The 62843-nt window shown below is 41.4% G+C and overlaps 1 protein-coding gene across 1 annotated transcript; it reads left to right on the top strand.

Moving 5' to 3' along the window:
* The first annotated feature begins 37080 nt into the window (after positions 1–37080).
* On the top strand, positions 37081–58983 carry htr2cl1 (5-hydroxytryptamine (serotonin) receptor 2C, G protein-coupled-like 1). Its single transcript, XM_070929921.1, has 6 exons — positions 37081–37501; positions 46406–46606; positions 56014–56177; positions 56268–56400; positions 57139–57374; positions 58411–58983. The coding sequence occupies exons 1-6, from the start codon at positions 37081–37083 to the stop codon at positions 58981–58983; spliced, it is 1728 nt and encodes a 575-aa protein (XP_070786022.1).
* Positions 58984–62843: the final 3860 nt, after the last annotated feature.

Below are 62843 nucleotides of genomic sequence, written 5' to 3' on the forward strand. Positions count from 1 at the left end.
TTTGCACAGATGCACCAAAAATCTTCCACATCAGTCCGTCTTTAGACACAAGGTTAAAACACTTTATTACAAGGACTGCACCCAGCGACACATGAATGCACCGCACTGCCAGACTTTTCAATTGAGCCGCTGCTTTCATCTGCGTTGCCACGCGGTGATAAGGTAACCTTGAGGAAACAGCAAATGCGATTTAAATGTTCATTGTGATGGATTACCTTTCCACACGCAAGTTTTAAGTCTCTGCAAGTTGATTTTTATAGTCTATTTAAATAAAACGAGACCAACAGAAGCTGGGAAGATGCTAAAGTGTAGGAAACCGTCATACATAATACTTTATTAAACATGCAAAAACACCAGGATGTTCCCTTTTAATTTCCTGAAAGCCATATGCAGCACTAACATATTCAGGTTATCTATTATGCATCTAATGCGACCTCACCCTGAACTCTAGGTTTCTAAATGATGTAATATATTTTAAATTAAGCTATAATTTTTCTCCCAAAAGGGCGCTGAGGCTGCGAGCCAAGTGTTTACTCCACTGCAAGTGTTTAGATCTGACTTCAGACTAATTACATCTTTTTCAGAAAAACTAAATTAAATCAAGTTAGATCATTTACAGATTGAGAGCTTTTCCTAACGTTGGAGCTGTTACATCAGAGGCCGAGTGCTGCTTTTTGAGATCTTATGCAACAACTCCGAGGGCGTTTAAAGCTTTTTAAAGATTGAGGAAAAGCTTGTGTTGCCCAGTGGAGAGCACACGGCGTTTAATATTGTTTCAGCCGAGCTTTGTGATTGGTTCTTGGCACAGCCTCGCCAACTCTGGTGGCAACAGGGGATCTAATTAGCGAATTAGCGAACAAATTAACAAACCTTTTTATCCATATGTATTTGGAGTCAACTTTTCAGTACCCAGGCATGTTACTGCGTGAATATTAAGCAGAGTGTTTATTTCCCCAGATAGGTAAAGGTTAAAAAGTTTACTTTGAAATCTGTACAGAGAACTTCTCCACTGCACATGAATGTGACTGTGTCACAGCAATATATTCTATTCCTACTTGTCCTCCTCATATTGGCTTAGACTTTATTATTCAGTTTCATTGTTGCCTTCAACAATTAACTGAAAAAAGAGAAAGAGACGGAGAGGAGAAGCAAGACAGGGAATCAATATATGTTGTTGTCAAAGTCAATACAAATATAGAGTTTTCCAGCTATATGGGACACGCATGAAAGCACAAACTTCTTCACTTTTTTGCTTTTGTTTTCTTTAAATAATGAGAAGTGTGTATTTTCTCTAGCTATTAAATCTTTTGTTCAGACAGGCATGCACACAGGGAAGTGTGTTTGAGTGTGTGCGTGTGTGCGTGAGAGAGATTTTAAAATAACATTTAGGCCTTGGTTCAGCCTAATGACATTGATGATCTCATGTGTTGTTTCGAGTGAAATCTCTCGGCAACTATTGGATGTGTTGTCCTGAAATTTGGTGCAGACATTCATGTTCCTGTCGGGATGAATTGTGATAACTTTGGCGATCCCCCCGACTTTTCATCTAGCGCCACCATGAGGTCAAAATACTTCAGTTCATGAGCAAAATATATGCAAAACTTAAGACATTCCCCTGCACTTTGATTTTATGGCTAATTAGCAAATGTTAGCATGCTGAACATGGTGAATATTATACCTGCTTAACATCAGCATGTTAGCATTGTCATTGTGAGCATGTTAGCATGCTGATGTTAGCATTTAGCTCAAAGCGCCGCTGTAGACTCTCACATGCAGGAGTAAAACAGGTCTATAGTCTCAATTAAAATCACTTAAAAAACACACAAGAAAATGTGAATGTAGCTCAAATTTGCATTGTCAAAAAAACAAATATTGGCAACAGGTTTGCATCTCCCTTAATCACTTTGAAATGAATGAGATATGTAGACACGAACATTTAGATGTGTGTTCTTTTAAAGACACAAACTTCACAGTTGCTCGAAATGAGCTGCTGACCAGGCGAACAAAGACGCTTTGTATAAAGAGGCGATAAAGTTTGTGGGGCGACGTGTTCGTGATGGATTATTCTTCCTCTCAGGCCGTTTCTTCCTCTGTCAGGTGATTGACAGTGACGGGAATGTGAAATAACAAGCACACTCATAAGAAAACATAACACTTTGACAAAACCAAATGAAGGCTTCATGTTTACTGTGATGGATTACTGCGGCGTGTGGAGGCTGTTTGTCGTCCTGAACAAGAATGGATGGTTGTTGCAAATGGATTCTTCTGAAGGGAGGAAAATGAGTTGTAAATGTAAAGGAGACGGGCAATCTGCACTATTGAAAACAAGAGAACAGCCGAAATTTACAACCCGACCCGGTCTGATTCATCTTACCCAGACAGCCGAGTTGATTTTTCAGCCTGAAGCCAAAACTTTCTCTCATGTACACAGATGCTGGTACACTTTTCACATTGGTCTAATCTGCTGCTGTGAGCCTATACATTATGAAGCACTGATGACTAGTAGACTGGCTGTAAACACATCATTAGTTATTATATTATTACTCTCACAAACAGACAAAATCTTTAAATCAGGAAGCAACTGCTCAGTAAGAATACTAACTTTCTAAGTTGGTCGTGGTGATCGGAGATGAAACGCGGAGTGGACATTTGTGATTTAACAATACTGGACACTGAATATTTGGATACCTAAACTCAAATTCAAGAGCTGTTTCTTTCTGTTTCAGACTAACAAGCACGCGTCAGACGTCGAGCGCCTCGAGTCTGAAGAGAGTCCGTCCAACGTGCACGTGAATGCAACTAAACACTGAGGCGGTCAAAGATCAAGATCAAATCAGCATTCGGCAATGGTGAGTTCATCAGTTATACACACACACACACACACACACACACACAGCTTCTCCTTTTGAGGTAAAAGCAGGTTCATGTGTTCATAAGAAGGCAATATACATGTGTGTGTGTGTTCTGGCTCACGTCGTACAGAAAGCCTGCTCCTCCTGTGGGCGTGTTCAGACGAGGAACATCAGCTTTCAGTGTTGCGTGGCACCATCTGTCCCTGAGCATGTACACACACACACACACACACACACACACACACGGGCAGACGTACAGTATGTACAACACACTCACATGTTCCCCCCTCTCACACACACTCACATTTCCTAATTATCCTCCTCCAACGGATGCTTGATTTCCTCTCTCTTCCTCCGTCTTTTTCACCTCTGTCTCCTCTCGGTCTCCAACTGCATCCGATGGCGTCTATTTAAGGGGATTGCCTCACACACATACTCTGTCTCTCTCTCTCTCTCTCTGTCTCTCTCTCTCTCTGTCTCTCTCTCTCTCTCACTTGAAGTTGCAGCTTCCAACCAACTTTGACGACTTCACTTTAATTAGCTCAGTAGTTTGTTCCCCTGCTTGTGTGCTAGTTAGCGAAAGTGCTGTCTGCTGATATTTGATAAGTTCACTGCATTTTCTCGAGGCTTACTCGCTGACATTTTTGGTGAAAGTGTCTGACACTCACACACACACACACACACGTTTTTATGCCAATCCTTGTGAGGACCCTCAGTGACTTGGCTCCTGTTTGTTTGGAAGTGAAATTCATTTACACGTCTTTGCAAAATAGGTGGTGCCGGAAGCTCGGTGACGTAGTGACCAGTCGTGGGGCTGGCCTGCTAACTACCTCTTAGCATCGATAGCTTGATCGGTAACTAAACAATAGTCTGATAATAGTTTAAACCTGCAATGAATCATTTTTCCTTCCACAAACACAACAACTTTATTACCTTTTAAGTTGCTTACTTTCACGTCCCTCCGTTACGGCGCAACATTATCATTTATTTGGTGAATGTAAGCTCCTTAATGCTGCACTTTGTCTGTCTGCTGTTTGCTTTCCATCAATCTATCGATCTAAAGTCGAGCGGAGCTGCAGATTCGGGTGCTAATTCTGCGTAGGTTCGTCACTACGAGCGACCCCAAGCGACGTGAAGTCAGGTCTCGCCTATAAAATTGTAAAGAATTCACTTCCTGCTTACTTAGTCAACTATATGAGTTTTATCAGAGATTGGGTTATTTATGCAAAGAAATCTACTTTAGGTGCTCCGTGGGTTAAATACATTCTTATATACTCCTGCAGTGCCCCGGAACAATGTCGTGACTTGAAGACCTTTTATTTTAGCTTTATTGTGTATTTTATCTCTGCAACTTTAACTGTATGTCAGGACTGGGTTTTTTTGCAGCCTTTTTTGTTGTCAAATAAATCAGTGAATCTCAGCCCAAATTTAACCCATAACATTATGAGTTCAACCCAGAAACGTAGTCTAACCATGTCCTCAAACGGCCCTCTGAAGTGGTCTGAGGTGTGACGCCTTAAACGCACACAGATACATTCGCAGGCGTGTTTTTGAGGTGGCGTTCAAGCCAGTCGGCGGGGGTGGGGGGGGGTCTTTCCCTTCCTCGCTGCCTCTCTCGCTCTCTCCAGCTCTCACGTGATGATGAGACATGATGTTCTGGGTCCATCTGGCTGTGATGACTATGCCCTTGTATTGATTCAAAACACACACTTACACACATACATGTTCCCTCTCAGGGAGGAGGAGAGAAAGGTCATGTCTCTCAAGTTAATTAGTCTCTCTAGCCTTCAGGTCTGGAGGAGCTTTCCTCTCCACTTCTAGCTTCATGTCTTCGTCTGCCTCTCTCTCCCTCCCTCCCTCCCTTCCTCTTCCTCTCTACAGCCACCAGAGCGTGAAGGTCAGATAACCTCTTTTAACATTTCTTTGCATGTGTTGTACAAAATGCACACACACACACACACACACACACACACAAGTAGAAAAAAAACAATATTCACAATATCCTTGATCCTAAAGCCAGAATCAATTTGTTTTGTCGGCGCGGTGCAGCCACCAAGTTTAATTACTTCTTCACTGTAGCTGATGAGGGCAAAAATGTGTGTGTTTGGCTGCAGGGATCAGCCATAATGAAGTGTGAATCTATCTGATAAAAAAGTGTGTGAGTCAGTGAACCAGCCCAAGGGACACACACACACACACACACACACACACACTCCTTTTACACAGATTACCTCTTTATGAGTGTGTGTTTTTTTTGAATCTCTTCTCTTTAAGCGAATTATTTACTTTCAGATCTGTGATTTTGAGGGTAACTGAACTTGAATAACACTTTCTAACTTGCTGCTGGTTTATTTCATATTCATTTCATAAAGGGCCACTCCAAGTCAGCCCCCCCCTCCCCCATCCCCTCACACCCAAATAACACAACATTTAATACAAGCAGTGTTTGAGTTTTTCATTTAATATTTATTTACTTAGCTGGTCAAATGTGTTTTCTGCCAGTTTTCTACCAGAAATCAACAACATCTTATAAACTCAACACAACTAATCTCTGCTAAACACCTGTCTCAGAGCATTGTCTCTAGTTTACACTTTTTTCCCCCCAGCGATTTGAATTTGAATGTCTTTTGAAAGCTCCCTCTATGCTGCCAGGAATATAATTTCAGTGGAGAAATACTGAATCCTTTATATATTTCTTTCACATTCTGAGCCTTCTGCGTCTAAAAATGTCAGAATCAGCCAAACAAAATGAATACGTTTTTAATTGTACAATAAAATCACATTTTTAAAAAGCCACCAAAATGTGAGACATGGCCATCTACCATCCTCAGTGGTAGTTATGCTCCTGCTTGCTTGTGATGTTCAGGTATATGAACAAGCTCCAGTCAAGGTCCGTTCAAGGTTGTTTTTTTTAAAGAATATTAATGTAATGAATGGATGTGCTACTGAATGCAGGACAATTAGGACTCTCCAGGGACGATTACTTTATAACATTGAAAGATGGGTTCATGGAAAGTAGAATACATTTGTATGCAGCCTCGTGGGTACATGTATACCGTACGGTGTGTATGTGCGTTATGTTTTGCTGTCTTTAGAGGACCGCTTTAAACTGAAAGCAGCTGCTAAACGAGGGGAAAGGTTAAGACGGAGACTTGGGACAGACAATGGCTTTTTCTTCTCTGGTATTGTCTTCTCTCTCTTCCTCCTGTCTCAGTGCATTGACACCAACGCTGTTCATTTTCCTCGTCGACAGCAGTAACTTGCCTCGCAGCAACCGTCTTTATGTGTGGACTATGTTTTGTTAATGTAAGTGTAATGTTGTGTATCTGAAAGTCCATTTAAACTGACTTTTTTTGGGGGGTGTAGATTTGGTAGCAGAAGAAGAGGAGCACAGAGTTTACTGTATTCCACATGATATTACCTATCAAAGCAGCTGTCCTTGGTTGTCAGTGGCACCTCACAGTCTTGATCCCACTGCACTTCACTTTGCCTGTTGCCAGGAAACAAGAGAACAAGTTTTTGTGTGTGTGTGTGTGTGTGTGTGTGTGTGTGTGTGTGTGTGTGTGTGCAAAAAAAAAACTTTAAAAGTATGATTCAAATATGAATGAAGTTATATTTAATCTCCCTGTATTGCACTTTAAATCGTGTTAGCTTGTTTTGCCCATACAGTGCCAAAGCGACGGCAACAAGGTCATCAAGAAGCAAATTCAATCAGTTCGCACATGGACACTTCACTCCTCTTCACTCACTCAGCTTAATTACGGTGTACAGCACTTGCGATGGTTATTTTCTATAAACTGTGCCCACTCCTTTTTAGCGCAGCATCTAATGCGGCGATTCTAAATCGCTGGGGCTCGACCCGGCTGTCTGAGGAATTCTAGCTAGTTATAAGATCGCAAACTTCTTTTTGTATGTGTTTGCAGAGCCAGAATGCCGACACGGGGCTTTGCTATAGTCCTAGAATTAGCTATACAGGTATAAGTGTTCCAGCAGTTGGCACACAGCATCTGAGGACCAAGGCCTGTGACATAACTGTACTTCAACGACTTTTAATGTTGTGCAATAGCCACTTCTTTTCAAGTAGCTTGAAAGTTTTATTTGGACATAATGTGAGACGATGAAAGAACCTGCTGCAGCACTATGACGCTATCCATTGCGGTAGGAATGCGTGGTATTTGTTAGCGGTCAGGTTCCTGCTGGTGTGATGTATTTCTGGCAGCTGCCACCGTGCCCGAGTGCCAATTAAGATGTGCAAGCATGTGGCGGTTTATCAAAGGTCACGGGGACACGCTTGATTAAGGAGGGCGTCCTGCGGTTAGCACGTATGGCTCCATTGAGCTCAGATGATTTGTTGGTTTTATTTAATTTTTGCATAATGAACAAAGAGATGTGGGCATTGGGACGTTGTCCTTTGTGCTGACACACAAATTGTGACAGGTGTATTTCTCTTTGGAAATATGAAGCCATCCATGGTGCTCTGCAATACTACAACCGTGGGGTCCAACAGGTTTATCACCTTCTGCTACCTGCCCTGAAGCCAACAGATCCCAGCAAAGTGTTGGGATTCAGCCCTGATACGGGTCATTGCATTGGCTGGATGCATTATAGCGAGGATATTACGCTGTCCATGGTGCTGACGTACTGATCGCAGCAGATGTATTTCTAAAACCACCTAATCTGATCTAACAGGGAACCTCTTAGTAGGTTTCTGCTACCCTGACAAAGTGTGGAGTTTCAGGTTGGGTCCAGGACATTTGTATTGCAAGTAGATGTGCAGTAGTGGGAAGAGGAAAAGAAGAGTGTAGCCAACACTATATATAGTTTATAGCTTCAGGTCTGAAGTTTGGCTGTAACAGTCGGGTTTAGGGTAGGGTTACATATTTTCCTTTTGATATGACGCTGTCCATAGTGCTAATGTACTCATTTGAAGTGAAATATTGGTAATTGAACAACTGTCCATTGTTCCAGTATCTGCCTGAATTTCCAGCCTTGATGGCATACAATCACACTTTTTTGCCTTGGCTGAATTTCTAAGTAAAGATAGCATAACGGCAATTATTCCACACTATTCCAAGAAAGAAAGTCTATCCGTCTTTAACTCAAATGTACATGTGGCGACATGGAAACTCATTCCCATTAATTTCAGTAAGGGGAACATGACATGAGCTGACTCGTTCCTGACAGGGCTGCAAACCGAGGACAGTTGCAATGCTTGGATTTGGAAACATTTCTTCTGCTAATAAAGTGTTGCTCTTAAAGTAGGCATTAACAGGTATTAATTAGCAGCTCCCATAGCCACAAGAATCAAATATGTCAAATATAAAGGCGTATGGGGGCGTATAAGGGTTTTCTGACATCACCACGCCCCCACTGGGTGCATACATTTTATATATTTTATATATATGCATATATTTTTATGCAGAGGGCAGACATATAGTTCATGATATGTGTGTGGTTATTCTTGGGAAAAATAGCCCATTATCTGTTTTGAAATCCTCCTCTCTCTTGCCAGATCTCAGGAATACAAGGTCACGAGTGTGAATCCTGCACTTGGTTCAAATATCTGACTGGAGGAGGAAAACTAGAAGCACCCTCCACACTAGTTATAACATCAGTCAAGGTGCCCTTGAGCAAACACTCCCTCACAATGAAACGTACTGTAGCTGTATGCATGTGGATCCCAGGATGTTGGAGAGAAAGCTGCTGTTAAAAACAAACCCACAAAGATGTCTCGACGGATAGTCACACCTTCATCTTAATATGTAGTAAACACAAAATAATGGCTGCCTGCATAACATGCACACACACACACACACATATACTCACAAAGTAATTGCTTGCCTCCGGGCTGTCTGTCAAACACCGTCTGGCTTTATAATGACATGCTAATAAGGCACTAACAGCAGAGAAAAAGGCTAACAAGCTTTGCAATTAAAATGACCGAAAATTCTTCTCCTCCCCGTCACTCCTGCCTCCCTTCAGCTCCTCCCCAGGGGGGCCCGGGTGTTTTGTCAGCCTTACTTGGTTTAAGTAGATTCCATAATGGAGGCAGGCACATCAAGAAAGTGTCAGTTAGGAAGTGTGTGTGTGCACGAGGGGGAGAAAGTGTGTTGAGTGCGTCTTTTTATTTAATCTCCAATAATGTTCCTGTTTTAAGAGCGGAGGGCTCCGAATGTAAAACTCCCTCAAGGGGCTTCACACGCACACAAAGCTGCACACACTGACCTACTACTACTTTCTTCTCTCTTTTTTTTTGTGATAATGCAAAAGGACAAGGTCTGAAAAATTCAAATCAAGCAGAGAGGCGGGAAGATAGAGCACCAGAGGAGAGGGGAGAAAGAGAAAAGATGTCCCTGCTCGTGTGGGATGAAGAGGGTTTAGCATCTCCCCGCCATTTGCATGAATTATCGAACACGTCTCCCGTGTTGACAGTCGAATCGATCCGAGCGGCGATCTCCCCACTCAACACCCCTCTTTACATATGAACACGCAGCCCTCGTGTCGTCTCTCAGTCTCAGTGACTTATTTTTCGTCACCAGCGTGTGAATTTAAATTTAAACGAAAAGAGCCGAGGCCCGTCGACACGCGAAGGCAACGCAACCGTGACGAGACCCGCGTGTCGCCTGTTGTGCTTTTGAACTTGGAGGAAGCTGCAATGTCTGTATAAGGCAACATCTTTCTCTCCGTGTGTGTGTGTGTGTTAAGCCTGTTAAGCAAACACACACTCACACACACTCACACAAGAAGACACCATGCCTTGTAGAGTCATTGCAGGCCAATGCATTCTTCAGTGGCAGCTGTGTTCGCTTCATTGTCTCATCTTTAAAAGACTAAAACTAAAATCTTACAGGTTTTTGTTTGTCGAGCTTTGGCTTCAAATCAAACAGGCAAAGCTGGCACGAGGAGATTTACAGCCGTACAAACTCTCCGCTCTTAATCTGCCTCGCCGGCAGCTTTAAAAGGATCACATTTATGAGCTTTCTACACTTTCAGTGTTTCCAAAACTGCTGAAAAATTGTGTTTGTACAACGTTTCTGAATCAAGTCCAAGAGAAATATTTCCTAGACAACACCATTTTATAGGGCTGTAAATAAAAAAGTAGTCTGTGCTTCTGCAACTATTCATAGTCTTAACATGTATAAACTTTCTCATTTTCCACCATAATTCAGTGATATTAAATATAAATATCTTTCCAGTTGGTGGATCTGTCTATCCTAATTGTCCTGCGGTGCTTTGAGGGTGTACGTCTTCAGCATCGGGGTGAAAACTCACTTGTAGATGCAACAGTTAACCTATTAAACTACGCTAGGAATGCAGCCTACAAACCCCAAAAAATAGTTCCAAAATCATTATCTAAAAGTGCTGAAACTAAAGCTAATCATTAACATGCTTGTTCTAAGTCACGCTCCCCCCCGGCTTTTTATTGTTCTCCATTTTTTTGGCAGACAAAAGTTATTTGTAGAAAAAGTTCATCAAGATTAAAATTTAAATTTCCACCAGAGGAAAAAACACGCAATGAAAGAGAAGGTGACATTACTGCGAACAGAAAGGGCAGAATTATGGGAAATGTAGTTTTTAAATTCCGTCCGTCCCATTCTCGTGAACAAGATGTCTCAGGAACGCCTTGAATTTCTTGAAGTCTGCCACAAACGTCCACTTGGAGGTCAAAGGTCACTGTGATGTGAAAATCAAGCTAATTATTACAAAATTTCACACAAACGTCTAATAGCATAAAAAGATGAAGGTCAAAGGTCAACCCCACTGCGACATCATAATGTCTTATAATTCTTTATTGATTTGGACCCCAAGGCACTCGTATGAGTCCACCCTCTTCACTTCCTCTCCCTGGATGACAGCCGGGACCGGGGGCCTCCTGGTCCTCCGGTGCTCCAACACAATTTCATTGGTTTTGCAGATATTGAACTTCTGGTGAGTAAATAGTCCCTAAGTGAAGACAGCATGTAGAAAAATACACTAGTACCTTCTTATTAAATGATGATATTATGAATAATATGAGTGTGGACAGACATGGATGTAAACTGCAACCTGACTGGTTGGCGGAGGCTTACAAGCGCGGGGCGGTTCCTTTCTTTTCGCTGCTTTTCAGCAACGGTTCTCTGTTTTTTTTAGGAACAGCGTCACACAGCAAGGTCGCAAACGTATTCATCTTTGCTTTCCTCTCCCCCTCCGTCTCCGCCTCTCCTCCTCTCACCACCCTCTCTCCTCTCCTGACGTGACAAGTGACAGGACCCAACACAATAAAACTCCACGCGTCACTGCAGCCATCAAGTGCCACCTACACGCCGTGCATTGTGTGTGTGTGTGTGAGTGTTTATAACATTATTAAGGAGGTGGATTGAAGGTGAAGGCTCCAGTATTGTCATGCCCACCACTACAGACACGCACTTCTCCCTGTCTGTCCCCCGCTGGCCTTTAGCTAAAAGCTACAAAAGCCATAAGTCAGACTCATCATACTAGTTCAAGCAAAGGCCAACACAATGCAGCATATCTTGCACCATAATGCTCTTCAGCAGCCACATTTTCAATTATACTTAGAGTTGTTTTGCTGATATTTTTTCCTTCAATGTGGTCACAGACACTTTGCTGGTTTTAGATACTATACACAGCACATCTTATCTTTTATCTGTGTCTGTATTTCTTGAACAGCAGCAGCAGCATTGCTTGTCCTGCTTTAAAGACTTTGTCACAGAAGTAACATAAAGAAGAAAAACTAGTTCTGCTGTATGCACATATAGAGAAAGTCAGCAACAAATGAAAGGTATTATTAAAAATCAATTTCATGTCATTTACGTGTGAGTTACGTTATGTAGTGTAGATGCGAGGAAGGAATTAATATTTGTGTCATTTTGTTTTTTTATCCATATTGTTCAATATGTTCTTAGTATCAGTACATACTAATAATAACTAATACATTCTCCCTTGACTTACCCATTACCGATGTTTTATTGAAAGCCAAAAGCTTGACACAGCAGTGTAATTTAAGAAACAACTAAAGACAATGTAAGTCGTTCAAGTGAGCGGCGCCTCCGGGCATTGTTCATTGTTTTGAGAAAAACGTAGTTGCAGTTTGAATGAGTTCCAGCGATTCTCCACTTTAAAGTGATGGAAAGGCTCATGTTTGGCCAAAAAACAGTCTTTTATGAGCAACAATAGTCAAGACAAATGTCCGTAATGTGGCTTAATATAGGTCTAAAGTTCACGTCAGTGTGATAGCTACAGCCACATGAAGGTCCACAGTGCACATAACTTCTTTCACATTACTGTGTTGGGAAAATATCTCATTTAAATCAGCTTTCATGGACATTTGCACTATTTCTCATGTGCCCATTCAGTCTAAACAACAGTGTAAAATCTCCCTGGATATCAGCCGATAGAGGGCAGAAAACGCAGCAACTGTATGACAGATAGGAAGACCCTCATCCGCGCTAATGGATGCCTCCGAACACTGCTCCATAATGAACGTTTTTATTACCTAGTCGTCCCTGCGTGACTGGTGTGATATGACCGGCCATCACCCCGTCCATCTCTTCTGTGTCTCTGAATTTGCTCTCTCATTCTGTATGAGGGGGTGGGGGGGGGGGGTCACCTCTAGCTGTTGTGTGTGAGTGAAGCAGGGAGAGAGTGTGTGTGTGTGTGTGTGTGTGTGTGACCGTTTGGTGTAGCTAATGTCTGTGACACATTCTTGGCTGCAACACAACACGTTTGTGGATATTGAGGTTGATGATCCTCTGGTAGACTGGTTAGTGTGTGTGTGTATGTGTGTGTGTGTGTGTGTGTGTGAGAGAGATAAATTTGTACTGTTCATGTTTGCCAACCATAAATCGTTTGCTTTCTATAATGGTGTTTGCAAGAATTTATCTATGTGAGCTCTCTCACAAATTATCTGCTGTGTTTGTGAGTGTGTGCATGTGGGAGTGTTGTGTTGTGTGTGTGTGTGTGTGTGTGTGTGTGTGTGTGTGAATCACTGATGCATGTCCTGTTTGATGTGGTCAGCTCGCTTGTGGTTGCACAGATAATGCTTTTCTCTTTTTCCTTGGAAGTTTATTCAGTTATGAACAACGATTTGTGCAAAACTTATAAATACGTTTCCTGTGTTTTCAGCTATTGAAAGTAGTGACATTTTAGGGAGGAATGAAACAACTTAAAATGCATGCAGCAGTTCAAAAAATCATTTGAATATTGTCTTGCTCCATTGTGGAGTTATTTTTTTTCTCTAATGGATAGTGATATAACTTTGACCCTAAACTTTAATAAGTAAGAAAAGGAAATTTGAACATTTGCTATTGCTGATAAAGATCACGTAACATGATACTAAATGGACCTTGAGGTGAGATTGTTTTGTCAACTGGACTTTTCAAGGTCAAGAATCACCTTTTTGGCAGGGGTAAGCTACTCAAATACAATCCACACAGCTGAGCTGATTGCAAAAAGGTGGGACTTTCCGAGGTGACGTCTGGACAACAGGGTGTCAATATAATTTTAGATGCTTGTTGTTGTTGTCTTTAGGTGTTTTGATGTGGCTATTTCATGGGTTAGTTTTAGTTTTTATTGTTTAATTTTGTTTGCATGTGTCTCGGTTTTTCATCCTGGTGCCATGTTGGAATAAATAGTCTCAGTATATAAATAAACTCTAGAACTCTAGTATCAGCTAACAGGGAAAAAAGCTAACATCATATTAGCATGATTAAGCTACCTCCACTTCACCGAAAAAGGCACAAAGCTAATTTCATAATAGCACGACTAAGCTACTTGCAATCTAACATCAGCTATCACGGCATGAGGCTAATATAATATTAGCATGACTAAGCTACTTGCAATCTAACATTAGCTAATAGGCCAGAAAGCTGACGTGATATTAGCACTATTAAGCTACTTGCAATCTAATATAAGCAAACATGTCTCAAAGATAACATAATATTAGTATGGCCAAGCTAACAACAATTCAACAGTGACAAACAGGACAAGCAGGTGACAGGGCAACAAAAATAATTAGCATTGACGTAAGTTAAATGACTGTTTACTGAAAAGGTGATTAACTCATCAAATTGATTGTTTAATAAAGTTCAAAAGCAGAAAAAGAACATTTTTAGCTGGACATTGGTGTTCAATCGTCAGCCAAGATGGCACCAGATCCAACAGCTAGCTAACAACTGCTAAGTCTATTAGCAGGAAGGGGGCTATAAAATGGTTATATTTATGTGGTTCCAATGTCCTATTAGTGTCCCCTGATCGAATAGAAGAATAGAATAGAATAGACGCATAATGACAATGAAAATGTTTAAAACTGGTCATGACCAGTTGGTTAAATTACCTTGATTTCAGTATCAAAGCAACAGTAATCACCATTGCACTCCTTATTCCTCCCCTATTTATGTGTATGACAGCATTAATAAATATATTTAAGGAGCTGACTTTCTCTCAGTCTCCCTCTTTTATTACCAACCTACCTTCATTTTGAACGGGTGGATCACCTTAAGGATGCCACAGTCGTGACCAATCTCTTCAAAGGCTTATGACAAGAATTATAATTTTAAGGACAAGAAAGCCCGGTTTAAGAAATATGCTCTCCGTTATGTAAAAATATTCTGGATCGTTGCCCTTTTTTTTCTTTGCTTCTTGTCCTACGTGTCAGTAATAGATAGTTGTAATTCTCTGCAGTAATTTTGGACTGACTTGACCTTCCCCGCTCCCTTTATCCCATCTCAACTCCTCTGTAACCCTCAAGACTTCTTAATAAAAGCCGAAACGTGACGAGGAAGAGGGGATCCTTTTAATATTGAGGCCCCACTTTTCCAGACTTTCTCAACCGACTGTGAACTGTGGTCCTGTAACAACTTAAATGTCCAAAAAAGAGGATGGTAGTGTAAGCAGTACAACATAAACACACACAGACACACATGCCGCAAACACATGTACACAGACTGATGTGTAAACATGCACCTTTTAAGGTTGGAGTGACAGTACTTTGACTGATTGAGAGGCCCTCACCAAAACCCTGCTGCGTATTTAATTTCATGGTGCATTACCCCCCCATGTCTTTGTGTTTTTGTGTCTCAGTTTGTGCGAACGCAAACATAAACCTTCATCTTTATGTTTCCCTGTTTTCAGAGCGTGTGTCTTTCTGTCTGCGGTGGAGGTAAATTAAGAGACAAACAGACGCATCAACAGATCGGCCTCAGATGTGGATTTGTTATTAGTATTCGACTTGTCCCGCTGCACGCTTTGTTGGCTGGATCGTGTCTTGTTGTTGTGTGTTTCGTGCCAATAAAAGCCAATTAAAGTGAATCTGCCAAGACGCAGAAAGACAGTGATATCATGGAGCGGGGCGGAGACACAAAGCAATCGCTGGGAGACAGAAAATGGAATCTGTGAACCCCCCTCCCCCAAACAAAATAATAACAGAACACAGAGGAAGTCTTAAAAAAAGAGAAATGACTGCTGACGGTGAGTTGGATTCATCCGTTTACGTTATTGGATGATTTGGAAGTTGTTGTCCAACGCATCTTTGCTTGCGAATATGATGCAATGAGCTGCAAGATTGCAAATATCAAGCATGAAAGAGCATCTGAAGGAAGGAAAATATGTGACATTTCAGTTCAAGAACACGACTGATAACAAATAAATTAAATGGATACGTTTAAATGAAGAGGTATCTTGCAAATGCCAGTATGTAGATATAATATTTAAATGCAAATACGACGGATGCATACAGTTTTCATTCTTGTCCTTGAAATAGCAATTTGACAACAAAGGTCTGCTTTCCAGAGCTTTCAGCCGCATCTCACGGCCTTCATCAGCAGATGGAGTTTGCTCAGTTGTCATAGAGGTGGTTTAGTTGTTATCACGTGACAATTTCGGCAGTTTTTGGAAAGATTTGTTTGGGTTGGGTGTCAGAAGCTCGCGCGCAATGCATCCTGGTACATGTGGTACAATGGTGCACGCACTGAGGATTCAATTTACTACATTTAGCCCAAAGCGTGATAAACAACTCGGCATCATCAAAAGCAAAAATTGGCAAAAAAGCAGGTGTCCTCAAACGTTTGGCCTACAACATACCTGCAGGGTTTTTGATGTTGATTTTTCAGACATGCAATATGATCAAAAACCCTTCAAAAGCAAAATCTCGTTGCTCCTTCATCTCTGTCAAGCTCCGTCTAAATAAGGTTGTTTGCTGCTCTCCTCCCTTTTTTTTTTTTCCCATCTGAGTCATCTCCTTCTGTCATTTCTTCCTACCGTCTCCTTTCTACTCTCTGACTTTCCATCACTGATGATTACAGCTTGCGACCTGATTTCCACCCACCTGTATGTGTGTGTGTGTGTGTGTGTGTGTGTCTTTTAATCATGTTTGTTTTCTATCTGTCCTTTTCTTCATTTTGTATTTGTAAATCCACTTCTTTGCTTGTGTGTGTTATTTTTCCATTATTAGATTATTAATAGCCTCATCTTTGTTTGTATATGAGTCAGTCTTGAGCTACTGTGTGTGTGTGTGTATGTGTGTGTGTGTGTGTGTGTGTGTATACAGTATATTATGCATTTAAGGCCCTCAGCCCAATATCTTAATAACATTCAGCATGAGGGCCCTTCGGTGCTGTCGGTCATCTTTCCTCGCTGCCTGATTAGTGCGAGTTGAAGCTGCAGGAAGATTTTAGGTCAAACACAGTCAAGGGCAATCAGAGGGGTCTGGAGGGGTCTTAATGGGCGAAGACCTCCAGGGGACCAATTAGAGAGAGGGATGGAGGGAGGATGGATGGACAAACAGAGGAAAAAGAGGGATGGAAGGGGAGGGGTTGATGAATTGGACGGCAAAGAGGATGATATTAAGAGAAGGCGGGAAGGAGACGTAAAGGTGGGATGTAGGAAATTATGAAGAGGGAAGGAAGGATGGACGGGATGGAGGGAGAGACTGAGAGAGGCCAAGATGGTTTCAAGTTGGGAGGAGGGAGAGATGAAGAGGAGGGAACTGAGGAACTGACAGGATGAAGAAACAAAGGAGTGAAGAGACGCAGATGACAGGAAGGAAGAAAACAAGATGTAAAATCGGTGGAGTTATTTTTGAAATAATCAGTCATTATAATTCATCACGAGGGGAGCTGGAGCGTGTGGACCAAATTTCATGACAATTTATCCAATAGTTGTTTCGACATTTCACTAAAAGCTGAAAATGTCAATAGGATTCATCCTCTGGGGACCATGAAGGTCTATATTTTATAGCAATCCACATCGTAGTTGTTGGACCAAACTGGTGGACCGAACAATTGACCACCCGACAGACCAGCATCCCTAGAGCCATGGTGCATACAGAGGGAATGATGATGATGATGAAGAGGCAGAGCTGGCGAGAAAAGATCTGAGAGAGGGAGGGAGGGAGGGAGGGGGAGAGACGAGGAACATGAGGGACACGAAGGAAGGTGGCAGGTGAAATGATGCACACAGGCAGGAAAAGAAAAGGTGGGAATGAAGACCGAGGATAAAAAGAAAGAACTCGAGCGAAAAACGAGAGAGACAGGTGAAAAGGCCAATTAGATACAGACACTGAGAATGAATAATAGTAAAAGAAGACGTTTGGCCTGGAAATGCACTGCAGGCGATAAGGAGGAGGTTAGAGGGGTAGAATTCAGTGGAGGAAAAGAGTCGGATACAGAGGGGAAAAAGAGAGAGGGAAGGAATACGCGATGGCTGAATGGAGGTTAAATGTGACCCCATTCCTCTCAGCTATTAACGTCAGCATCCATCAGTAGAGACCTGACCTCCACACCAATGTGTTTGGATGTACAGTACCCGTGTGTCTATGTGTGTGTGTGTGTGTGTGTGTGCGTTGAAGTAAAATAAATCGATCACACCCTCCTCCAGTGCAGGAAGCCCTTGTGAGAAATAGTCCGTCCTTCTGCGCTCGAAGCCTCAGTGATGTATGTGACCCACCACGAGATGTCTGAACTGAATATCCTCAATAACTGAATGTTTCTGCAAAATGTCCAGTGTCAAAAGTTTTTCCTACAAAATTTTCTTGCAACTAAATCAACTTTCTTATGGTTTTGTTTGGTGGGGAAATGTCGGGGGAAGATCCTGATCCCTAAGTCAACAGTGACTTAAAGCATGAGACACAGACATGTTGGCTTTATTAGCATTTAACCCAAACTGCAATCTCTCCATAAACCTAACCACATGCTCAGGATGGGATCCCTGCCATGCTTTTTTTGTTGTTGTGTGTATTTGTAAAGGGACAAATATGTAGCATAAAGCAACGCCACAAACCGCAGCATTTATCGCCTAAAGCTATGAAGCTAATTTGCATTGCCCGTCTCTAAATGGGCCTTTGGAAATACATGAAACTCAACAACAAATACACAAGAGACAGCACAAGAGTACAATACAAGACACAAACTAATACAACAAAGCACCATTAAACAAGAAGCACCAGATCATTCATGACCACATGACTGATCACTCTTCAAAAACTGTTTCAGTTTGAGTTTAAAATGATCCCAGTCAGGAACCAGTTTGAGGAAGGTAAGGAATTCCACACGTTAGTCCCTCGAATAGAAAAAGCGGTTTGTGCTGATGAGGATTTACGTCAGGGCACCTTACAATTCCCATTGGATGCTCCACGTGTTACTGAGCTCGAAGCTCTGAGTGGAAACACCTGGAAAAGCCTGGTTACGTGGTCATTTATAGATGAATTTAAGATTAGCACATTTAATAAAATGATCAAAAGAGGTATGCAAATGCTTTGTTTTATTCAATTATTTAAATACCAAAAAGTGAATATTCACAAACGGCACATCTTTAAGTTATTATTCATTACTTTATTAATGTAAGGTCAGTGCTGACTAAGAAGATTCTGCATTTAATGGAATTTCATAAATGATAATAATTAATTAAGGTTAGATTACCAATTCTGCAACTGACTCAACTACATTTTACTGTAGGTTTCCAATAACCACGTTAAAGACACTTTACAGTGTTCTCAAACCTTCTAGCATTTAAACCTTTCAACTTCGACCTTTCATGACTTTTTAGTACTCCAGAAGTGCCAACATTTTAGACGTTTTTAGGCTTTTACCCCCCAGACACCTCTCGTGCTCTGGCAGCATCTTCTATATAAAGTACATAAGAGGCAGGTGGAGAGCAAAGGGTGAAAGTGAGGGAGGTTTAAGAAGAATAAGGGGGGGATGGAGATATAAATATCCAGAATGAGAGGGAGAGAGCAAGATGTGTCACTCCCCCTCGAGTGTCTGCTTTTCAGTTCTTCTCCTCCACTTAAAGTTTACTGGGAGGCATGGGGAGAGATGGATGGATTGAGAGAGGGAGAAAGCAAGAGAGATGGAGGAGTGTGTCGCTGCCCACTCAAGGGCAAAGAGCACCTTGACAGCCTTTCTAGCGAAAAGACGAGTCATGTCAGCTTCTTCTTCTTCTTCTTCTTCTTCTTCTCTCTCTCTCTGTATTCCTCTTTCTCGTTTACACTTTCTCATTTCCTGTCAGTTCATTTCCTTCCTTCCCCCCCTGGTGGCTCCTCTTCCTTCTCATATCCATATTGAAGAATCTCACCTGGAAAGAAAATGAATCATGTAAAAATCAAGTCTGACCAGCACCCACGCTTGTTTTTATTAATTCAGAAGACTTGACTAAATAAATAGTATTATATAATAATCATAAAAGGCAAAAATGGCCAAATTTGACCACTTTATTGAGGTATTATTAAAGTATTGTAAATTTATGAATTCGTGTTAGGGTCTCTTCCTAAAACACAACTCTAGTCTTTATAATCATCTAACCAGAGGAAGTCTGATGGACATTTTACTTAAAAATACGTCATATTAAGAATAATAAAACACCAAATGCACTGAGCAGAGACCAAGAAATCGTCCTGTTTCTAAATGAAACGCCAGAATATAACTGTGACTTGAGGATTCATTCTGTCACATAAGATATATATACACACATATTGTTATTTTTTTATGACATAAAGATTGAACCTAACTTCAATTCAAAATTCCTCAATTAAAGATGTTTCTGGTCTTTTACTTTGCCATTGAACATCTCTGTTATAGCTGACATCATTCACTCTTATTCATCTATAATAAGTGAGTAAAATATTTGCTCTTGCACATAACTCATGTATACAGGTGGTACTGTTGAACCAATATGCTTCGTTATTCATGGTTAGGGTGAACCTTGTCTCTCTGATTTTGGTGGGAAGACTACAGGTCCCCATGTAGACTAGTTCAAAGTTTAAAAAAAATATGGCTGTTTAGAAGCCCGGTTTGGTTCCAGATACGAGGAGAATGTCATCTGCAAAAAGGAGGATTTTTACTACCAGGCTAAAAGGAAGTAGGTGGTGAAAGAGAGAGAACGGGGACTGAAGAGGCAGAAAGTGACAAGAGAACAAGAAAGAAGCAAAAAGAAATGGAAAACCAAATGGTGAAAGACAAATGGAGCTTGAGATGGAAACAAGGACAGAAAAAGGAAAAGAGCCGGACAAAATAAAAAGCAACAGGGTGATGCAAAACATATACAATATGTGTATAAGTATATAAGTATAAGTATAAGCACAAGTAAATGCAGACACATACACACACACATTATTGTTATAATCCATCTTAACACCTCAGGGTGTGTGTGGAGGGATAGAGGAGGATAACTGATCGCCTTAGCTCGCTGTAATCACACCAAATGGGGATGTCCTTACTGTGTTACCTAAAGATAGTGAGTGTGTGTGTTTGTGTGTGTGTGTGTAAAACATAAATCCATATAACAGCAACAGAGTTATTAACTGTACACACACACACACATTGAATGAATCTTCTGCCTGCAAACACATGGCAGGTGCGTACAGTAGAATTAGCCTGGGATTAATCTCCAACCTTGCAGCTTGTATGTCACCAGATGCACAATGTTCATGACACACACTCACATAATCACAATGCACATGCTGCACATATGGCCGTCCTATACAAGCCTTTAAGTCAAAGACCTTTTATCCTTGTGGTTTGTTTGGCAGAAGCTTTCAATGGGCTTGTAACAAATAGTGCAAAACACAAGCTCTCCCACACACACACACACACACACACACACACACACACACACACTGCAGACATATTTGCTTCTTTTCACTTGCTCGCTGTTGATTATGTTATCTCTGAATAAAAGCCAAGGCCTTCTTGCCTCACCTTGTACTCACTTGAAGGTTGTGCAAAGCAAGATGTGCGTCATCTGTAGATAGTGTTGAACTGCGTAACTTCAGTTTCTATCACTCGCTGCATCAGGCATCTGTTTTAGGAGACTACGGCTTATATTATGGGTGTGCTTACTTTTGGTTTTACCTCCAAATGAAGCAGTTTTGTGGTAGTCTAAACTGTTGGCTCATTTAAAGTCGTTGTTGTCCTTGTTTCTTGCCCTGTCTGGCTTTGTTTAGCAATGCCGCCATGTTTTGAAGAATACAATGCTACCGCAACTGATGGACAAAACTACAAATATAAGTTATAATATTCAGTAAATATCATTTAAACCTTAATTGTAATAAGCCATAACTGATTTTCTGGGCTGTGGAAACAAGCTGTGAACACAACACTGATATATTATCACCTTTTAAAAGAATGTCATAAATGATTGTTTATGTGAATGTGTATCAGTGTGTGATCACCACCTGCGTCCCTAAAGTCTTTAGAAAACGTTTCATTATCATTAAAACCTATTTCGCCCAAACAGATGCAGGAACCATTGTCCCATAACACTACAGGTTTATCTGTGACATGCAGGAGGACAGAGGGATGGAAAAGTCTTTTTTTTTATGTCCCCTGGTTTCACAGAATTAGATTTCTTACCATTTTACAGTCTGTTGTCCAAACTCACCCACTGTGTAATTTAATTCAGTGTGCTTTGCTTTCAAGCAGAAATGTTCAATATTTCATTTGGCTTTCAATGCATCATTCTGTGTTATTAGACAGTTTCAGCTGCCTGCAAGGTTTAGTCACAGCTCATGTTTATGTGATTGGATCAGCATTGGAACTGTGAGCCTACGAGTGTGTACGCAACAGTCAAGTAAAAAATATAATAAGATTATCTCTGACTTCCAGCACAATATGTACACGGAGGCTTTAGAAACATGTTGAGATCCAAACAAACTTTATGATCAGTGTTGTTAGGTAATTTCTTTGTCTGAGCTACCAGTGAGGGCGGACATCATTAGACATTTAGTCATCATCGGCGAGTCCAGCATTTGTCCAGACGGAGCACTTGGTCTCTGCTGTTTGGTGCCACAGCAACCAAAACAAGAAACGTTCAGCTGGGTGCCTGCGTCCACCTAATGATAGTCCTGGTACGACAAACTGCCAATTATGTGTGATTCTCTGTAAGTACTAAACAGAAAAACATAGTGATTTCTTCAATAATAACTGCAAGAAGGGGACAGAGGAAGAGGAGGAGAGGGAAGCAAAGTACAAGAGGATTTAGAGTGAACGAAAGGCTCATGATGTGATAAAGCCACCTCTGACACTTGAAGCTATAAAGTATAAGCCAGTGATGTAGGGGGGGGGGGGGGGGGGTCACACACACAGAGATTGGCCAGAAATACCTTTAATCAAAGGGAAAAGGGAAATATTATAAAAGTGTAACGACGAATAAAGTTTACTTTCCAAAACGCTTTTAAAACTGGAGGAAGTTAAGTAGCTCCCTGCCAATAGCACGCAACCAGCCGTGCATTAGCAGGCATTAGCAGCACATCTGGGACGTGTGTTTGACCAATCAGATTGCTCTGACGAAAACTCCCCATTGTATAAACACCCAGACTTGAGTACACACACACACACAAAGACACATTACATGTACAGTATGTAGTTAAGCCACAACTGGACACCATCTGGTGTGCTATACATAGTCCAGGAGGGAAAGTAATGTATTTACATTCCAGGATGGAAAGCCATGCTTTATGGGAATTATGGGCACATCTGGAACACGTCTTTGACCAATCACATTGCTCGGACGTTTTTCTGCTAGACGAGGATTTTCCACAACCTGGCGACACAAACGTTATTCTTATTAATGGCTTATGAATGATTTGTGAAGCATCAGTAAATAATCAATTCCCTATTAATAAAGCCATTAATGAACGCCTATAAATCCTTTATAAAGGGAGGGTACCCATGAGCGTTTATAAGTGGAGAATTCATCACTAAATTGACAGTTTGCACCACACAGACTTGTTCTAATATAGAAATCAGTTGAATATTGACACCCAATAACGGCTAACTGAATCCACTCACAACGCTGACGTTAGCTTGATAATAATATATGACCCATTCAGATTGAAGAGTAAAAGAAGTAATGTGACTCGATCGTAACGTTGAATAATCATAGAAACTGGGAAGATTTTAAATGATCTTTCACAAGATAATCTTTAAATTACCAAATACAGTTTGGTGGTTTAACAGAATTGGATATTCCCCCTCATTTTAAACAAATACTACTAATTCTGAAACATATATTTCTCCACTTATATATTGATTTTACAGCTAGTGATGCACACAAACTTAGTGCCGGTGCACCGCAGTCCCGATCCTTTAGTTTGATTAATTCTCCGTAGGTCTTTCTCAGGCTTTCTGCTTGAAATCTGGAGTGTGGGCAGGTTCCTCTGGGCATCTCATTGATGACCACAACAAGCTCAGATGGCTCAACAGGAAATTATGGCATCCTCGGTCCTCTCAGAGCATCTCGGCACCGATAAAAGCTCTCGCTGACACGAGCCCTCAAGCCCCACTCAGCTTGTATAACCTGGGACATGAAGTGACTCAGAAAAGGCTCTCTATTCAAACTGAATCTAATTCAGCAATGTCACGTTTTAGAAACTGATGCCTGTCCCGTATATGCATGTGATATGTTTGTTTTCCCTGATGTGTTTAATTCCAATTGTCGACCAGCAGCAGGAGTCGACATCTTGTTGTCAGAATTGCTGCTATCGCAATTCACACTGTAGTAATATAATAGTGCTATTCGCTGGAGTCATCAAACACACACATACACGCACTTAAGCATATTTTACCCTCAGTCTCACATCTTCACTCTTCTTTCCTGCGTTCGCTCTCGTTTTTTGTTTTTTTGCACATGTTCCCTGTGGTGTGAAATCAACTCATCCAGCAGTCTCTTTCATTTTCCACAGTGTTAGTCACAATATAGTTCCCACAGGGGCCGCTGCCTTTATTACTTTCACAGAACGGGAAAAGTACAGATTGCTTTGGTTAAACTTAGTCGGGGCGTTTCATTCCCTGCAAAGAATTTGATAAATTACAGCAGATAAAAAAAAACACATATGAAGGAAAAGTAAAAGATTTAAAGGCCCTGTTCACCCACACAGGTGTTCTCAGTTATTATGATTAAAACCCGACACTCTTAGTGTAACTTGTCCCGCCTTAACAGGAGAGTAAGGGAGATGTCAATCAAGTGCACCGTACACCGTACGAGTCTATACGACAAATATGTTCTAAGTAGCTTTTTTCAGGCAAGTATGCGTCTATTAAGACTTTATCTGTGTCCATAAATACTGAATTAAGATCTGTTATGCTCAAATTGTGCATTAATCTCATGACTCTGAGGGCATAAGACTAGTAATTATATTACATAATGTGCAGGGAGGTTTATTGTGCAACAGAAGCCCAAAGCGACCAGTTTCCAGAAATATATTACGAGCTGACCAAAGTTTGGTGGACCTGCAACACCAGTACGCTCTTAAGGACAAGTTTGGCCCTCGTCTTCTTCAGGACTCTGTAGTTAAGAGGAACGTTGGCCGAGCAGAACATAAATCAAGGAGAAAACCCATTTCTAAAACCTTCTTTTGAGAGGGTAAAATTTCTCTCTGATTGCCTGTATTTCATCGCCCGGAGCACCACTTGTTGTTGTGCTTATGGTGTTGCTGTTGACACATCAACTGTGCTTTAATCGAATTTTTTGACAGCGGCACAGAGGGGAATATGTCCACACACACACACACACACACACACACACACAAAACATAAATACACGCACATACAAAAGAGCTGACGTGGAACAGACTTTCAAACACACAGAGAGGAGTTGTTTGGAGGAGCTTCCTCCCTCCCTTCAACGCAGGAGGGTCGTAACTTTTAATCAAAGCAAAAATACAAGTCAGTGTCCTGTGGTCACATACAGGGATGTGACCAGATACGACACTGGGTGTCTGCAGAGAGCCTCGCAGACATCGTCACATGTCAAACTTATTTAAACTTTGAATATTAAGTACAGTACCAGAACGTTGGCCTCGCCCCATCTTCTTCTTCTCCTGTTGAATTTTGGGATCCATGCTTGTCGCCGCCATCAGCTGGAAAGGTTATCCCAGTAATTTACCAGGGACTATGTGTGAAAGAGGCTTTTAAGAGCCAAACACTTAAACACACACGGCCAGTGCTGTTGTTTTTGTGGCGAGGTCAGTCTCAAGAAACATGAGAGAAAGGATGCAGAACACAGAAAAACACACATCTTCTCCTTCTTATTTATCTTTACTTCATGTTTTACTCAACTCCTTCTGTCTTTCTCTTTTTCCGACTATCATAAAGCAATTTGGCTCGACAATAAATCACTTTTCTTCATATTACGTACAGTATTTGTGTCGTTAATCATTTCAACATTTCAAATAAAAAAAAAAACCTGGGTGGCAAAACTCAGCATTTACATTCACTTGAAGCACAACCTGTTTTTGTCAATGAATAAATTATATGATAAATGTAGATGGAAGTGCAACTGTTAAATAAATGATGATGGTGGCTCGGAGCGGGGCGGCCTCGCAAATGGATCGGACTAATTGTATAACAGCTTGAAGAAGACGCCTGAAATTCCCTCTGAAATGTTGTTCGTCCACGACGACCTTCAGAAATGTTAAACCCGCTGCCGCATGCATATTTCACAGTGGTTGTATCGCCTGTAGGTAGCCGATTACCATATTGCAAAGAGCATCTCTTAACTTTTTTTTTCCTCTTAAAACCATTACATTAGCTGACCTATAGAAATGTAAGTTATGACAGCAGATAATTGAAATTGACCTTCTCTTTAGAGTTCGGAAAGTCTGCTTTCATGGAAATCCTGATTTGCATTTTCTCTCTTGACATTTCTTAACTTCACTCGTAATCCGTCTTCTGTCTCAACCGATTTAACTCATCTCTCTCAGCGGCAAGGTGCTTCTAAGATTCCTATTTCGTGGTCACTTAACACCTCTTCCCTTTCGTGTTTCATTCACTCTTTACAGTACGTGTCTGTTACGCTCTCTCTCTCTCAGCCGAGTGATACTGGGGGGCGGGGGGGTCTGTTACTCATTAATAGCCAAGAAGCCTTTCAGGAAATATAATGAGTTTCTCCTGCTGAAGTGTGTGTGTGTGTGTGTGTAACGCATAGTTCAGTGGTTATACATTCCTGTTTGCAAGTGTGTATCTCAGGTCATTCTTGATAGCAATGAAACGCACTCCATTTTCATCACCTCACTTATCGACTCGGTGACATTTTCCCATTCCTCCACCCTTACCTCCGTTCACTTCTTCGCCTCCTTACGCACTTCCCCGTCTCCCTCCGCCCGTCCCTTTCTCCCCGTGGGGTTAAGAATACAAATTGCACAGTGAGACTCCAGCTATATGAACTTAAAGGCACTAATTAAACATCAGTATGTCTTCGTCAAATGAACTGGGAGACCGGTCTCTTGCTGCAGTGGGAATGTTTCAGGTAAATTCGCCATAATTCAGATCCTGTCCTGAATCCAGACAGTTTGTTTTGAGTAAATAATCTGATGTTCAGGTGTTTTCAATCAAATTACATGAGTTTTCCCAGTTTGAGATGTTCAAATTTCCATTTTCTCTGAGCACTTGTGGTGTTCTTGTGAATGCTGGCTTAAAAGCTGATGTTCCGACCCTGCTTTTGGATGAAAACACTGGACAAACATATAGCAGTCAGTGTTCACCGTGTTCACCACCTTGTTTTATCATGTTAGCATGCTAACATCCGCTAATTAGTTGAAGAAAAGTAAAAACTGAGATGAAGTCGGGGATAGATAAAAAAGTGTGTCACGGAAATCCATCAAATATGTGTCAAGACATTTTCACTTTAAAACCTCATGGAGGCGCTAGAGGAAAGCCAGTAGGATTCATCCTCTGGGGACCATGAATCCATCCAATAGTTGTTGATAAAAAATACCCTATAAGGTATCTATAGATATATTAGATTCTTCCACCACTTCCTATAAAGTCTAGAAGCATTTTTGATTTGAAAGTATGGCACCCTACTTTCTTTGACTCTTCCTTTCCTTTCAGTATTTACCTCTTGGTCCTTTCCCTCTTTAATTCCTTTACTTTTCTCTCTTCCTTTAATTCTCAGGGTTATCTTTCACCTTCCTTTCTTTCTGTCCATCCAACATTTCTTAGCCATCTTCTCTGTCATTCCTCTTTTTATTCATTCCTTTTTCCTTCCTCGTTGATTTTCCCTTTATGTATTCTTTCTTTGCTCCTCTCCTTTTTGTCTGTTGCTCCATCTTTTGCTCTTTTTTTCTCTTCCATGCTTCTTTCCCTTGAACTCCTCCACCGGCCTCCCAGCTCTATTCGCACAGTTTGTTGTCTTCTCAATCATTGATCCCTCTCTTCCTGCGTCCTCCCATTTTTCCTCAAACCTCACCTTCTGTGCTTCCTTCCTCCCTCGTTATTCTTTTAAAATATAATAAAACCCTGTAATATTCTTCTTCTACTCTGCCTCCTTTCACTCATTCCCTCACATCAATTCATCTCCCTCGCTGTATCGCCAGCTTTGTAATCATCATTTGTATCCTTTGAATCTTTGAGTTCTGCACTTTCTCTCTCTCTCTCTCTCTCTCTCTGCGGCGCCCGAAGGCTCGTCTTCCTCTTCCTCTTTGGCTTTCTATGTGGCTGAGTGTGTTCTGTGTATAATCTTGAGTCTCTCGACTGATTTCAGGAACGCTCTGTTCTGCTCTCCATTGTGTCTCAGAGCGAACACGCTGTGATCTGTTATCTGTCTGCCCAATTTTACACGCTGCATCGTAATGCCTTCCACACATCGACGTGCCCACGCACACACAAACAGCCATATATACACACTGCGCTGCGCGTACGCATACTTCCTTGCTTCGCTCTTTCTTACGATCCTTCACAGCAGTTGGCAGACACAATATCTTTGAATTGCATTATCACTCACTCACCCATCCCCCTCTCTGCCTCTGACACACACACACAGATGGAGGGATTATATGGTATCACTTTAGCAGCGCAGCTCTGTGTTAATGGCCTTCCCATCATCCAGCAGAGAATAAACTTTGCCTTTGACTCTTTAAACACATTCAACCTTCTCTCTCTCTCTCTCTCTCTCACACACACACACTGTATAGCTGTCTCACTCTCTTTCTGTCTCACTCCTCTGTTGTCTCTGTAGTTTGCAGAAACAGTTTGCGTCTGAATTTCTGCAATTCCAGCTAAATTAAAGGTGAAACAGTATGTTTCCACCTCTGAACATATTCAAGAGGACGAGTCAGGACTAATAGCACTTGACAGGTCATTACATTTCTTTGCTGCTTCCCTTTTTTAATCCATCAATTTGTCTCTGTTAGGGAGGCTGCTTTCAGAAGCTACAAGCTACTCAAGATCCACCAACGCTGCACTTTTATTGAAAGTAGCAAACTGCACAACAAGCTGTTCAGAATAGCTTAATGTATTAATCAAGAAACATCCACTGTGAAAATAATAGTTTGACATTTTGGGGAAATACGCTGCTTCCTCGCTGAGAGTTAAACGAGACGGTTGATACCACTTTCATATCTGTGCGCCAAATATGAAGCTAACGCCAGCAGCTGGTTGGCGCAGCTCGTCATCACTGTGAGGTTGCCAGGCGACCAGTGGAGACTCCAGGAAGTTAACCGACAAGATATAATGTGATATAAGTGAGCTTTGGGACACAGCCAGGCTAGCTGTTTCCCCCTGTTTCCAGTCTTTGTGCTAAGCTAAGCTAACTGGCACTTGGCAGTACCTTCATATTTACCAAACATCATATGAATAATGATGTTTTTTTTCATTTCCATCAGAAAGCAAATGATGTCAAACTATTCCTTAATATAACAAGCAAGTGCACTTATTATTTTGTGCATTAGTTTATATATTAATTATTCTGGTTGTCTCTGGTTATTCCTTTCTGCTAACGTGTCAGTTTGCCTGTATAAAAGTATAGTTGCACATATCAAAAAACACACTCTCCACCTCATCTATTCACACCATGAGCACAATAAATGTGATGTTGCCCCTCTAATGAAAAGTTACGACGCTGCAGCTCCAAGATTTGCTGGCTTTGTTTCTCACTCTCAATCCCTCCCTTGTTTCCCTCCCCTGCCTGGGGATTAATAAGTGAGGCCTGAAGGATATCTGAGTCACAGCGGAAGAAAATGAAATGGATGTTTTAAGAAAGTTCAAAGATGCTCTTTACAGTCTGAGATATATCTCTTCCACTAATGTTCTTAATTGTGTTACTACTACTGATGATGTTTGCTGAGCCACTTTTCTTGTTTCTCCCTACTGTATGCTTTGGGCTAAAAAGGGTAATATAGAAATATAATTGTATAAAAGTGGCCCCCGGGGGCAAAGCAAGTTGAGTATCCCTGGAATATAGTATGCCTGAGCCTACATGGGATAAGCAGGAACAGAAAATATTGAATTACATTATAATTAAGTAGGTGTGCTTCTACATTGTAGTTTGGTCCAAAAAGAACAATTACACTTTTAGTTTGAGTCTCTGGACAAAATCTGGTTAAGAAAAAAACAATGGTTACTCATTGTTACGGAGCTAAACGTCAATATTTTAAATATAGTGTACTGATTTTACGTTCTTAGTAGTCGAGGTGTCGTTTTCAGTCAACAAGTTTGGATCGTTCGCTTCTCCTGTACCTCTCTCTGCTTGTCTCTATTCAGTCCTCCTCCATCAACTCTCCCCAGCCCATCCCTCTTGTTCCTGTAATGGCGCTCCATCTGTGCAGTCCATTAGGTGGCCTCATGGCTTAGTGGCTGCGCTGATGAAAATGACCCCTGTGACAGTACAACACAATCCATACTCGGTGCCCCGGTGGCAAGCGATGCCCACAAGAGCAGGTTCAAAGAGTAGTTTTTATGCTAGACCTGCATCAAATGGTGTCAGGCTGACACACCAGGGCACTTTGTGTACGCGGGTATCACCTTCTGGAGGCTTGTTGATGTTAACACGGTTTGAACATCTTGCTGCAACGTTGCTCTGAGATCCCTCCTGTCAGTGTGTCATAATGTTTGCACCAAAGAAAAACATATAGACACCTGAGATTAAATTGCCAAAGGTAAATGTATAAACTTATATGTCAAATTACTTCACTTCTTCTGTCAGTCATGTAACCTCTAGTTGCTTTTTCCTTTCATTTAAAGAATATTATGGTGTGTTATCTTGTTTTGCTTTAGACACAAATTTGATCAAAGAACAGGCTCCATATCAGGTTTTGTCAGAAGTGTGGTTTTACTCTGAACGTTAGTGAAAAGATATTTTACAGGTCCGTCATTTCATCATCATTGTCTAATAATTTTCAAGACGTTCACTGGAAAAAAATACAGACATTGTTCAATCTTTACACTCTTTCATTAATATAATTAACTGTAATTAAATGCAACAGAAGAGCAACTGATGTTTACAGTGCGGTAGGTATGTGCAGGAAGGCAAAAACTTCTGCATAGAAAGTTAGTTACAGAATGTAAATGCATTGAATGGCTGATGCAGACAAATAAATAGTATCCAAGAGTAGCAGCCATGAGTAGTATCAAAAATGGGGTTTCATTTCATGAATCTTAAGGATTATAACTTTAAGTCAGATAAGATTGTCCACAGGCAAACATGCCATTCAGCGTTTAGAGGAATAAACAAAAGATTAATATTTTCTTGGGTTTAAATGGAGTTTTCCCTTATTATTACTACCAATTTATTTTTTCTTTCCAGGAAACTTCCTAGAATCTTTTTAGGAAACCAATAAAAATAAAGCATCAACGTATTTCTTTTCCTCAATAAGTTTTAGTTCTGTTCTTTCAGCTGTAATTCATACTTTTTTATCATATTTGTCATTAATATATCCCAAAGCACATGAGCTCAGTTTGTCATCTTCATACTTTGCTAATTGATTCAGTTCTTCCTGCTGTATCCTCGTCTCTTCTCGCTGCTACCAAAAAGGGATCATTTAAGTATCATCTAATCTAACCATATGATGTTGAGAGTGTTTATTCAGAGTCAGTGTGCTTGTGTTGGATCAAAGAACTGAAGATTAACGGTGCATTCAGTTGTGTTGTTGTTGTTGTTGTTGTTGTTCCTGGTGTGTGGGTGTGTGTAGGAGCCACTGTGGTTTCAGGAGGTTTTCAGTCACTTTTAACCTCAGTTTTGATCTGAAATGTTTCACAAAAGAGCATCAGAAGTCAAAGTCTCTCTCTCTCTCTCTCTCTTTTTTCTCCCTCTCCCTCCCTCTTTCTCTGTAGGCAGATGGATGATGCTGATCTCTCACTCCGGAGGTGTGGAGTGACAGATGACAGAGGGATTGATACAGCAGGAGAGAAAGAGAGAGGTAACGTCGGAAAGGGTCACTGCCGCCGGTAATGGAAAACAGCGGCAAAGGTCAGGCACATCGATCGGGAGGCGAGGAGAAGTAAGTGACCAGATTTACTGATACTGGGATGACAGTGTTTCTCTCTCCCTCTCTTTGCATTCGGCCTCTGCTGCTCTCTCACTGCCTCTCATTTCTGTCATTTCTCTTTCTGCACCTTCATCACTTCGCAAAACACTCACACATTTTGTGCGCAACTCCTTCAGAGCTCAACGTGCTCAATATTTCTCACCAAAGTTCTTGCAATGCAGCACAGCACTTCCTGTAAAGGCTCTTTTAGTCGTTGCCATTTCTCACAGTATTGTTTTCGCAGCTTTATAGCTTGTGGCTGAAAAATCTATGCTGCTAAAGTACTGTGCTATGCCACAACAGTGACTCAGCATATAGTCAGTTAATTCTGCTTTTTCTGTTTTCTTGCAGTGTGTTGGCTCTTTCTGGGGAAAAGGCTCTTCTGCACTTGAAGTGATGCATTTTGCTTTTCATGCAGGTTTGACAGCGGTTTGTTTGGCATTCAGCATGAGCGTTAGCCAAACAGATAAAGAAATGAAAACCACAGAATCAGATTTCACGATTATGTTCAGTAGCCTTAAATGTAGGTGAGGCTCCGCTGAAAGGCATCATTAGGCTGATACTGTAGGAGGGTAATCAGCGGACAGTGCACAACATAAAAATTAAAATTATAACCTGCTGTGTTTTTCCGTTCTTTTGCCTCTATTTTGTTTTGATTTTAATTTAATCCATGCAAGATTTTCAACTATAAAACAGTGATTATTAAAGGAGATCGGAACCAAACAAAGAGTTGTACCAAGTCACTCCAAAATATGATATTACAATACCACATTGATAGATCCCTTCAATACACACATTACCATATTTCCCCAAAAAGATTTTGACACTAAAGACGGTAACTTGAGGGCGCAGTGCTCAACAGACAACAAGCATCATTTTCAGAACTCGCTTCATACTGAAATGTCTCCTCAAAAAAACTTGCCACTGTGAAAATTGTACTATTAGCTCGCACAGCTGTTGGATTAGCCGACTAGCGCTAGTGCTAGCTCGGCAACTCCCGTCAGTCACGTGACCCTCATCTCGCTGGTTGTAGCCGCCCCACAAGAGTCTCTCGCTTCGGTTCCTTTGACTTTCCCAACTTTTACCTGTACAGTAACACACCTGAGGCAAGAATGGGCAACTTGAAACTGAAACTAAATGTTACACAGCTAAAATTATATCAACAGCATTGCAAGTGATGATGAAATAATAACTACTGAAGTAGAAATGAACAACATAAAACATAAATCACTGCAAAAGTCTTAAATAACTGGATTTAGTTTATGTACCACATTGAATTACATTATAGCCTAATTACAAAACATATATGAGTAATGTGAACATAAGTAATTTAGGCAAACTAAGACGTAATAGGAATAATAACACTGGGGAACACAATTTTTGTTGAGTTAGGTCTGACAGCTGTTTTTAACTAATTTTTGGGTGCGGAATCCAAAACTGATCTCAGTTTTTCTCTATCACGTCAAGTTTTTGAACTATAGGATCCCCGTTTTCTTAAAAAATATGAAAAATACTGTACTTAACAGATATGTGTGTGATAGTACTGGCCTATTGGGAGCTGCACACACCTCTCACCGCACTGTCTCAATTGTGACTGCACAAACAAGTTGCCACGTAGCTGTAGATGAGTCCAATCGTAATCAGCTGGCAAGTCTTACTACAGCTCATCAGTGGAGTTTTGCTTATCTGGAGGGTAAGCTGTGGAGAAAAAACTTGACGTGCTAGAAAAAAACTGACTGCAATTTTGGAATCAGCATGCCAATTTTAGTTTTAATCAGCATAAAAATCATTCAATTTCATATTGTTCCCCAGTGTAATTGAAGTACAGTCATCTCAGGAAAACGTCATACAAAACTTTAAAAGTTCCACATATGTTCAACTGGAGCTGAAACTGAGAAAAAGCTCATCTCTTGCCCCAATATCAAGTGTTGTTGTCACAGAAGTTGATATTTAATGATTTACCAACATTTATAGCTGGTGGTGTGCATGGATATAGAATATAAACCCATGAATAAAAATGTTAAGCTTCAAACCACACCAAAAAAACACAAGAAGCGGTTAGTGCTGTTTGCTTTTGTGGGGCACTTTAATAAGAAGAAAATCCCTCCATCCCATTTCCCTGCCACTGTTTTATCTCGCAGAGCAGAAATGGCTTGTACAAACAGCAGTGCGGCGGCAATTTGTCCCCGCGGTGAAAAAACGGCGCGACGGCGGCGACATCTGTGCCTGAACTAGGCTTCGGTGGCGTGATCCTTTTGTGAGTCTCCGGCTGTATCTGTGTTGCTCTCTCTAAGAAGTGGGCTGGAGAACGTTTTACAGTCACGCCGCCGCAATTATAATCTGCGCATGTGATTGGTTAGCAGCGTGCACCGCTGGTCACGTGTAATCTTTGGTTTGAAACTGATGAACTGTGGGTTTTCATGCCAGGGTTGAGCCTAAAACTGTGTGATTAAAACGGAAAAGTTGATTATTGATAGAATAATAAGTTAGTGTCCTGTGGAGTCGAGGGATTGGTTACACTTTGGTTGACTCTTTGTCTTCCGCCTCCCTCTGTTTCGTTCCTTACATCCGTTTCCACCCATATCTCCTCAATCCTTTCTTCGTCTAACCTTCCTCCTCTCTCTTCATCCTCTCTCTCTCTCTGTGATCTATTGCTGCTTTATCAGACCGGTTAAATGGCTCGCCTGCAGTGCTGTTTAGTTTCCTGTGAACTGTGCTGATACTCTCCCTGAGAGGAGGCGATAGGAAGCAGCCTGTCTATTACACACTGAGCAGTGCAGAGGTGATAAACACACACACATAATGCCTCATCGTCAGTTCTTATTTAAAGTTGCTTTCACCATTTTCTTATGTTTAATTTTTAAAGCTTCACTGATTTTCACCCCAGAACTTATTATAATGTTGTTTATCTCTATTTAGAATCGTGCATACAGCAACCTCATTAATGGCTTTAGCTTTAAAACAACAACACTACTCTGTTTTATTGACTTTATGCTGCACAAAGTCCCGTTTTTTCTCCAGCGTAGACGTAGCCAAGACAAATAATCAATAAATCCTGCTAGAAAGGTTTGTAGCCTCCTTTAATCGGCTAAAGATGTAGATGCCTCTGACTATACTGTGAGCTTCCTGTTTCTGAAAAGATTTATCCTGGCTGCATTGGAGCTGAAGGCTTCAGCACTAAAATCATAGGTGCAGTTGCATTATGGATGATTGTATGGATGACTTAGCTATTCATACAGCTTTGGGCTTTCTCACAGCCTTCTTCAGCACGTGGAATTTCCTCCGCTGTCAGTCCGTCACGTGACAACAGGTGAGGGTAATGCAGGTGAGACACCACCGAAAGCTTCAGGAATAGCAAAGTATGCGATCCCAAGAATAAAGCTCCGTGCTTGAAACCTGTAATTGTGTTTTCCTGACAAGCGACCTCTTAATCATCGTTGTCTCTCAGAAGCAAACATGGTGGTATTGTCAATTGATTGTTTGGACGTACTAATGTGAACTGAGGTCTTCTCAAAGCCGATCTTCAATCTATAGTCAACATTGGTTTCTTTTAACCTGAGCGCCATCAGGGACGACATTTCTGAGAGTTAGATGTCGTCTGTAAAGATCGCTTTGGAAGAGGCTGCAAACAAATTGTATTTTGTCATTCAGGTACGAGGAGACAATGTATCTGCCCACACACACATGAATAATCTGAATAAATCATTGTGTTTGCACACAGTGACACCTGGACAGTGAATTCATGCATACACATTTACACAAACAAATGCACTCAAATACTAGAATCACATTAAACAATGCAAATGTTAAGATGCCCACACAGACTGACAAAATACAAAGCAGGGCTTTCATTATTGTGCTTATAGCAATGAGTAAAATATGTACACACTCAGAGTGCCTATTGTGCTCTGCTTGATATTATCGTAGACTCACCGCCCACTAAACTATCTCAGCTGGAGGCCTGCGTCCGTCTGGAGATGTGCTGGCTTTTTATCACAAACACACACAAATATGGACACAGAGGCACACACACCCATTCACTTTTCATTCTTAAACATGTGTCTCATTGGTTTTCACAGTCTTTCACGCTCTGTCTTACAGTTTCTTCCACGCAAAGACACACACACACACACACACACAGATAGATAGTGCACTCCTCCACCTATCCTTGAAGACATTTATGAGGTGCTAAATCACTAAGCTGTCTGAGTGGTAAGGGCAAATATAGAGGACAGCAAGTACTTCTGCACACACACTGCAATGTGAGGGTGTAAACATCAAAGCTTCTGTTTCATTTTATCTCCTTCGGTTTATTTTAAATGACTTTAGTGTTTGACACTGCTGGTGACTCTCTCCCAAACCTTTATTAGGGGTGCAGACAGGGGACGGGGGTGCAGTAATAAAGGAAGAATCGCTGTGAGGAGGAAAGAAAGGAGGAAGGAAAGAAGAAGAATTTAGTGGATTGCAGGATGGCTGGAGAGGGAGGAAGAAATGTAAGAAAGGTGAAAGGGAAGATCTAAAGATGCAAAAAATGCAAATGAGTTTAGTGGGAAGTAATGAAGGAAAGCAATGGAAAATGGAATAGGGATCCAAAGAAGTGACGATAGAAGGATGGAGCAAAAGGAAGTTTGGAAAGATCAATGCATGCATAGATGTTAAGATGTGAGGAAGATGCAAGAGGGGGAGGTTTGATTGATTCATTGATGATGAAGGTGAATACAAATTGTGTCAACAGGAAGTTCAAAAGAACTGATTGATCTCTTTTTTTTCCCCCCCGGTTGGTTCCTTCCACAGATCAACCTGATCATCAACTCTGACCTGGAAGAAGAAAAGGCACCTGCAACACACTGTTTGGATACATCCGACCACAGCAGCAAGATTTACAGCTGAATGCTTATTAAACTGATTGATACTCGTCTGCAAACTAACTAGCAAAGATCTGGCGGCGGCAGCAGGCATGGATATGAGCAAACCAATTTCCAGCTCTGAATTAGAAACTGTTAAACTCTCATTTACATGTAGAGGTGGATGTGACTGAACACCACGAAGCAACGCGGGACGTTTTGGCTCAGCGCACACCTTGAGAACTCTTTGCCAATGACTTATTGGCAAGAAATGGGAGATTCAAACTTCAGGGAACAATTTGAGGCTGTTAGCAGCTAGCGAGACTTTATTGGAATACAATATAAACTCAAGAACACTTGTAGCTAGTTCCTCCCAATCCCCTCTTCCCTATCACTCCCCATCCCCAAAGCTGCTTCTTCCCTGGTTTGTCCCCCTCCCCAAAATCCTGTTTTCATCAACGCGTCCGTAGTAATGGTGTCCTGTTGGTATTAAGAATCCATGTTGGAAGTCACACTTCAAAACTCGTCATATAAGTCTTGATCAATGCTGAGCACATCTCTCTCTCCACCTTCTTCTTCCCGCTGCTGGTGAAGAAGGTGAAATAAAACTCCCTCCATCAACCTTCAATAGGGGTAAGGGTCTTTCCTTGGGATGGGCGGCCCAGCGAGGGCTCTTCTTGGCGGGTTCAGCACCACCACTTCTTCCCTGGAGGTTGGAGGTCGGATGGCTTGGCCAAGCAACAACCCCCTGGACCTGAACCTGAACCAAACCCAGTCATGGGGGATAGGCCTTGGAGGCAGCGGTGGAGGTGCGGCAGCCATGAGTGCAGGTCTGGACAATTTTACCCAGGAATCCGTCACCAGGGCGGTGATGAAAGAGAAAAACTGGCCGGCGCTGCTCATACTCGTCATCATCGCGCTGACGATCGGTGGCAACATCCTAGTGATCCTGGCGGTGTCACTGGAGAAGAAGCTCCAAAACGCCACCAACTTCTTCCTGAGGTCACTGGCCGTGGCGGACATGCTCGTAGGCATCCTGGTCATGCCAATCTCCCTCATAAACATCCTCTATGGTGAGTTTGAAGTTTTATTGGCTGCAAAACACACCTTATAATAGCAGGAAGACACTCCTCAGGACATGAAAGATGCTATAGAAAACATCCTTGCCAATGTAGTTTCACAAGTAAATACCACTTTTGGGTCCTTTCACCCAAATCACATGTGTTTTCTCACCTACTCGTAGTGGTATCTAGCCATGCAGATAGTTCTGGTGTTATTTGACCAGCTTTTGTGACATCTGCCTCTGAGATTTCTGCCTCCACCCTAACACAATGAAGGTGGATAGAATTGAATTTAGGGTACAATACAATATTGCATTTAACAGCACAGCCATGCTCGCGGCTCTGTGAGGTGATTGCCAGAATCAGTAGGATTCATCTTCCAACGGTGTCTGTTAAACTATTTAACTGGATAAGTGAGAACTAGATGAAAAGTCAAGGGATCACTAATCCCTGGAGCCAAAAACTACTACTGCAACACTATTTTCTACTCATTTTTTTGTTTTTCTGTTTTGTTATGGAGGTGAACTGACCCTTAAAATATGTCATTTGTAGCTGGAAAGTCAAACAAAAGGTGCTCAAATGGCTACATCCAATGTCAAGCATATGCCTGAGTTTGCTCTATATTAGAAACAAGTTCTAGGTGGGCGTATACAAAGGTATGCATCATCCAGGAACTTCTGATAACCGGTGAGTCCTCTGTTCAATGCAATAACACACCAGCTATAAGCGCTTGTAATTATTGATTTTTTGTTCTTTACAGCTTCTTACTTTAATCATGAAAAGATAGATACATGCCTATAAATCTCACCCAATACTTAAACAATCTTCGCTGCGGATTTCTACGCCCAATCTCGGGCACCCACCCACTCACCAGCTGTTGCCAGCCCACTGTGACATGCGCCCTGTCAGTATTTCAAAACATTTTTCAGTGCAATTATTGAAATAATTATTGCTTCGCTGAGACATTGCACACTGTTATATTGCAAGTGATTCAAGAGCCGGAGGAGGCCAACTTGATAATTGCAATATCATACCAGCTATCAACTGCTGTTCCTGCTTACAATATCCCTGCCAGGATTCTGCACGAACGCCCACATTAGCTTAATAGGATGTCGGGTTATGTGGTAGGCTGCGTATTGAGTTTCTTTTCCAATGTTGAGTAAAAACAATGAAATAAAGAAAGGCTGTCTCCCTCTAACATTTCAGCCAGCTCTCTACATTAACACCACAAAGGAGAGGTACATTTCTTACTCTGTTCCTGTAAATGTCACCATCACAGCACTGATCACAGAGATGATATTAAGTGAGAAAATCTTTTGCAGAGCTGTAGATAAACACAAAGCTGGCCTTTGCAGTTTTCAGTTACAGTAATCCTTGTCAGTGCCCACATTTCTTACTTCCAAGAACTAATTTCTCATTCACGTATTCAGGGTTTTCAGCTGATGGCAGCTCTGCAACAATCCAATTTAAAAGAATTCTGATTCATTCATTGGGACGTTGAGAGAGAAGAGGACATGGTCAGACTAGAGCTGTTGTTAAGTCTTCTAGGGAAGGACTAAGTCAGGACAGGTCTCAAGTCCTTCAAAACAGTCACAAGTCTTCAAAATATGACGTCAACATGCAAGTATTCATTCTGGTGTTTCCACCAGTTAGTTGCTCATTTTGCGACTAAGGTTGTGGGGCCAGAAAACCAAAACAAAGAGTTGAAAAAGGTTTTAAAACTGATAATTCTCTGTGGGTTTTCTCACATTACACATAGTAATTTGATCCATCATCAATGTAAAATAACTGATAAGTGAAGCAAATAATCAAGGTCCAAACAATATTGATTACAGCCGCACATTTAAAAGCCTAAATATCTACATGGGAATCTGTGAAGATGTGAAGAATATCATTTATTTTCAGCCGCCATCACATGTGTGGTTAATTTGATCCAACGTTTGTCTAAATTCTCTGGGACTTGGGATTTGTTGTCATCCTAGTGTGCAGACAGCAGAGACAGGCACATATGAATATATTGACGGGGCTATTATCTTGACAGGCCAGCAAATTTGGAAAATAGATGCTCAGGCTCGGTTGGTGCTAAATGATTTGTGACTTGATTTAGATTTTTTTTTGTGCGTCTGACAGTGACGTTGATGTGAGAAGTCTCCTCGGTTATCAGCCAATGTCACACGTGGTCATTTTGTGTCTCGCTGAGAAAACATTTTGATTGGGCGCAAACAGTGATGGCAGATGAGCCAAACAGTATTGCCTGGGAGGAAAGTACGTGCCATTTTATCAGCGTGACAGCAGAGCAAGACAGATTTGGAAAAGTCAACATAGATGTTATCCTGACAGGCCAAAAATGTATTTGAGTTTTTGGAGTTTTGTGCACATTACAATGGTTTCACCAGCCAGGATTTCCAGGTATTCTGATGTGTTTTACTAAGAGGGGACATCATATTAAACTGCTAGCGGGCATGAATAACATTTCAACGCAGCTCTGAACACAACTTGTTCCTTTGGCTGCATGATGTGCAGCTGCTGCTCTATCAATACTTATTGACAATATGATGCTGAGAACGAAGGGACAACACAAGATTCAAGGATAAGAGGGTGAATTAGGGGTCAAAGGATTCAAGTGTGGATCAATGAGAGGTCAAAACGTCGGTTAGCCGGCTTGAAAAAGGAATAAAAATCTGTTGTATTGTGTCAAAGAAGGTGCATGGATAGAGAAAACAAGGCATCATCATGTAAGGAAAGAAAACATAAGGAACAAAATATAAAGCTCAAGGAAGATTTTAGATACTAGGGATAAAAAGTCAGGTTATCTCTGCCTCTGACTATTCATTGCTTGAGTACCACTTTAAATCAGCTATCCTTCAGCAATACTAAACAGGGACAGGGAAGGTTGATTGTTGCTTAATGGGCCACGCATGGCCAATGGACACACTCGGCCGCTCGCTCTCTGTCTGTCTGTTGGTTCAAGCTGCTGCTGCTGCTGATTTCTCCGGCCTTAATCAATGTTTCACACAAACAAACACAGAAGAAGAAAAAAAAAACACGTCTTCTTCTTTCTCTGTTTCACGAACAGGTGCACGTACACACAGAGGCAGTGTGTCTTTGTGTCATTTATATACACACCTACAAAGGAGCACTAGTCCCTCTGCAAACACACACACACACACACACACAGCCTGGATCTATACTTACACAGTGTTATCCATCAGAATGGTGCTTGACTGCATTGATCCCCACGGCTGGCTGAGTGATAGACCTGACAAACACACACACACACACACACACACACACACACACACACACACAGAGGCAAGTTCTCACACGATTTAAATCGACAATGAATCATTCAATAAAAACAATGACGGCAATGATTATGATGATGATGACAATCATGATAAAAGATGACGTGAATGGTAATTTAGCAACCTTTTATCTGTACACACACACAGATTCTACGCATTTTTTTGGCAAAAATGATTGAATTTCTTTAATTGGAGTTACCAGAACGATTATTAAATATAATTGATGGGGTCTAAGCTTCCAAAATAACCAGCACACACACACACACACACACACACACACACACACACACTGGCTATTTCTAATGGCCCAGAACATAAAGAATATGACATAAGTGGAAAAAATGTTTCTAATCATCCCGATCAAATCACACTTGTCCAATAAATCTCTGCAAATGTCGTAATTCCAGTCAGCTGAGTCCACACACAGCTGCCGCGTTGGACGTCCTCCTGAGGACGGATAAACAGCACAGAAACGGACGCATTATTCTATGTTCTAACAGCCGTATTACTATTTGAAGTCTTTCGGCCTCATCGGGAGGTGATTCTCATACCAGTTCAATAGCAACGCCCTCTAGTGGAGGGGGATCTTGTGGCTACAAAAGAAGACTTTCTTTAGAAGACTTCCTTTTGGCATCTAACTTTACAACTCTTTAATGACATGGAGTAAACAGCTGTAGTCGTATTTTCTTTAGCTCTTTCTTGTCACCTAATACAACTTCTAACCCTGCTAAATGATGTTCTTCCTACAGCAGAACTTCGTGCTCTCTGGGTGTCCAGTTCTTTTTACTCTTATAAACGAGCAATTTATGACAAGTTGCTGAGTAGGATTTGATGTAGCGCTATAAGCAGACATGACAGGGGGGAAAGGTGAGAAACGCGTCACCTGACTTCCTTCTTTGCTCCCATCATAGTGACTCGAAGGCTTTGTTGCTTGGAACTTGTGTTTACCATTAAATGGTGGATTTCTGCTGCTGACTGTGGTGTGAAACCCAACTCATTTTGACTCCTGCATTAAGATAACTTTTCTCAACCCATATCCATTTCACTCTTCAACACTCGGCTGACGTCTTCCATTCATTCAAAATGTGTACTTTAGATTCATTTGGCTTGTTTCCTTACTTGGCTCTTATTTTGGTGATAATGCTGATAATATATGAGGTGAGGAAATCGCTCAGTGTGTGACATAAACCAAAAAAAACAGGCACAATAGAATATATCTCACCAAACATAAAGTGAACACGTGAACGGATATGAATTTTAAATATACAGGAATAAGGTGTTGTAGAATAAGATCAGATCAGGAGACAGAGGGCAGGATGGAGGAGTGATGAAGAAAATGAGACGAAGCAGAAGCAGCAGAGAGGGAGATGAGATCTTATAGACTCAATTAGGACGGGAGTGGATCTCACACACACACACTAAAACACACACACACACAGGAACACACAGCCTAAAAGTATATGACCTTCAAGGCCAATTCAATCAAAGTTATCGCCGAAGGCTGTCTCTCTGCATGGGGCCCACAATTGGAAACACACACTCGCTAACAAAAACACACAATGTACTAAAACACACACACTGATGCCAGACTTCTTCTTCTTCTTCTTCTTCTTCTTCTTCTTCTTCCCTGACAGCAGATTAATAAGAGATGTGTCATCTCTGCTTTAATGAATTGGAAAGAAGAATACCAGCTTGTCACAAACTGAGAAGGACTGTAATATAAAATACAATGAGACAGAGAGACGGAGGGATCATTAAGTTGAACTACTGCAGTAAATTGAACATTGCTGGGTTCTTTCGGGGAGGTCGATAACTTGCTGCCACTTTACCCTCAAACAAAATCTATATGAGAACAGCGTGGACCCAAACTCATTTTACTTCACAGAGGACACCTTTCGAATTAAAAAACCTTTAATCAAAACATGTATATTAGCTACTGCTTTTGTGGTATATATTAATTATGAGGCTTTAATGGTTAATAATCCTCCATAATCCATAAAACTCATTGTTTCCTCAATGTGCTCTGGCTTGTTTGCATTTCAAAGATGAGCCAACTGCTTTATGCACCACGTTTATGTCCAGTTTCCCTAAGAATTACATTCATTTTAACATTCAGCGCCAATACAGGAAGTAGTGATCCCCGGGGGCGGGCTGGGATCATAATTCAGGCCGGGAATCCAACGTAACCCCACATTAATAACAGACCGTGTATACTGCACGTTTTGTTTATGCCAGTAACATATTTTCTAGTTTTATTACCACACAAAAACTGCTTCATAATACATCCAAAAAACAAATTCAAAACAAGTGTCAAGTGCCAAGTGTCCTCAGTTTCAAGAGTTAGTCAGTTGCACTTCCATAATTAAGAGTGTTTTTCTTGCGCTTGGCATTTTCTCAGAGCTCTGACTGGACTTCTGTTAGCTCGGAGGAACTGGATCACTTCCACCTGACACAACAGACAATACAGGGCTTTATTTTCCTGTTCTCCTACAGAGATGAAGTATTCGTTTTTTGAAGCATAAATCAATTCGGGAAGGATAGTTGTGATATTATGAACTTCGTGTTGTGACGTGTAGGCCTAAACGTGTGCAACCAATCGCATGTGATGACAGATAGAAACTCAAAGACTTGATTCCTATAAGCTAAGGACTTAAATTATATTATATTATAGATGCATCAAATTAAAGTTACATTTCTTAAACAAACTAGTGGAAACTGAAAATAAAGCTGAGAGAACACATTTAGTTGGTAGGGGGTAAAATCATCAGCATATAATGACATAAAATGAAAGCATCACAATCTTGCCATCCAGCCTGAAAACCCTTCATCTTCACTGCTTCTGCAGGGCAGAAAAACACAGAAATAATTCATGAAACTAAACACTGGGACGTCCCACTTCTTAAAGATGCTTTTGCCATCAGCAGATAATCCAGTAACTCTAAATTGTTCTGCAGCTTAAAAGCCTTTAAGGGACTGAAGCTGTTACATGATATTGAGAGCGTTGGGTGTTGATATGTGTTGCTGTTATATCTTACAGACAGATAAAGTCTGTGATATCATCTGGCTAATTGATGCTGGGGTTTTTTATCAGCTGCTGTCCTCTAACACCTGAGAAAACTTCTTCATTCTTGGAAACCAGTGTGACCTGAGGCTAAACAAGGAGGCTGAAATATACACTTTGTCCAATAAATCCTCACCTCAAATCCCTCCTTGACTAATCTGATCTGATTTGTTTATATGTTTGAATCATAATCTACCTGCATTATAACCACAGACTGTATAAAAGAAGAGGACATAGCCACAGTGACCTTGAAGCCTTGAGTTTGGCATTTTGGCCGTCGCCATCTTGTTTTTTTTGGAACCAGAAGTGACCATATTTGGACGAGAGGGTGGTGCTGGGGATCTGAGAACCTGAGGACAATATGCACCACCTACCTGTACACAATAAGTAGTGACGTAGCTGCTAAAAAGTTAGCTTGTAAATGTACTTACAATCTGACTTATTTTTGCACTTTTCAGACCTGGAGGCTGGTGCTCGATTACAACTGAAAATACATCTTATTAACGAAACTAAGTCACCTCAAAATGCTGAGAGTTTTTGCATTTTATACGCAGTGTTTAGCTGTAGCCCACTTGAGTCTCTCAGTGTATTTGCCAGCCAATCCAACGCACCCGCCAGCCAGCTGAGTAACACCTTGTGTGTGAGTGTGTGTCATGCAGTGCCCCCAATAAGTGTTTGACCTCTGAAAAGTTATGCAAGCTGCCTCCCACTCAACACACACACACACACACACACACACACACACACACACACACACACACACACACAAACAAGCTCGTGATTCATTCCACACGCATCACATACGTGGTGTCCGTCCAGCGAATCAGAGATGAAATTAAGGAGTGTACGTGTTTGTGTGTGTGTGTGTGTGTGTGTGTGTGTGTTTGGCTGCAGGTCTTGTCCTCTGTGAAGAAAGGACTGTTCGTACGAATCGCTGCAGGCGTAGAAGGACACAGTGAGACAGACTTTGCAGTGTATGCCGTGTTTAGAAAGCTGACACAGCTGGAAATAAAGCAGAGCCGAGGCGCACAGGAGCATGATCGGTTTCCTCTGATGTTCTTCAGTCGCATATTACATTTCATTTTGTTATTATTCCAGACAGGACAACCTTCAGGGGAAAGTACATCCCTTATAGAAACAAAAGAAGATATCTCTTCCCGAAGATTTTTCTTTACATTATGAGCTTTGAGTCATCTTTAAAACTTGAATTTCAGATAGCATTGACAGTAGTAGAACCAGAGGGAGAAAACACACAAAGGTTTATTCCAGCTGTGACACTGAATACAGACACTGCTTTCATGTTTCGAGCAGATTTTACTTGAGTTTTTGGATTTCTTTTAGGATTTCTTCAACAGCCATATGCTTAAATATGTTCTCTTTCCCCCAGTGTACCTTTTCCTGTTGTGCCTGGATATCATTTTAGTCAATCAAGCTAATTCATTTACCCCAGTTTAAGCAAAGTTAACCCGTTGATTGAATCCTCTCCCAGCTGATCTCTGCCAAAACGCTCCCAGTTGTGTTTCTGTTAGTTACTTCAGCTGCTGTGTTGGCGTCCCAGGCGGCACACTGCGATAATAGACACTAATTTTATTCCCCGTGACCCAAACTGTTCACCCTGCAGAGCAGTGAGCCAAGACGCCGACTCTCTACTCTAATACAGGGGTAGCACGCTGTCGCTGGCTGTAACCTTTGACCTCCCCTATGGAGGGGGGACAACAGAGAAGGATTTCACCCTCAGGGATCAAAATGGCTGCTCATTGTTAGCTTCACAAGCCGCTAAGTGTTTCTGATATTTGCCTCTTGTTTCCTGCTGGGGGTTAAATAACCGCTTTACTTAGAGTTGATGAACTGTGGTGTATGGTGTATATACTGTGTGTAAAGAAACCCAACTCGTAGGTGGGACCGTGGGATCTTAAAGCATTCGCTCCAAAACTAATTTCCTTTGACAAGAAATGATGCGAGGATAGGAGTGTTGGCTAAAGACCTGTTGCTGTTGTGCCTCTCAGAGGATAAATAGTGTACAGACATGCTAGCGGCTCTGACAGGCCACGCTTAGGCACAGCGCTGCGTTAAGCTAAATGCTAACATGCTGATAATAAGCAGGTATAATGTTGCCTTAAAGTGTTTAAACATCTACATTACACTTAATTTCATGGCTTCCATTTATTTAGAAATATATTAAAAACAGAAAGTCTTCCTTAAACAGCATCAGCCTCCCTGCTGGCAACATTTGTATGCAAACTAATGATTTAATCTTAATATAGAGTTATCCATATAAACACACATCTAATTATCTGACTATCGCCTTAACCCGATTCCTCGAGGGAACTGTGCCGTTTAGTGCACGTATAGTTGAGCTTTCATGTACTCTAATTAATTAAAGTTTAGTCAAAAAGCCTTCATACTCCGCCATGTGCTTTTGACTGATTGGTTTCTCTCCTGCGCCTTTCCTCTACAACATGTTTTACAGGACTTTTATCCAATATTATCAGCAATATAACCTTCATTTCTTTCACCTTTTATTCCAACATGCCTCTCTCCGTGCTCCAGACTACGCCTGGCCTCTCCCCAGCGCTCTGTGTCCGATCTGGATCTACCTGGACGTGTTGTTCTCCACCGCCTCCATCATGCACCTGTGTGCCATCTCGCTGGACCGCTACGTCGCCATCCGCAACCCCATAGAGCACAGCCGCTTCAACTCCAGAACCAAAGCCATGATGAAGATCGCCGCTGTCTGGACCATATCTATAGGTATTGCCTCACTGCATGCGTGCTTCTACACACAGAGACGCAGGATAGGTCCAGTTTGCTGATTCCTAATCGCAAAATGACATTCAAGACACAAGCTTAATCAGCTAGATTACACCCGATCAATAACGGCCAGATTGGCATGAATTTGTCATTCACGTTGATGTCGTCAAGAGGAAGAAGCCTATTGATTTTGGAGATACTCTTGACCTTTTCTCCTATAGTGTCATAATTTATGGCAATCCATAAAGACAGCTGAGCTCAACTGATTTAAAGAGACATCAGATTTATAGTCAAGGTGAGACATGATCGAGACTTAAAGGGTCAGTTCACCCAAATCTCAAAATCTCAAGGTTCAAAGTCTCAGTAGGAGTTATTTAATGAGCGGACAGTTTTCTGAATGAGTTGAGGCGATAAGAATGGGTCTTTTTCATAGTAAACCTATGAAATGGAGTTGTCAGATCTCATGCTTTCACACAGACTTTTGCTCAGTAAATTGGAAAACAGAAAAGACTACATGTTTTATTCAAGCTGTTCACGGTGAGGTGTGAGGATTATTCAGAGTGATCAGGACATTGTTTTGGAAAGACACATTGCTGTTGAATTTTTAAACTGTACCTTTTCACATAATTCCATTTAGCGCCGTTGTATTGAGGAGGATTCTGGTTTTACTGAGCCAGAGAGGCGATGATTCAGGCTGGATTTGTGGCGTTGTTTTGGATTTTGTTTCATTGTACAGTGCTACTGTTAATTTGTCAATCCCCTGCAGGCCCACACAGAGAGTTTCCAGATTGATGACTGTTATTAACTTTAATGACTTTCCAGGTTCCCCAGGCGATTTCTCCAAAGGTCCTATACCAGCACACCTACTGACTCTCTGAAACACTGAGAAACACATCGTCAGTTTGTTGACGCTCAAAGCATCTGGCATCATATTGTTACAGTCTGAGCTGATTTGCATCGCATACTTTTCTGATCCCCAGAGCACTTTTCATTTTCATCTTCATCAGCTGCGAAGATGATGATATGTAAATGAGTGAATTATGTCATTTTATGGCAGCTGTTATCAGCAGCCAGGAGATATGATCTGTGGTAACCCCTGCACACATAGAGACAGCGTTTGTAAAAGCAGATATACTGTAGCCTGTGTGATGTTAATCAGATGCTTTGATTGAATAATTCGTGCTTGGAATCAGACAGGAAACCCGAATTAAGGGAGCTGAAGTCTCAAACAGTCTCAAACACTCAGAATCTCATACAAAATAATGTAAAAATGCATCAGATGCATAGTTTTCTGTTGATACATTAAGTTTTTCTAATTTCTCGAAGCTTCTAGAAGGTAAAATGAGAATTAAACTGGTTTTAAGATGCAATGAATAAATTGGAGGGATTTATTTTAAGCTATTACAGAAAGACACCAACTAGACTCCTACTCAAACAACAGGAATCTTGAAAAAAGTTGTTGCCAAAATGACCTCACCACAAGGTCCATTTAGTAGCTGTTCTGGAGCTTTCAATCACATCACACGAGCTTCTTCGGCAGATGGATTCGGCCCAGTTGTCGTGCACTTGTAGCTGATCACATTTCTATTATTTCTGAGCACCTTAAGGACATCTCGTCTTTCACTTTACTTTCCTTGTTTTCCTGTTTCCAACCTCCCTGATCACTTGGTCTCCCTTTCCTCCTCATCTTCCCTTGTTAGAGCAATCTTTTCAGCTGTATAATAGCCTGGGGTAATCTGTTTGTTGAGTGTGTGTGTGTGTGTGTGTGTGTGTGTGTGTGTGTGTGTGTGTGTGTGTGTGTGTGTGTGCCTCCCTCTGAGGGAAGTGTTGAGGGATCAGATGACTTTTAAAACTTTTCTCTCAGCCCCCCCTCTGTCTTCCTGACCTCCGGCTTCTGTTGATGTTGTTTCGTGCCCTTTAAAACCTAAGAGGGCTCCAATGTCTTAACTCGCACAACCACACACACACACACACACACACACACAGAAACATTCGTGCACACACACAGACAGCCTGATAAGCCGTATCGTTAGCCTAATGTCCTCTGAACCTACAGTAAATGCAGCTCTATGCTAAATCATTACATTAGCACATAAACCCCCCCGGGATACAGTAGATCGGTCCTGCACGTAATGTCGCAATCTAAATGTTCTTCCGGAAGAAATGCGTCATCATGGATTCAGGATGTGAGTTTAATCTGAATTCCTGTGTGGGATTTAATGCAAGTGAAGTCACTGACCTCAGAGTTACATTAAGGAAAGAGTCTGACTTGCTGATAGGATGTAAAACACAGAATAAACTTTCACTTTTCCATTTTTAAAAGGTACACGCTGAGTAAGGGATTGAATGTACAGTATCATTTTTAGAATAACTCATTATAAAAAAGTGACTATTAGGTTGATATTATGGATATTTTTCTAAATTTCACAACTCTGAATTAAAAAAGAAAATCAAGGACAAAAGTTCATTATCATCTGTGTTGGTTGAGAGAAAAATAGCCAAAAGTCCAGTCGTATTATTAAACATGTGGGATTTATTTAAAGATTTATTTATCAGATTAACCACAGCTGACCTCTTGTGTTCAAAAGCTTGAATAAATGCATGTTTGTTGTTTAAGTGGATCACCTAAACTGGGAAAACTGACAAAAGTATTGTAAGTGTAAATTTGGTTTGCATCCTAATAAAACACTTGATTTCTGAGTGGACTGTTAATGGACGCTGTTGTCTCGCGGTGGAAACTGAGGAGCTACTCACAGCTGCAGAACGTGAAAACAAACTGCGGATTGTGGAGAGAAAGCGAGACCAAGAAAATGATAAAGCACTGCGTCTGATTAATATGTAGTTTTACATCGAGTACCATCCCAGGCTGAGGAAATAGGGGATCACAAATCTGGTCATCTCGATCATTGCCAACCCCACAGCCCAATCAAATGGGTTCAGGTGGCCCTTCATCAAACCGCCTTGGATAGATGGGTTGGCCCACACACTCCGTGATTATCTGATCATCACGCAGCTGTGCTCTTTAGTGTCCTCCTTCATTTATATGCATTAGCTTAGTTTAATGGCCGGTCAATAGGGCAGGCAATAGGTCAAGCTGATAATCAATTTTAAGAGCGCCATCTGCTGGACCACAAGGTCAAAAAAATGTAAATTTTAGAATTTGAACAGGTCATTGCAGCTTGAATATAAAAAAAAATCCCATGTTTGAAAAATAAAAGACAGTAGCTGGACATTTAGCTGGAATCTAAATGTTACTGTGGCAAATATACTAAAAATCAGTGTCACACATCCGAACATCCACTCCTGAACCAGTCTTACCATCTTAAGATAGCACTGAGATATTTTCCTCTGAAGTACATTTTCTCCAACTGTTGTAAAGCTGTTTTGTGCTGTGAGGGATTACTTCTTGAAAGCAGCACTGATAGTTGGAGATGATTGACACGTCCAGATGCCAGGTAGAGTTTTACTTCCACTAACGTCTGCTTTTCAATCATCAGAAATCCCATTTTTCCTCTTTGGCATTTCCTTGAACCCTCAAGTGGTTCTGCAACAACAACATTTGGCCATGATTGAGGTCTGAGAGGGCTCACGGCGATCAATGCTAAAGGATTAGTAGGAAAACATCCAACAGAAGATGTAATGTATTAATATACCTTTAAGAGATTTTCGGCCTCTTTTTACCTTTTCAGTGTCTCGCCGAGTGTTGCTGTCCCTCCCTTTTCCTCTTCAGACCACTTGGAACTGATGCATCTGCTCTCAACTAAACTGAAGTACCAATCTAGACACAACGGCTTCCTCTTTTGTGACAAATGCAAATACTGAGTGGTGGTCATGCACGAATTACCATATGTTGTAATCGTCAGAGGAGCTGTTTTGGAGTGTTTTGGGACGAGTCCCAGTCGGAGTGAAAAGCGGATCTTTGTGTATCTTTCAGAATAAGGTGTTTCTCAAATCAACTGGAGTTCTGTCTCAGTGGAGTCACTGCTGGAAATAATCTTAATCCTTTTCGCTTTTCCACTAATCTTTTCACACCTCCCCCCCTACGTGACCCAAAATGGCTCCCTGGGGGATGAAATCAATGAGGTGGATCATTGTTTTCCTTCAGATTCACCTGGCTGGTCTAAACCACGATAAACAGCAGATGGATGTAATTGTTTATTCTCTTTGTGTTGTGCATTTTAAAATGTACAATGACTCTCTCCGACCTGAAGCATACCACCACGCTCTGCAGACATCTTTATTAGCTTGACATCTGTCAGCAGCGGCAGTCAACGTTATAAATGATAGCCATAGATTATGTAACTTTTGAAACAACACAAACTTGATTGATTTCACAAGCAATAAAAGCCACTGTTGTTCAGTTCAGTGCACAGCCTTACTCGCTCTGGTACGACCAATAGCGTTATTTGGCTAATGTTAGCTAACGTTAGCAATCTAGATTAACCGTGTTTTCCTAAATAAAAATCTGCATTTTGGTCACTTTTCATCCCACAAGAAGTGAAGCTGTCAAAGCTGTGGAGCTCCTAAGAGACTGTATGAAAGTTATTGGGGTGGAGAGGAGGGGTTAAAACTTTCAGTTACTAACAAAAAAAAGTCAGAGCGTAAAGAATAAAACATATAATCCTCCTCTCCCCCGTAATAATTTGTGTACAGTCCCTAACCTGCAGCTTTAAACAAACATTTAAAGCCTCTATCTGCTCTCATGATCACATTTACTCTGCTGACCATGTATATTAAGCGTACAGAGATTCGTCTTGGTGTTATCAGTGCGGAAACAAACTGAATGTGTGCAGGGAAGCAAGAACAACAGTTTTGCTTTGATACATATCACTGTGAAAACACATAGTCTTTGGATTAAACCAAAACAACAAAGTAAAGTACATTTTCTCCAAAGTTGTTTTCCTGTGAAAGAATACTTCTTACAGTTGATTGACAGCTCCAGATACCAGGTAGAGTTTTACATCCTCCCCTCATCCTCTGTAGTCCTTCACAACCTGCTGCTTTTGAATTATAAGAAATCCCCTGTTTTCCTGTTGGCATTTCCTTGACCCCCCCCCTAAAGGTTTTGCACCGTTACATGCTGCTGTGATTGAGGTCTGAGAGGGTTTACAGCGATCAATGCTGGAGGATTAGCAGCAAAACATCCAACAGAAGATCCTCGGAGCCATTCTCTCTGGTGTAATAACGCACTCTGTTTGACTTACAGGTTATTTCAGTCCACCTGGACTTGCAGGTCCAGTACGACTGCAGCTTATATAACAGGACATTATGTAACTTTTTGTACTACATTATAAACTATATATAGTCCCTGATTCTGTTACTCCTGTCTCTACATTTCTTCAATTTAGCTTTGAAGTAACACTTTATTAATTTAATTTTGTTTTAAATACTTTTTAAATACATTGCGTTTTCTTCAGACTTGTATATTTAAAAAGTATCATATAGTAAGTCATTATAAAATAACTTTTTCTATATAATAATAGAGCACTTGTGCAGCACTTTCTCAAAACAGGCTCTAGTGTAAAAGCAAACAAAGAAAACTTAAAGCATGAATAAAAGACATTAACTGATCCGGATTAAAAAATACAGTAAAATAAGGAAAACCTAAACTCTGTAAAACTCTTCAGTCAAACTGCTCGTAAAATCAGTTCCAGTTTCCTGCATTATGTTATAAGAATACACAACCACACATGCTTCATTGTCAATTTCACACAAAGGCTCTGCGACAACAGGCTTATCATGGCCGTGGATTGGCTGCCAGTTCAATGCTAAAAAAAAAAACACAAAAACCTGAAGAGAGTCCTGTGGAGGAGGATAAAACGGGACGTGACCCCCTTCAGAAAAAAAATAAAATGTGAGATTTAGTTGACATAATAATAAGGAACTACACACACACATAAATTCAGGGATTCAGAAGACAGAATGGAGGTCAGATTGGGTCACTTGACAATCGAAGAAACAGACAAGAGTGCATTATTGCATATTTGTGTGTGTATTTTTTCAGACGTCCATGTTGAATCTTGCAATAAATAGTCATTTCAAACAGTTTTCTTGGAGATGAACAATCAACCTCCAAGTTAACAACCTCCACTGGTCCTCCTTCGGTTTTCAGACCGAGTTTGATTGAGGACACACGCTCACAGCTTGGATGCAGAATCTTCTATAAACATCTATAAAGTGTATTTTTATAAGCAATATTAAGCCAGCTATCTCAAACTGAGAAAGTATTGATGGACCTGCATTCGATTTTGGAGGGCTCAAACTTTTTTTGTGGCACTTTTTATGGTGTTTCTAATTTATTTTGTCGAAAGTAGCCGATATAAAGATTTCCGCTCTCTCTAACTGTTCTCAGCTTATTTCTTTTCTATTTCCAGGAGTCCCTCCGTTACTTTTCTATGAGCTAAGAGGTTATTCCCTCTGTTCCCCCGAGCACATAGTTGATGCCTCACACTGTGTTTGCTGGTGACGGCTCTTGGGTTCACAGGGGTGTGTGGCGCTCACGTGGGAGACATTTTTGTGCAGCAGCTCATACCCCGACGATTTTGCAGATCTCCCTCTGCTGGTGCAATAATCTTCCTCCATCAGCACAGCCCCTCTAGCCGAGCCACGCTGCGATCTGCCGCAGAGCGAACGTGTCCGCTTACCACATTATTGTGTCGGGTTGTGCGATTTACGGAGTGGGCGAGTGGCTTTGGCTTTGGCAGATAACTGTTATCGCCTGAGGGAGTGAAATCTGCTGCTTTTTGAGTTTAAACAGCACAGCGTGAAGTACAACCTGTGTGTGGCTGCCAGAAGTTGCATTGTAAATTATGTCGCAAAGTAGCCAGATGTTTCCCATCAGGCACTGCTTCACCTTTATGGGTTAGCCACCTAAATATATTTTCTCACTTGCCATGCCGGGGGGGTTGCAAATATACTTTCTACCAAAGAAATAGTCCCAATGAGGTCAGTTCATTATCCAAATGTACAATTCTGGAAAGAGATATTGCTGTTTTATTAAATGCAATTCCTCACTGCTGTGAGCGCTGCACTGTGTTGGGGGAGAGGCAGTCTGACTCACCAGATGTAGGCTGTTGGGATAAGTCTGCCCTAACGCTATCAGCACTGTCACTGCATCCTGGGTGATTGTGATATTTAAAAGAAATAAAAAACAAGCCAGAGTGTTTTCTTTCCTATCCCAGAATGATAATTAGTTGAGCCCATAGACTGTATATAAAGATGGACGACATGACAGCTCCCCAAAAGTGAAGCCAAAACATCTCGATCGCCCCCTGGTGGCTGGCTGCAGTGTAGGTAATAAGCCCCGCCTCCTCCATGTTACCGGATGGGACATGGGACAAACTAAAAAAATCAATAAGTTTCTGTCATGTTAGGTAGTTCTTATCACTCTGATGTTTGTTCATGTGTTCTTTTTTCTGATAAAGTGGTTTTAATGAGTTATTTGATGCTATAAAAACAGGGTGAAATGTGATGATTGACAGCTGTGATAATTTGGCTTCAGTTGTGTACAGCGGGAGGACGTCCATCTTCATATACAGTCTATGGTTGTGCCAGACCTTTCTCTGAAGTATGGAGATAGGTCTGGCTATGCGAGACGCTAGATGCTACATGCTAGATGCTACATGCTAGATACTTTTTTTGCCATTTGAGTGAACCAGCCCTTTAAGGTCTCCTCCACATGAGTCATGGGGACCGTATGAATGAGCCATGGCTCGACTCAGACCACTGGACAGACTCATTACTCAGAACAATTTGCACATCGCAGGTTATTTTGACATTCAGAGGTAAAATATTTACAATGAATGCAAACTAATTCATCCTCCTCAGCAGTGTGTGTGCAGTCGATTGCAACGATTGCATTAAGGGAGCTGCCACAGCTCCAAATTGGGTTTTGATGTTGGCCTGGTCACCAGCTGTGCAAGAGAAAATGATGTACCTGACACTTAAATGAATTATGCCTTCCCACACTGTGGGCACGACACGGCTCAGAGAGGCCCGAGATGTCCCGACTTGTCCACGAAACCGTCCTGTTGCCAGACGCCGGAGAGCGTTTCTCCTCAGTGTCTGCCGTTCTGAAACAGAGCCCGGATCAGCCGAACACTTTCAACAGAAAAAGACTTTTGAAATCAGACGCGGCACGTTAGTCAGTGTTACTTTCAGAGGTCAGAAAATCGGCTCGGCCTCGAAAGGCTTGCTCTCGCCTCAGTCTTTTATTTATACCAATGTCCTACAACATCAACAAAGCAACTATTATAAGGTTATGGACATCCATTACACACTGGTTTTATACCTCTAATAGCGTATTGATTCAGCTCTCATTTCCTGTCTTATATGTGTCACTCTACTTAAGCTAATTTACTCATATGATGATACAAAAGACTCTCACGAGCATGCAGACCCATTTTTTTTTTTCAAAATTGGTGGATAATGAAGTCATGTGATGTTTAATAAACCACCTAATGTGTTTGGGGTTTATTATATGTGGTCCCTGTCAAATAAACTACATACATGAATGGGGAAAATAGCATTTAGCATTTCCCAGCCATGATTTACAGACTATAACACTAAAATGAACCTTTGTGTGTAGTTTAAAGTAATTTAACCATAAAATTAAGTAGTAAACAAGTGGTTTTCCACTTCCTGATTCATGGTTATTACCTTCATGGTTCATGGTTAAATCGATCTGTTTCCAGACAGGAAATCACACCATTTGGTTTTTATATTATCTTAAAACAAATAAGGGTGTGTTTTGATTGTTGATAGAAGGATTAAAGCAATGTTTTCTTGTAAACCATAATATTAACACATTTTTATTAGCATATTAACCCACTATTCTTCTTTTTTTCCTCCAAACACCTTTATTTTATCCCCCTAATCTTTACTCTTTAAATTCAAGGACTTTTGTTCAGTATTTTTATTTCATTTTTGGTAGCACAGATGTAACAGGAAATGAGCCGGGAATGAAATGCAATAAAAGTCCGTAGTCAGTGTAGATGCAAATATATTGCACCATTAATTTTGTGAGACTATTACCCTGATGCAACCTGGTTATTTTGAGCTGATTACCCCATTATTAATGCATTGTTATGCCATTACTGATATGTTCTATCTCATATACATTTAGATAAAGACCCTGTGATTATCCTTGTGTTTTCGCCCCATTGCTCTACTATATATTGTCACTGTTTTTAGGATATTGGCTGGTTATTATCTTGTTGTCACAGAGGTGTAACGTAAAGAAAACACTGTGGTACAAATGAAGTGTTACCATGGACATAAGTCTTTTTGGAAGTCAGTCAGAAGACGCACACACAATTGATCAAAAGACAAGGAAGGAAAGGTTGTTGAAATAATAAAAATGAGAGACTTCTTCCTGTTACTCACACACGCTCTGTTTCTGTCTCTAGGTGTGTCGATGCCTATTCCAGTGATCGGCCTCCACAACGAGGACAAGGTCTTCGTCAACGGCAGCTGTGTCCTCAACGAGGAACGCTTCATGCTGATTGGCTCCTTCGTGGCCTTCTTCATCCCACTGGTCATCATGGTGGTGACGTACTGCCTCACCATTCAGGTAGTCGTGCCTTCCAAACACTCAATGTCATTACCCCCGGCCTCTTCTTCTTATGTTTTCTTCACTCTCTTTACTCCCTCTCCTCTCCAGGTGCTCCAGAGGCAGGCCACTGTCTTCCTGTGCGAGGCAAAGACTTCCTCCCAGCAGCCTTTGCACACACCAGCAATGACAAATACATTGCAGCTTCCTCAGATCAACACACTCGCCCCGTCAGACTCACAAGGTAAAAACTGATCGTGCTTTTAGCGGCTGAAATCCGATTTATTTGAGCAGATCTTCTCATGTGCCTTATGTTGGTACTTTATCTTGTTTTCCTTTCCTGGAGAGTTGAATCACTCCACAAGCCTTCAAAATCCCCAAATTAAACCAAGTTGAAGCACAAAACAGATTGCTGTCTTTGCTGTTTGTGTTTTCGACTCTTGAGACTCTTGATTAAACTCTTGCGGGCCAAGCGTGCCTGCATATTTTCATTTTAATAATGAAAGATGGTTCCACTACAACCCAGCACCAACAGTGTGCTCTGTGCAGGCAAAGTGAGCAAAATGCTGATGCTAATTCACCAGCAGTATATTATAGTTGTAGTGCTGAGCAGACAGCAGCTATCTGTCCAATCAGTGTGGGCAGCAGACGGCTGGTTCCTGCTTCCAACCCGGCTAGCTTCTCTAGTAGAGATGAAATTGCATGATGCGGCAGTCTTTATCCATTTTCCACCTTATCCTCTGGCATTCCAAACAGAGACAAGTGCGAAGGAAACATCCTCCTCATGTTTAACCTTTTCATACGTCCTTCTCCCTAAAAATGTCAGCAGCCTTGTTAACACAGAATCTGACGTGCTTCCACTGGTAGTTGTCCAGGATGAAATCTGCTGCAGTTTTCTTGTTATCGAAGTTGGAGGGAGTCGTTTGTTCAACCACAATTTTGTTAATATAGATCCTTCGTCCCTCTTTTGCCCCTCCCACAGAGTTAAAGCCCCCGCCTCCTCAGAGCAGACGAAACACCTTGAGCTGTCTTAAAGGAGCAGAGCCCAGCATACTGCTCAGCGCCAAGGCGCCAGACAGCATAAGCATCATTCCCAGCTCTGAGGTGGCGTCTCAGCTCAGCTCGCCGGCCGCGGGGCCATCGAAGAGCGACACGTCGGGATGCCACGGGCGACGGGGGATGATGCAGGCCATAAAGAACGAGAGGCGGGCCTCCAAGGTGAGAGTAGTTGAGTGCTTGTCAGGTGATTTAAGGTACACTTGTTTCAGGGCTCCCAGACAGGTAATGTAACAACTAAGTGACAAGTAATACTTGTGTGGTGACGACCAAAATGTGTCCTTAGCTTCAAATTACCCAAAGCTGGCACTGAATGCTCACTCTTTTTCCTCACTATTTATTCTAACCCTAACCCTTTTTATATTACAGACTGTAAATCATTTGCTCAGTGTTTAACAGCAGCTGAAATTCATACGTTCGCTAACCTCCAGTAGTTTAACGTCTCAACTTGCTGCAGTGATATATAAGCGTACTCCAGGGCGTGGTTAGTACGTTGTGACATCACTTGTGGGTGTGGTTGCAGGTTTCAACCTCCTTTTGTTTAAATGTAAAAAAGGTTTTATACAAAAACATATTTATATAAGCAGTTAAGGGCTAATCTTTCTGTTTGTTTGTTTGTTTGTTTTGCCAGACTTCCACAACAAGCGGAACATCACAAACATGGCCTCATAACGTTGATATGGCTAGCATGTTAGCAACCAGTTTACACATCCAGCAGATATTTATTTGAGCCACTGTTTACATTCAAATATTCATTAATTTAGTTTTAAAAATACTTTTCTAGCTTGCAATGTACAAAAATCAAAATTGTATTTTCTCTCAGTCACATCCGGTATGTTTCATATTGCTCCTCTATGTCCTAAAGTTCATATTGCTTACTGCTTTGTGTGTAGCATCATTATCACTTAATGTATTTTTAGTACATTTATTAAATGTCTCCTCTGAAATGGGTAGAAGAGCTCATGTTATCAAACAACGTCAGTGTGCTCACTGAGAGGCAGCTCAGCGGTGGTGTCGCTGAATTCAGATTCATGTTGGCTGAAGACCAAAGCACTCTTATACCTATATCGAAAATTCAAATCCCAGCAGAGGTTGCACACTAACAATCTATGTATGATGCATGTGTTTCAATTAGAGAGCGTTCAGGAAGCTTTGCCACTTGAAAAAAGGCTTTTAAAACTCAAAATTCTATCTTCAGGTCCTGGGAATCGTCTTCTTCCTCTTCCTCATCATGTGGTGTCCCTTCTTCATCACCAACGTCACCTTCGTCCTGTGCCGGGGCTCCTGCAACGAGTCGCTGCTTCATGACCTCCTCAACGTATTCGTCTGGGTGGGCTACATCTCCTCCGGAGTCAACCCTCTGGTCTACACCCTCTTCAATAAGACCTACAGGAGAGCGTTCTCCAGCTACATCAGGTGTCAGTACAAAGTGGGGGCCAACGCAGCTGGACAGAGTTGCAAAACCCTCCTGGTCCCCCCACCGTGCCCGTCGCACGCCGTGACCCCTCTTCTGATGGGCAGTCACGGGAAAGCAGGCATGGACCGCAATAGTAACTGTCGCAACGGCGGTAGGGGGGACAACGGGAGGCTGACAGTCGACCCGGAGGACATGACAGATGACGAGACACAAATCGGAATAGTGTCGCAGAGCCTCTCCGAATGCCACAACATCGGCGTGGTTTCGGAAACGGAGCCGGAAACTGAGGTGGAGCAGGAGCTGTCGCTCATCAGCTACAGCCCCGCCTCCAGAGAACACACAAGCAGCGTGTGATGGCGTGCTTTTTGTTGTTGTATGTCTTCTTTTTAACCTGCAGACGCTGGGCCGAGCAGCGTTTTCGACGAGCTGGTGCTGGGAGCCTGCAGCGTTTTGATTGGCTGTAGGTGGGTACTGTTATTGTGAAAGGACCAGTCTCGTTTGAGGAGCCTTATCCCCACACTGAAGTGCACTACTTACAATAATGTGTTAGAGAAATCAGATTACGAGAGAAGTTGACCTCTAAGATGGAAATAATGTGATTTTCCGCCACAGTTCTGGAATGAAAGCCAATATTTCAGACGTGTTTGTTTTCTATTTGGTGTCAAAATGTTGGTTTTCATACCATAAATGGAGAATAAAAGCATTTGCTCCGCAGTCACAAGATGTGGTGTACTTCATGGGGACTAAGGTGCCAGCTGAGATCCAGACTGGGACAAAGTGCACACGGTAAGAAGCACTCAGTGAAGCGCTTATTCTCATTGCTAACCTGGTATGAAGTCAAGCGGCCCTCGACGGAGTCCCACTGATGCAGGTTACAGAGTCAAGCACCGACCGCTGAGGTCAACGGGGTCAAACTACGACTTCAAGCCTTCACACAGAGTCAAAATGCAGTCCGAGCTCTGGTTCATGTGGATTCTCTCCACACCAAGCAAACTAAACCAAATCTATTTTTGTGCCGGTCAAGCTTGACAACAACAGTCATAAATGAACCTTTCCAGCATGTATAATCAAACTATTCAGCCGACAGAAATGGGATTTTTCTCTAAAAGGAACCGTTCTCAAGGCTGCAGTCAAAAGTTTGTGTGAGAGGACCAAGATGAAGGAATGTACAACGACCACTGGTCTCTGGTGGACTCACAGTGCCATCTGGTGGTCGAATGACTCAGAGAGGTTGCTTCCCTTGGATTGAACAAGGGGCCAAAAGAGCTAAAAAGAAATAAATAAAAAAAATGGCGCAGGTCCAACACAACTGTCAGGCTCTTGCTTCTGTTGACCGATACAACCACTTTGGAAAGAATTAAAGTCCCAACTTCTAAAGGTTTTTACTGATAACAATCAATAAAAGTTTAAAAATAAAAGGGGAGCAATCTAAAAGTCAAAATGTAGAAAAATAAAGTTTTTATTATAAGGGTGCACAAACGTTCCTAAGATGTCATTCTGAAAAGGAACAAAATATATGGATTTTACGACATCAGCCACAGCTTGCTATCATTAGTTAGCATTGTCTCTGATTCAGCCTCATAAAACAATAGAAAACTCACTTTCCAAGATCTTCCTCAGCTGTGATCGAGTCACACTCTCCCAAAACAGTGGGATTTTGTGGATCAGCAATCACATTAATTAAGGAAAATATAAGTAATAGTTCAAATCAGTCTTTCCATGAAATAGACATTAACATTTGACCGACCAGCTCTTATTTTTTTGTAAATCCATTTCAGTGATGAAGGAGGAGAGGAAGCTCAAGGAAGCTTTTAGTTCAATTTAAGTCACATTGAGACACAGATTGTACACGTATGTAAGGTTTAAAGCTCATTGTTGTCCTACTTAATATACATATCATATTATCAGATGACATATCAGAATAATTACATCATCTGCGGTCTTAAATCTGGGCTGTTTGAGATTCAGAGCATCGTCTCCGAAGGGCACATTCTCGATTGATCAAGTTCTCCGTCACTTACTTTTTAAAAAATGAAGGATTTTTTTAATCCAAGGTCAGCCATTAGATCGGTCCTTTTCTCTCCAAAAAAAACCCCTCAGCTGCATTATTTCCAGTAATGCAGCGAGCCAAAATTTGCTGAGACGGTACAGTGAAAGCCAAAGAAGACAGAAGGAACGTTCATGCTTAAATTCAGTCAGTGAGCTTTGGGTTTAAATGAGCTACATGTCACATGTATGCTCTGATGATGGTTTTTAGGATGTTTTAGGAGTTGCAGTTTTGACCCCAAACTCTTTGGTCTCTGACTGCTTTACAGTGTGTTACAGACTCAAAGACCAAATACATTTAGATTTCATCCGTCGCATAAAATAGACAGAAAGTCGAAGAGACAGAACCCCCCCTAACCCTGACTCTGCCGAGACAGGTCACCAGCCCTCACAGCTCTGTCATGCTGATTTTCTCGCCCTCCCTCCTCCCACATTTTATCGACATCTGACAGCGGGCCTAATTCCTCCACACTGCATCTCCATCGGCTGAAATATCTGCAATATACTGCCTTAAAAAAGGATTAAATGTCGTGTGGATGTTAAAGGTAACAGGTCACGGTGGTAAATTTAGATTTCTTAGCAACAAGTTCACCTCGTAGGAGATAGTGTAGGTAGATATAACCTCGTATGCATTTGCTTTGTAGGTTTAGTTCAAAGGAAATACACTGAGAAAAGTAACGTTTTAAGAGATCTCTTAAATTGGCACTCCATCAAGTTTGCACATCAGGTTCAGTTTAAATCTGTGGCTCCGGAGACGCTTTCCAAAGTTTGAGAAAGTAGTTAGGGGTTATTTCAGCATGTTTTTAACAGAAAGCCTTCTTAAAACTGGAGGTGTGAGGTTTGAAAGATGTGGGTGTTTAGGAGGCAGGAGGAGGGGGGTCTGGTGAAAGGGTTAGGGGGAATTCTAGTATTTTGTTTTGGAGACTGACCCATAGTAAAGACTGAAAATCAGGATATCTCAGCCTCTGCTGCTTCGATTTATGTTGACCAATCTTTGTTTAATTCGTCAACTTTATGGAAGTGCAATACTAACTGGCTGGTGAACCCCTTTAAATGCTAAATAAATACTGAATGACACACAGTTCATTTCCGTCCAGCCCAGCTATTATTTTATCAAAGCAGATGTCACTTTCCCCAGTGATCAATATCTCATTTTGGTAACAATCACTTCAGCCAAAATTACAAACACCTGAATGTACAACCCCTTTTTTTTTTTTTTTTTTTTTACCCATAATCCCCCCATCAAGGTCAAAGAGCAAAGGTCAAAGCCTGCAGTTGACCAATCGAATCCAGAGCCTGAGGTCTGCAGCCACCTCTGCATACAGTTAGAATGAAACATAAGAACTGGGAGTCGCTTCATTCTAGTTCTATGCATCTCTGTATAATTTATCCACTATTTGTATGCTACAGACTTAGACAGTGGTAATTCGCACCACTTTTCTCTCCACATGGAGAGGTCTACATGAGCTAATGTTGGCAAGCCGGCACCAAGGTTTGGCCTACAAATATCCTGCATGTTTGAAGTGCTGTTCAAAAGGTCCTCTCTGCCTCTCTCTGTTTTTTTTTTTGTTCTCTCTTTAATACTCGGAAGGAATGAAATAGCACAGGAAGGAAAGAAAGAACAAACAAAGAACAATCAACAAAACGCACATTGCAAACAGCTTGCAGTTCCTGCAGGCATTTCATCTTTGTCAAAATGCAAAATACCAACAATACAAACATAAACAAGAGAAAAACAGAGGGAAGACATGGAGAAGAGAGGACTCTCTGAACTTAGTTGAATGGGTCACGTTTGATCCATCCAGGTATGTGCGAGCAAAGAGCTACAGCCAGGCCAGCCAACTCAGTATGTCGCAGTGTAATAACTATATGTTTCCCGTGTACCTGTGTGTGTACCAGACCTGGCTCAAATTGCCATCTGAGATTGATTCAGTAACTTTTCTGGGTTTTTATCGATCGTGTCTGGCACAATGGATTGAATCGGGCTGTCCCTGCAGATGCCAATCCAGCCCGGCTCGAGGTCCAGACAGATGAAAGCAATCACTCAGGGAAAGTATCTGGAAGAATTTCAACTAATAATTCGATCCAGGTCCGGTGTGTATAGAAATAGTTAGAGCCGTTTATTGACAAGAGTTTCATTTTAATGCATTTGAAGAGGGCCAATTTGG

This window comes from Enoplosus armatus, chromosome 23 (assembly GCF_043641665.1).
Source record: "Enoplosus armatus isolate fEnoArm2 chromosome 23, fEnoArm2.hap1, whole genome shotgun sequence".
NCBI classification, from domain to species: Eukaryota; Metazoa; Chordata; class Actinopteri; order Centrarchiformes; family Enoplosidae; genus Enoplosus; species Enoplosus armatus.

Coding starts and splice junctions, on each gene's coding strand:
- htr2cl1 (XM_070929921.1), top strand. CDS start 37,081: ATGGGCGGCCCAGCGAGGGCTCTTCTTGGCGGGTTCAGCACCACCACT. Junction 56,401..57,138: donor CGCCCCGTCAGACTCACAAG/GTAAAAACTGAT, acceptor CCCCTCCCACAG/AGTTAAAGCCCCCGCCTCCT. Junction 57,375..58,410: donor ACGAGAGGCGGGCCTCCAAG/GTGAGAGTAGTT, acceptor TTCTATCTTCAG/GTCCTGGGAATCGTCTTCTT.